The 72,089-nt window shown below is 46.3% G+C and overlaps 1 protein-coding gene across 1 annotated transcript; it reads right to left on the reverse strand.

Moving 5' to 3' along the window:
• Positions 1-21,743: 21,743 nt before the first annotated feature.
• tmem72 (transmembrane protein 72) lies at positions 21,744-34,546 on the reverse strand. Its single transcript, XM_070866403.1, has 5 exons — positions 34,468-34,546; positions 27,040-27,106; positions 26,863-26,934; positions 24,397-24,545; positions 21,744-22,177 (listed from the first exon to the last, which is right to left on the reverse strand). The coding sequence occupies exons 1-5, from the start codon at positions 34,544-34,546 to the stop codon at positions 21,744-21,746; spliced, it is 801 nt and encodes a 266-aa protein (XP_070722504.1).
• Positions 34,547-72,089: the final 37,543 nt, after the last annotated feature.

Consider the following 72,089-nt stretch of genomic DNA (forward strand, 5'->3'; position numbering starts at 1 on the left):
TTGTTATCACTCCAGCCACCATTATCTTCTGGTAATCAACTGTAACTACGCTTTCACAGTCATTAATATTACCATATGAGCACCCTCACACATCAATAACATGAAATCAGAGTGTGCAAGGACAGCTGCTGCTAGACTAAAACACTAGCCCAGCAGGTAATTATATAGATATCGAATATATCACAAAGGTCCTTGGGTTTTATTCTGGTACATTATATATTGTGCGTGTCGCCCTTCAGAAACAACAGTACTAAATTGACAAAAACACAAACATTTTGAAAAAATATTAAAAAAAACAGCTTTTGCCCATTACAAAAAATAATATTTTTCCCTCAGGTAAGCTGAATGAAAACCATAATACCGGCAACATTTAGCAGCCTCAGTTTAAATAAGAATGTGTAGGAATAAAGAGAACTATCAAACCGATGTTTTCTTTTGTTACAAAGACTTAAAAGATATCATACTGTAATAACTGAAACAATAAATAAAGATTGTGGACTGAACATTGTAGGTAAATGTGCCGTATACCATTTACATTCAATCTGTAGATTTTCCAGAATCGTGTTTTGTCACAAATTGGTGCAGCTGAAGTATTTGCATTTCTTCACTTCAAAGGGCTCACATGGTAGTGTGACATACGTTATAATGCAGTCAAAAACTCACACTGATAACCAAAGGAGGAATAGATTATAAAACACAAACACACAGCGTGTTCTGAAAGAAAGACGAACATTTATATAGCGCCTTTCACGACAACCGGGTGTCTCAAAGCGCTTTACAGCCAATGAGTACCTTTGGAGTGTAGTCATTGTTGTAATGTGGGAAACGCGGCAGCCAATTAGAGCTCCCACAAACAGCAATGTGATAATATCCAGATAATCTGTTTTTGTCATGTTGATTGAGGGATAAATATTGGCCAGGATACCGGGGATAACTTGCCTGCTCTTCTTCGAAATAGTGCCGTGGGATCTTTTACAGCCACCTGAGGGGCCTCGGTTTAACGTGTCATCCGAAAGACGTCACCTCCGACAGTGTAGCACTCCCTCAGCACTGCACTGGAGTGTTAGCCTAGACTTGTTTTTATGTGCTCAAGTTCCTGGATACATTTATATTATATACACAACCAGGGAATTCTTAAACACATTCAGTTTCTGTTCTTAAATAAGTAAATTAAAACCAATGGCTATATTTCGCTCTATTCGTTATTGTTAGCTTGACTATAAAACGGATTAATTTACATGAAAAGCATTTTCTCTCCAAAACTCGCACACATTAAATGAAGCAGCATATTTGAACATACCAGTGAAATGACAGAATGAAATGTTTTTCTTTAAATCAAGAATCCCAATGCATGGTGCATCCTCTTCCTGTGAGTTTATTTTATAACAACTGTAACCGAGCTTTAATTTTCTTCACCTATTTCCTTCCCAAGCGTCCCTCCCTCTATAATTTTCACTATTATCTGCCATTGGAAAGGGAGTCTGGTGCAGGCCACAGAGAACTCCATGGGTGGTGGCAATGAAGGTCTGCTTGAGTAATGTGAGAAGCAACCTCTCGCAATTTTCCCTCCCTCCCCCAACCTCGCCAGACATTGGAAGACTAGTCTCCCTCCCTGAGGGAAACCTGAGACAAATGCCAGACATATGGATTTGAACCAGAGTCCCAGAGGTAAAAGTTTAATGCTCCACTGCAACACCCCAAATGCATAATGAAAGAGGGACCATGTTTTAATTTAAGGTACGATGGGGAATGTACTTCCATGGCTATTTATGTTAGCAGATGCATGCCGTTTCTTGTATGGCATCGGGTACTGCACAAAATCTAATTCCGAGATGATTATTGGGGAATATTTCCATGTGGCTCTTACCGATTATATGACTTGTATGGAAATGATTAAATGGATCCCTTTGCAAGGTTAAGCCTGGTTAATGAAACACTCAAATAAAACCACGATTTAACGCGTTTCTGTTACCTGGTTCAGTTTTACAATGTGGATGGAATTGTCAGTTATATAACAGTCCCCTGAATATACACCTTCCAATGATGCAGCTCATTTTAGCCCCAACACTTGGACCACAGACTGGCTTTTGCTAGGTTGCATCTTTAAATCTCCTCCAGCAGTGTAACAAGGCAATAAAAGGGGCAATTACGCGAACCTTGCTGCTACGGAGCCTGGTAAATTTACCCAAGTCCTGATACTTCAATAGATGTTTAAAACAAACAAAAAGAATTGCGTTTATATAGTGCCTTTTACAACCTCAGGATGTCCCAAAGCAATTTACAGTCAATGAAGTACTTTTTAATTGCTGTAATGTAGGAAACGCGGCAGCCAATTTGCGCACAGCAGCTCCCAAAAACAACAATGTGATAGTGACCAGATAATCTGTTTTAGTGATTTTGAATAAGGGATAAATATTGGCCAGGACACCAGGGGGAACTCCCCTGCTCTTTATAGAAACAGTGCCATGGGATCTTTTACATTCACCTGAGAAGTGAGACGGGGCCTCCGTTTAACATCCCATCCAAAAGACAGTACAGCACTCCCACAGTACTGCACTGGGCGTGTGAGCCCAGATTCTGTGCTCAAGTCTCTAAGGTGGGACTTGAACCCACAACCTTCTGACCCAGAAGCGAGAATGCTACCCACTGAGTCACAGCTGATGACCTAGATTTGAGCCTCTTCTTCCAAGTCCTGTGATTTGAGAAAGGTAAGTTTGCCAGGGTGATTCTACCCTGAAGTCGTGCCAATTTACCGATATTGCATTTTCCACCGGAAATGACTGCGGGCGTCAGAAGTGCCCACCTCTGTAGCATAGTCGAATGAAGGAGTAAAGTTAGAGGTCACAATTTCTGTCACAACCATCATACCAACTCTGGATGCTATCGGCAGCTGAATACAAGGGGAGGCCAGAATTGCTGGAGCCAACAAAAGCTATTTAACAATTAAATGTCTGACAAACGTGGAGTGCAATTGAATGTCTGCAATCAATTCATTCTCCTCTACTGGCACATTGCATTGATATCCAGAGAGGCAGGCTGCTTTTTTCTGCCCTGATGGCCCGTTAGCCCCTTTAAGCTGCTGCAGATGCCACATTCTTAACACATCAGCAATTCTGTCCCCTCCCCTCCTCCCCGCCCTCCCCCACCTGGTGTCCCTGGCACAGGCGGAAACCGCACCGGGAGCCTGGCAAAGATATTCAAGTTGGGGGAAATTTGTCGGATAAGTGTCACGTTTTGAGGTCAGCTAGAAATTGCACCCCACTACGTTTCTGTGGGAGAGGAAAGTCCCAGTAATGTCCAGGGCAATAATCTTCCTCTGTGTTAAGTACTAAAGATAGACTGTGAACAGGAAGCTGGTTATTCTTAGCTATATCCAGCTGTGTGCATGTCCAGACATTGTATCGAAAATAGCTAATTTTGCACGGCTTTGAGGATGTGATTATCGAAAGAATGAAAGACTTGCATTTATATAGTGCCTTTCATGACCACCGGACATCCCAAAGCGCTTTACAGCCAATGAAGTACTTTTGGAGTGTAGTCACTGTTGTAATGTGGGAAACGTGGCAGCCAATTTGCGCACAGCAAGCTCCCACAAATAGCAATATGATAATGACTAGATAATCTTCTTCCTTGTTATGTTGATTAAGGATAAATATTGGTCAGGACACTGGAGATAACTCCACTGCTCTTCTTCGAAATAGTGCCACGGAATCTTTTACATCCACCTGAGAGGGCAGACGGGGCCTCGGTTTAACATCTCATCCAAAAAATGGCCCCTCCGACAGCACAGCATTCCCTCAGCACTGCACTGGAGAGTCAGTCTCGATTTATGTGCTTAAATTCCTGGAGTAGAACTTAAACCCACAACTTTCTGACACAAAGGCGAGGGTGCTACCCACTGAGCCACAGCCGACACTATACATTGCAAAGCGCAGGAGGAGTACCACCAGCGCTGGCTCTGCAAGATCCTGCAAATCCACTGGGAGGATAGACGCACCAACCTCAGTGTTCTCGCTCAGGCCAACATTCCCAGCGTCGAAGCACTGACGACATCCGACAGCTCTGTTGGACGAGCCACATTGTCCACATGCCCGGCATGAGACTCCCAAAGCAAGCGCTCTACTCGGAGCTCCAACACGGCAAGTGAGCCCCAGGTGGGCAGAGGAAATGTTTCAAGGACACCCTCAAAGCCTCCTTGATAAACTGCAACATCCCCACCGGCACCTGGGAATCCCTGGCCCAAGACCGCCCTAAGTGGAGGAAGAGCATCCAGGAGGGCACTGAGCAGCTTGAGTTTCATCGCCGAGGGCATGCAGAAAACAAGCGCAGGCAGCGGAAGGAGCGTGCGGCAAACCAGTCCCACCCTCCCTTTCCTTCAACCACTGCCTGCCCCACCTGTGACAGAGATTGTAATTCCCGTATTGGACTGTACAGCCACCTGAGAACTCACTTTTAGAGTGGAAGCAAGTCTTCCTCGATTCTGAGGGACTGCCTATGATGATGATAATGATGATGATGATGACACTATCAATGTAGACATCAATAAGAAGATATCAATGCAGGTGTGCCAACATCCAAGATATATGTCTACAGGCATCAGTATCCCAGGACCCATATTGGGAAGTGTGTCAGAGCTTTGGCTGCTCACCATCACTTGCTCCTCTTCACTTGTGATGGGTGTTTCACCCTGTGCCCCCTCCTATCCAAACACCTTGAGGTGTTTTGGATCTGTGATGTGGTGAGTGCTCGGTGGAGTATGTGACACAGCTTGCGATGAAGTGTTCCTTTCCTCCCTACCACAAGATGTCATCACTTCATCTTGGGGAGACCCCACAGAAAGAGTGCAGGACGGATTGAGGATAGAATGCCTTCTAAGAGCGGTAAGGTGCCAAATATACCGTGTGACATTCCAGTGTATGCCTCCACGTTACTGAGTGGGAAGAGTAAGTAAGGGTAACAATGAGCCCAAATAAAGAGGATACTTGCTGAGCTGTGACAATATACCTCTAAACTCACCCTCTCAACATCTTTTACAGACTCAACATAAGTATGATATCTTCTGTATGAGCTCACAAACACACAGGCTTTAAGATGGTCGATAACATCAGGAACCTGTCAGGTGCTCTGTTCCCTCTTTATTATTGTAAACTGCAATGGCTGCATTATCACTGTAGTCCACTGGGTGGAGCTATATAGAATTACAATAAGAATATAAGAAATAGGAGCACCATTTGGCCCTTCGAGATTGGCCCTTCAATAATATCACAGCTGATCTTCTACCTCAACTCCACTTTCCCGCCCAATCCCCATATCCCTTGATTCCCTTAGTGTCCAAAAATCTATCGATCTCAGTGTTGAATATACTGAGCATCCACAGGCCTCTGGGGTAGAAAAGTCCAAAGATTCACAACCTTCTGAGTAAAGAAGTTTCTCCCCATCTCAGTCCTAAATGGCATGTCCCTTATTCTGAGACTGTGAGCCCTGGTTCTAGATTTCCCAGCCAGGGGAAACAGCCGATCAGCATCAAGATGGCACTAGAAGGCATGATCTTATAATAAGGGGTTGCCCATTTAAAACAGAGATGAGGAGGAATTTCTTTTCTCTGAGTGTTGCAAATCTGTGAAATTTGCTGCCTCAGAGAGCTGTTGAAGCTGGGACATTGAATAAATTTAAGACAGAAATAGACAGTTTCTTGAGCGATAAGGGGATAAGGTGTTATGGGGGAACGGGCGGGGAAGTGGAGTTGAGTCCATGATCAGATCAGCCATGATCTTATTGAATGGTGGAGCAGGTTCGAGGGACAGTACGGCCTACTCCTGTTCCTATTTCTTATGTTCTTATGTAAGATGCCAAGGGACATCTCCTTATATGTGAACAACCCTGTCACATTGGGCCCAAGTTTCCACACGATAAAAAACGGGCGCCCCTCCGAGCTGGGCGCCCGTTTTTCACGCCTAAAACGGCGCCTAAAAAAAAAAATCGCGGTTCTGGAGCGTTCTGCAGCTCCATGTCTGCCTGGTGCGGCGCCCGGGGGGGCGGAGCCTACACTCGCGCCGATTTTGTAAGTGGGAGGGGGCGGGTACTATTTAAATTAGTTTTTTTCCTGCCGGCAACGCTGCGCATGCGCGTTGGAGCGTTCGCGCATGCTCAGTGTGAAAAAAACATTGGCACTCGGCCATTTTTGTAGTTCTTTGTAGCTGTTTAATTTTTGAACATTTTTTTAATAAAAGCACATTGCCATCAGCACATCAGCACTTGCAGCCTTCTCACTGTCTCCCCCCCCCCCGTGGGAAGAACGGGCGCCTCCTACCACCCCCCGCGGGAAGAACGGGCGCCTCCTACCTCCCCCCGCAGGAAAGAACGGGCACCTCCTACCTCCCCCGCGGGAAGAACTGGCGCCTCCCCCCCCCCGCGGGAAAGAACTGGCGCCTCCTACCTCCGCCGCGGGAAGAACGGGCGCCTCCTCTCCCCTCCCCGCGGGAAAGAACGGGCGCCTCCCCCCCCCCCGCGGGAAGAACGGGCGCCTCCTCTCCCCCCCCGCGGGAAAGAACGGGCGCCTCCCCTCCCCCCCCGCGGGAAAGAACGGGCGCCTCCCCCCCCCCCGCGGGAAGAACGGGCGCCTCCTCTCCCCCCCCGCGGGAAAGAACGGGCGCCTCCCCCCCCCCCCGCGGGAAGAACGGGCGCCTCCCCCCCCCCCGCGGGAAAGAACGGGCGCCTCCCCCCCCCCCCGCGGGAAGAACGGGCGCCTCCTCTCCCCCCCCGCGGGAAAGAACGGGCGCCTCCCCCCCCCCCGCGGGAAGAACGGGCGCCTCCTCTCCCCTCCCCCCCCCGCGGGAAAGAACGGGCGCCTCCTCTCCCCTCCCCCCCCCCCCGCGGGAAGAACGGGCGCCTCCTCTCCCCTCCCCCCCCCCGCGGGAAAGAACGGGCGCCTCCTCCCCCCCGCGGGAAAGAACGGGCGCCTCCTCTCCCCTCTCCCCTCTCCCCCCCCGCGGGAAAGAACGGGCGCCTCCTCTCCCCTCTCCCCCCCCGCGGGAAAGAACGGGCGCCTCCTCTCCCCTCCCCCCCCACCGCGGGAAAGAACGGGCGCCTCCTCTCCCCTCCCCCCCCCCCGCGGGAAAGAACGGGCGCCTCCTCTCCCCTCTCCCCCCCCGCGGGAAAGAACGGGCGCCTCCTCTCCCCTCCCCCCCCCCCCGCGGGAAGAACAGGCGCCTCAGGCTGACTGCAGAATTCTCTGTGCCTGAAGCACTTTCACACAGGTAGGAAGATGGTTTATTTAATCTTTTCTTTGCTTATAAATGTTTATTCAGGTTGGATTTATTTGTATAATATTTGTAAAAGTATAAATAAGGATTTATTGTAGAATTTAATGAGTTCCCTCCCCCCCCCGCCCTCCCCCCCCACCTCGTTCTGGACGCCTAATTTGTAACCTGCGCCTGATTTTTTAATGTGTAGAACAGGTTTTTTCAGTTCTACAAAAATCTTCACTTGCTCCATTCTACTTTCGTTTGGAGTACGTTTTCACTGTGGAAACTTTGAAATCAGGTGTCAGTGGCCGGACACGCCCCTTTTTGAAGAAAAAATTCTGTTCCAAAGTAGAACTGCAGAAAAGAAAATGTGGAGAATTGCGATTTCTAAGATAGTCCGTTCTCCACCAGTTGCTCCTAAAAATCAGGCGCAAATCATGTGGAAACTTGGGCCCATTGTGAGGTTCCCTGCCAGTGCATGATTGCTCATGGTGGTTGTGAGCAGCCTTTTCTTGGAGGGACACACAAGACATCTAGATGTTAGAAATTGTCAAAGCACCTAGACAACCACACCTGTAGCCAGTCCACATCCCTCCTTGTGCAAGTGTATTCCAATGCAGCATGTCCTGGTGTCAGTGTTAGATCACAACACATATTTCAACATTTATGTGCTACAGTGAAAGCTATTTGTGACCCCCACAAAAAGTGTGCCTTCGACAAAGCTGCAATAAAGAAGTGTGTAGTAAAGAGTAAAGGCTATCCCCATGTTGTCTATGCTACCTCTGTGATGGTCACACAGTTTACACATTTGGTTTGACCCAGGCAAACTGTGCCCCAAATGTAAAATGATGTATGCAAAGGTCGGTAGGCTTACTTTAGCACTCCTCAGCACCATAAAACATAATTATTCCCATATCCCGTGGAGCTCTGCTCCCACCATCCAAGCAGCTTTAACTCCACCAACATCAACATCACTAAAACAGACGATCTGGTTAATATCACATTGCTGTTTGTGGGAGCTTGCTGTGCGCAAAGTAGCTGCCGCGTTTCCTACATTGAACCAATGACCACACTTCACAAAAAAGTTGGCTGTAAGGTGCTTTGGGACATCTGGTGGTCATGAAAGGCGCTACAGAATGAATGAGTGAATGGATTACTTTCATTTTTTTCTCTTTCTTATCTTTCTCTCTCTCTTTTCTTTCTTTTCTCTCTTTTCTTTCTTTTCTCTATTTTCTTTCTTCTCTTTCTTTCATTCTTTTCTCAATACTCTAGCTTCCAGGTAATTTTGGTGAATACATTTCTGGCCATTTTTTCTGGAGCTGGTCGCTGTTCTCCTGAAACTCGGGGCCCGAAATTCTGTACCGTTGGAAAGCTGGTGCTCCCCCCCACCTTTTTGGGGCCATTAGTGGTGAAATATTTTCGTGCTGGGCCACCCCATATTCAGCTCCAAAAGTGAAAAAATGGGTTCCAGCGTCAAAGTGGATTTTTCAGCGGTGTGGCTGTCTTAATTTGAGCGTTATCACCACTGAGAAATTCAGCATGCAGGTAAGGGTTTCTAAAGAGTCAGCTGCTCCCTGGCCTTTTTAAAGACCGGGATTTGCAGCAAAGCCCTGAGGGGGGGGGGGGGGGAAGGAGTTTGGAAAGATGGCTGGTGTAAGAGGTGCAAGGAGAGCCAACAGGTTCATTGATATGGAGCTGGAAACACTGATGGACGGTGTGGAGGACAGAAGAAGAATACTATTTCCTGATATGGGGAGACCTGACAGACCGCCTGCACATAATGCTTGGAGGGAGATTGCAGGGGAGGTGTCATATATGTGAGGACACACCCTCCCAGGAGGGTGCTGGCCAGTCTGCACCCGGCCCTCCCAAGCCCAGAGGTGTTGTAGGGCATCCTAGAAGGACAGCTGTAGGTCCCAGGCAACAACCACAGCAGCCTTCCCGGACCCATGATACAGCCACGGGGACGATAGTTAGGCGTAGTGTTAGGGTAGTCACGCGTAACAGGTGTTATAGAGAGATGCACAGGGGTAAAACATTATAACAGTATTATTATATTGTTCTTTATGTTCTGTTTATCAGTGATTTGGATAATTTGCTAAATCTTTATTTTTGGCACATTTACCTGGCCAGGTGTTTCATCTGGGAGTGGGCAATTGTGCGTTAAGGCACTCATTGCGATGGCCATTGAAAGTGGGACCTGAAGGGTCATGTGTGGATGGGATTATCTGAAGTGAGCAGCTATGAGACGCAGCTGCACCTCCTTTCCAGGGTGACGATGGGTCAACGCCTCCTCACTCTGGGGCGACGGGATCCTCCTCCTCCTGCATCTCCTCCTTCTCCTCAGGTGGTGCTGCTGGCTCGATCTCCAGCGGAGTCCCCTCATGATGGCCAGGTTGTACAGCATGCAGCAGGCCACGACGATTATGGAGACATAGAAACATAGAAATTAGGTGCAGGAGCAGGCCATTCGGCCCTTCGAGCCTGCACCACCATTCAATAAGATCATGGCTGATCATTCAACCTCAGTACCCCTTTCCTGCTTTCTCTCCATACCTCTTGATCCCCTTGGCAATAAGGGCCATATCTAACTCCCTTTTGAATATATCTAACGAACTGGCTGCAACAACTTTCTGTAGTCGAGAATTCCACAGGTTAACCCACTCTCTGAGTGAAGAAGTTTCTCCTCATCTCGGTCCTAAATGGCTTACCCCTTATACTTAGACTGTGACCCCTGGTTCTGGAAATCCCCAGCAGCGGGAACATTCTTCCTGCCTCTAACCTGTCCAATCCCGTCAGAATGTTATATGTTTCTATGAGATCCCCTCTCATTCTTCTAAACTCCAGTGGATACAAGCCTAGTTGATCCAGTCTCTCCTCATATCTCAGTCCTGCCACCCCGGGAATCAGTCTGGTGAATCTTTGCTGTACTCCCTCAATAGCAAGAACGTCCTTCCTCAGATTAGGAGACCAAAACTGAACACAAATATTCTAGGTGTGGCCTCACCAAGGCTCTGTACAACTGCAGTAAGACCTCCCTGCTCCTGTGCTCAAATCCTCTAGCTATGAAGGCCAACATGCCATTTTCCTTCTTCACCGCCTGCTGTACCTGCATGCCAACCTTCAATGACTGATGTACCATGACACCCAGGTCTCGTTGCACCTTCCCTTTTCCTAATCTGTGACCCTTCATTCAGATACTATTCTGTCTTCCTGTTTTTGCCACTAAAGTGGATAACCTCACATTTATCCACATTATACTGCATCTGCCATGCACTTAACCTGTCCAAGTCACCTTGCAGCCTCTTAGCATCCTCCTCACAACTCACACTGCCACCCAGCTTAGTGTCATCTGCAAACTTGAAGATATTACATTCAATTCCTTCAGCTAAATCATTGATGTATATTGTAAATAGCTGGGGTCCCAGCACTGAGCCCTGCAGCACCCCACTAGTCACTGCCTGCCATTCTGAAAAGGACCCGTTTATCCCGACTCTCTGCTTCCTGTCTGCCAACCTGTTCTCTATCCACGTCAGTACATTACCCCCAATACCATGTGCTTTAATTTTGCACACCAATCTCTTGTGTGGGACCTTGTCAAAAGCCTTTTAAAAGTCCAAATATACCACATCCACTGGTTCTCCCTTGTCCACTCTACTAGTTACATCCTCAACAAATTCTTTGAGGAGAGTACTGCAAGATGCCACCAGAACGGTCCAGGCACCGGAACCTCTGATTGAGGATGCCAATGCACTGCTCGATGATGCACCTGGTGGCACAATGAGCATCATTGTCTGCAGGCTCTGGCGCTGTCCTGGGGTTCCGCAGAGGAGTGAGCAGCCAAGTGGACAGGGGCTATCCCTTGTCCCCAAGCAGCCAACCGCAATCCTGATTCGGGCCGGTGAAAAAGGCGGGCACACTGGTCTGTCACAGAATGAAGGAATCATGGCTGCTGCCTGGGTCAACTGCCAGGACCTGAGGCTGGTGGTCACACATGAGCTGCACATTCAGCGAGTGGAAGCCTTTGCGGTTCACAAAGATCTCAGTCCAACGTGTGCGCAGTCAATGGCACCCTGCATCCTCGGGAAGCCTGCAATTCGGGCAAATCCGGCCTGCCACTCCACCTGTTTGTCCCTTGTCATCGGGAAGGAGATGTACTGGACTCTTCTCCTGTACAGTGCATCTTTGACTTGCCTGATGCACCGATATGCCGAGAATTGGGAGATGTTGCCAATGTCTGCGGTGGCAGACTGGAAAGACCCCATGGTATAAAAATTCAAGGCAATGGTGACCTTGGTGTCCACGGTGAGGGCAGTACTGAGCCTTGTTTGAGGCTGCAGATCTTCTCGCAGGACAGTGCAGAGCTCCCTGAGTACTTCTTTTCAAAATCTTAGCCTTCGCAGGCATTACTCATCAGTGAGCTGGAGGAAAAACTGAGGTCTGTAGACCCTTTGAGTTTATGGCCTCCTCCCCCACGTCTGCATTGGCCACCTCCTCTGGCAGCTGCCTGTTGTCCATCTTCCTGGTCCTCCTCATTCTCGGGCTCCTGTGGAGGCTCTTGCTGGAAAGGCTCCTCTCCGATTATTTGGAGGGGGTGGGGTCAGCATCCCTCACCCTCCTCCTGATGTCATCTCCCTCCTGGCCACCCTCTCTAGATGCAGGTCTGCGCACATCTGCACGCCCTTCTCTCTATTGGGAAGCAATGGCTGCCGCCTCCCTTGCCCGCTGCCTCTCTGCACGGTGCTGACGGTGACATTTTCTCCTGTGTGCTGCCCTGCGTCTGACCAGGTGTGCCAGCTGTTCCCCTGCCAACACTGATCCCACCCTCAGGGTGCACCCTGCCAAGCAGGTCTCTGGAGCCCAGAATGAGGCCTACAGGCCTCCACTAAAGAGTCAAACCTGAAAGTCCTCAAAAAGTCTCTCAAAATCTCTGAGCAGCACTCAGAGGGTTCAATGGAGACAAAAAAAAATCCACTCCTTTATCATTATACCTGCAACTACCAGGATAGTAGGTTGAAGTAGATGGACATTAGTCTTTTTTTGTGTAACAATTCCTGTTTCAAAGAATTTTGCCTACCCTCGCCCCTCATTCTTTTAGTGATGATCTTAAATTTATATCTTACAATAAATGACTGACTGACCAGTGGAAATATTTTTTTTCGTAGTTTACCTTATCAAAACTCTTCATGAATTTTTGGACCTTAATCCGATCTCCTCTTAACCTTCTTTGTTCCGATGAACAGGGCCCTCAATTTATTTACACTATGCTCATGGTTAAAGCCTCTCATCCCTGATACTATCTTATTGAGAAACGAAAACGAGAAAATGGACCCGATCGCGGGAAGACTCCAGCGGTGTCATGTTTGAGAACCGACTGACAAACGGGGGCACTGCCGGGGAAAATCCGACCTTATTGATGCTCAATATCGCTTTCCAGCGGCCCACACGCTGCTGAGATCACCGCTGCACAACTACCTTTACCGCAGCTTCACCCCGCCGTTTCTGGCGGAAGTGCTCACTGCTGGAACCCCTCTCCCCCACCCCCCCCCCACCCCCGCTCCAAGCTGAATATGGCTTGGGGGGGAAAAAAACAACTGGCGGCGGTCATTCGGTATTTTTCGATCGGCCGCCCAATCCTCGCGGTGACTGTCCCTCTGGGGACAGTGAATTTCGGCCCTAAGAACTTTAGCCACAGTAAGAGTTGTCCTCTCTCCCCCCTCCACTTTGATGGCGAGCTTGGCCAGCAACATGATTAGTTGTGGGATCTGAATCAAAATCTATCTTGATAATAGAAAACGGAGGGTAATTATTAACGGGCAGTACTTGAGCTGTCCTTGGACTGATACTTTGTATAAGCTAAATTAGGGCAATTAAAATTAAAATGATGCTGGCATAAAATTGTGCATGATGCAAAAAAAGGTCAGCAATCATTGATTATTCTGTGGGACCTGCCTTGTATTTAAGCTGATGACTAACAAATAGAATTTAATGTGTTTGAATACAAAATAAGACATATAGCAGCAAGAAATTACAACTTTGATTAGAAGATGAATGGTAGTATGGGAATGCAAGTGGAGAAGGGAGAGGATTTATGAGTGGTTATAGGTCACTCTTTAAACATGTATTTGCAGTGCGAGATGGTGATTAATATAGGAAACAAAGTAAAGGATTGATTGCCAGCAGCGTGCAATGCAAGACTAAGGATATTGTATTAACTATACATCATTGAGGCTCTACTTAAGTATTGCATTTAATTTTGTTCACCACAGCTCCACTGTTACATTAATCAATACATTAATTTGAATGGAGCAGGGAGCAACACGAACTATTTCAGGACTTTAATCACCATTTGATACACGGAGTTATATATTGCAAAATGAAGAGCAGGTGGATAGATTAGTCAGCACTTATAATACTGAGTGAAGGGGATATATGGAAGTTGTAACTTATTTATATCGGTGTCAGCCATGATTCAGTGGTAGCACCCTTGCTGAACTGGAAGGTTGTCGGGTCAAGGCTAGAGATTTGAGTATAAGATCCAGGCTGGCACCTCAGTGGTCAGCTGGTCACTTGTCTCATTTGTGTGGTCCTTCCACATTTAAAATGGCTGCTGTGTTTGCATATGTAGCAACTGTGACTGCACTTCAAAGTCACTCATTAGAGGTCAAGGACTTTGGGTCTTCCCAAGAGCCTTGATAAAGGATTGTATAAATACAAAGTTTTTCTTTTGCTTCAGATATGTTGCAGGAAGAGCAATGAGCTCCCACAAACAGTAATATGATCATGAGCAAAGGCGGGTTGTCACTTTAAATATTAGAATGAGGCTGCAAGCCTCAGACTTAACCTGCTGTGGATCCGGGCTTGAGGTCGTAATAAGTGAGCTGTGCCGAATAGTAAGCATCTTTGTCTATGAAGAATTATTTACTGAATCTTTTTTGGCCACAGAATACATAATGGCCGGGATTTTAAGTCTTTGACTTGCCTGGAGCAGGGGGGAGGGTGGAGAGGAATGGGGGAGGTGGCAGTAGAGCGCGGGAATCCCCAAGTTCCGAGTTTCCCCTCGTGATGTGGAGTTAACGCCACGGTGTGCGTGTGACGTCACGGACAGCTTCCCCACCTGATTGACAGGCTGGCTTCCAGTCAGGCAGGGAGCGCTGGACAAGCGATCGCAGCCTCAGGTAGGTGTGAGCTGCGACCCCAGGGGTGGATGGGGTGGGTGGGTGTTCCGATCCCGAGGGGTGCAATCTCCCATCCTGGATCCACAGCAGGTTAAGTCTGAGGCTTCCAGTCTCATTCTAATATTTAAAGTGCCAACCCCGTCTCTGGTCATAATCACATTGCTGTTTGTGGGAGCTTGCTTGTGCACAAATTGGCTGCCGCGTTTCCTACATTACAACAGTGACTACACTCCAAAAGTACTTCTTTGGCTGTAAAGTGCTTTTAGATGTCCAGTCATCGTGAAGGGCGCTATATAAATGTAAGTCTTCCTTTTTCTTTTTGAACAGGCTGATCTTAACCAGGGTGGAGATAGGTGAGCTGTGTTGTGTACACGTAAATGACTGACAAACTGAGCCAGGAGCAAAGTAACTTAACTGAACTGTGCTTTTATACAACCCAAAATGGTGTCCCAAACCGGCATGAACCAGCATGAGTACAGCAACTGTGAATAGTTCTCACGGGGTTCTAATGCCCGTCCTGTGAGCTGTAACAAACAAATAGAGTATGAACACAACAAGCCGCAGTTGGCCTCAGTGCCCAAGTTGGAGCGGGGAAAGTCCTCCAGGGTTTCTGCTTCTGATGGCTGTCCAATGACCCCTGTTCAGAGTGTCGGGGCAAAGGCAAGGTCGGGCATGACTGTGGTACCCCCTTCGCCCCTCGCCCATGTGAAAGTTCACACACGAGCAATAACCTTTCGGGCAAGGTCATGGAAGGAGACTGGCATTTGAGGGACCACGTCCCCAGCAAGGGGGCCAATAGTCTCATAGAAACATAGAAACATAGAAAATAGGTGCAGGAGTAGGCCATTTGGCCCTTCGAGCCTGCACCACCATTCAACATGATCATGGATGATCATGCAACTTTAGTACCCCATTCCTGCTTTCTCTCCATACCCCTTGATCCCTTTAGCCTCTCAGAGGAGTGGAGAGGATAAATTTAACGAGAGAAAAAAAGAAATGGCTGGATGCTAGTCTTTGCAAATGTTTAAGAACGATGCGTGCAGTTTGAAAGCTAGAAAGTCTGAGGACAGCGCTTAGAAGGGTTAATGAGTGAAGCAGACTACTGCTAACAAAAGGAGTGCTGAGCACTAATAACTCGAAAGCCCAGTGATAATTCAACCATCCCTGCCTGCCCCGGGAGGGTTATGTTCCAACAGTCACATTCACACAGAACTGTGGCACTGCCCGAGATTTTCTAACAAATGCTGACGTTATATAAGACGTTAAGGGTATTGGATGGATGCCAGTTACAGGTAACAAAGGAAAACACTTGCAGGTTATCAGGATCCCCTGCAGCTCGTGTTTCTTCTGATGCTGAAGACGAAGTTAATTCTGCAAGTAATGAATAATAAATCCCCGAGTGTTGTTCTCTATAACATACAATTAAAAATATTTAATTGGGGAAAAAAGCCATTTTGAAGGCAGCACTTTGTTCTGCAAATGGCTGGGATGTGGAGCGAGTGGGAGGGAGGCATTGGTGTGATGGAGAAAGAACAGATGTTAGAGCATGTGCTTTTCTTTGGAGCGGTTCAGTTCCCACAGCCATGAACAAGTAGAAGCCTCACCATGAAATCTGAGCTTGTTTAAAGTAGAGCATTTTGGCAAAACTCAGCTAGCGTTGCCCTTCTCATGTTTGGTCTCAATTATATTTCTTGTTTCCTCACACCCACCCCGCGCAAACTATGAAATGGATATTTGGGTTTGAACACATTTTCATTTTGTTCTTGCGACAGTGATTTTGACCTGTTTGTGGTGGCTTTGATTTAAATTCAATAGAGATTTCCAAAATCATGAGGGGTCTGGACAGAGTAGATAGAGAGAAACTGTTCCCATCAGCAGAAGGGTCGAGAACCAGAGGGCACAGATTTAAAGCAATTGGCAGAAGGACCAAAGGCGATAGGAGGAAAATTATTTTACGCAGCGAGTGGTTAGGATCTGGAATGCACGGCCTGAAAGGGTGGTGGAGGCAGACTCAATTGTGGCTTTCAAAAGAGAATTGGATAAGTAGCTGAAAGAAAAAAATTGCAGGGCTACAGGGAAAGGGCGGGGGAGTGGGACCAGCTGAGTTGCTCCAGCAGAGAGTGGGCACGGGCTTGACGGGCCAAATGGCCTTCTTCTGTGCTGTAACTATTCTATGATTCTATGATTCAATGAGAGGCTGTTTCCAATCCCTTCTCATTATTTATTAAAGGACATTTGAAACAAATCTACCTTTATTATTTGTTTTTAATTTGGGAGATTATTTTCCTCACCTGTCCCCCCACTATTTTCCCCCTTTAAGTTTAGCACATCCCATAGCCCAGGGGTTAGGCTTCACCCCTGTTCTCTGGTTCACTGCCATTGCTGATATGTCACCAACTACTGTGACAGAGAGACACGGACTCACTGATGCTCTGATTTTCTCTCGCTCCCTGTGTGGGAGTGTCTGGTTTCCCCCTGAGTGACCTCGGCTAATGGCAAATCTACAACAACAACTTGCATTTATATAGCACCTTTCACATAGTTAAAAAACGTCCCAAGGCGACTTGAAGGAGGAAAGAGAGAGAGGTAGAGAGGTGGGAATTCCAGAGTTTAGGGCCCAGGCAGCTGAAGGCACAGTTGCCAATGGTGGAGAGATGAAAATCGGGGTTGCGCTAGAGACCAGAAATTGGAGGAGCGTGGAGTTCCTGGAAGGTTGTAGGGCTGGAGGAGGTTGCAGAGATAGGATGGGGTGAGGCCATGGAGGGGCTTGAATTCAAGGATGAGAATTTTAAAAGTGAGGCGTTGCCGGATGGGGAGCCAATGTAGGTCAGCGAGCACAGAGGGTGATGGGCGAGCGGGACTTGGTGCGAGTTAGGATACGGGCAGCCGAGGAACACATTAACTCACTGCGTGGGCAATTTTGAAGTCAGGTCACTGTGTCACAATTACCCATGATTTTTCCATTCAGATACAATACAATTTTTGAATGTTACCAGGGTAGACAGGGTGAGGATAGGTGTAAACTTTCACAGTGTTTAACTTGGATATAGATTATAATACTGCATTTGCTTTCCGTTGAGTACAGTAATCCATAAGACCTGTAGAGGGCACTCTAACAGCACATATGCAAATCGGTCAATCCAACTCCGTCCAGTTTGGCAGTTAAAGGTACTCATACTATTTCTGTGCTAACATTCCAGAAGAAAGAAACAAAACCTTTTATAAAGACCTCAGTTATGAAGATCTGTCATTAGGTCCACAGTATTACCTGAGAGGCCAAACAGGCAGCCAGTTCCTGAACTTCTGCTTCTCTGTTATTATTCCACTCAGTGTTGCATGAGCTTCACTCAGAAATGGTGGATAGAAAAATTAAAATTAACAGGAATTTCTTTTAGTCACAATTGGACTTTTATTTTTGCTTTTGTGGTTGTTTAGATTTTTAGGAACTGATAATCCATGTAAAGAAAGAAAGAACAATTTTGCACTAATTTAGCCAGTTTCATGACCGCAGGGCCTAACATAGGAACATAAGAATTAGGAACGGCAGTAGGCCATTCGGCCCCTCGAGCCTTCTCCGCCATTTAACAAGATCATGTCTGATCTTCTACCTCAACTGCACTTGTCTGCACTCATCATCATAGGCAGTCCCTCGAAATCGAGGAAGGCTTGCTTCAACTCCAAAAGAGAGTTCTCAGGTGACTCAGGGAATACTTGCGTGTACTTGCTTATTCTCGGCTAGAAAATCAAACCTTACATAGAAATGAATAAAAATAGAAAATGCTGGAGACACTCAGCAGCGGGTTAGGCAGCATCTGAGGAGAAAGAAACAGAGTTAACGTTTCAGGTCGATGACCCTTCGTCGGAACTCATGGACAAGGTAAAAGAAACAAACGCAAATCCCATCGGAAAGAAGAGCAAAATGTCTTCAAGGTGGGCGCTCCTGGAAGAGAAATGGCGGTGAATTTAAAACACTTAAACAAAAGTAAAATACTGCGGATGCTGGAAATAGAATGGGTTGTTTGGCATTAACTCAGTATCTTCATGCTTGCAGACCAATGGTCATTGAAGGAACATTTTACAATATCAATAGGCGTCTGATACTTCTGATCCTGAGTTTTCAAATATCCTGCGGAAAATCAACGCTGCTGAGGATTCAATTCTCTGGGAGTGACCATGGCGAAGGAGCACACACTCTTAATGTTCTGCCCCAGCGAATCTGCTGTTAGATTTACTATAACCCCAATATAAATAGCCCATGGACATTATTTTAAACTATAATGCAAGCTATAGCCTACTTTTTACAATGCCAACACTAAGGGGGTGATTTACCATGCTGTGTGTAAACATTGCACTGACTGTGACCTCCGAGGGAAGCGCTTCTGCATCCCTTTAAGTAGCCACCAGTTAACGACTCTGCAAGCCTGAACCCACTGTTTTTCCAGACGTTGTTCTTGGCGGGTGCTCAATGAAGCGCATGCACCAAATTTTCTGAGGGGAGGCACAGAAATACGCCATGATCGGAGTGATTGGCAGCAGCCAGGCGCTACTGGTTTGGCTCCCCGGTGAGCCTTTAATGAATTTTCGGTCGGGACGCTAAACGTTGTGCTCCCTCTTTTGCTCCCATTAACATCCCCTCCAGCCACCAACTGAGGCGTTAGACAACCGAAAATCCAGTCCATGGAGTCTGTTTAGTAAAAGTCATGGGTGTGTTCATAGTGGGTGTGAATCACAGGACAAAACTTCCCACCGTTCATGGTTTGATCGAACGGGAACAATTGTCACTATATGGGCCGCTGGGTAGTGCAGTGGATTATTGGCCAGCTCTCTGCTGGGACATGGTTTAGAATCCAGCCAAGACTGATGGGACAAAAGTCCCCTCGGTCGTCGAACTGTAAGGGCCCTATATGAAATGCGTTTGGGTAATTGCGGTATTAGGTCCCAGTGGGTGTGGGACCAAAGAACAAACTACCTATAATTTGACAATCTAATTCAAAGAAGCCAGAAGGATGGCTTGTACTCTCGTTTTCTCATCGCCTTTCCGTCTGCCACCATGCCCCTTTCCCAGAACCCTTTACATTCCTCTGCTTTCCTTTCCCGCTTACAAACCCTTCTTTCCAACTATACTTTTGGTTCTGTCTTAAACTCCCATGTCCCTCCTCCTGCTCAATCCTCACCTTCCAGCATATTGGTGATGGTTTCCTTATGTCTGCAGGTAGGGGGGGGTGGTGGGCAGAGTCCAGGACGTACATGCACAGAAGGACATACAAAAAAACTGTTGCAAATAATCACTCCGTTTCCTTATGTGAGAAGTGCGATAGAAATTCAAACAATTTTTTACTGAATTGTAATTCCCCCCTCGAATGACAATGTACAATTAACAGTGTTTGTTTAAAGCTCTTACTTTCTTTCACTGTACATACATGTAAAAAACACCATTTTTAAATAGCACATTCATTCAGGCTAAGCAATTATTTGTAACAGAAAATATATCAACAATAGTCCTATAATACAAAAACCAAGTACATCCTACACCTTTAATAATGCATTAAAGGAAAAAACCTGAATTTTTTTCCAATATACATTCACCGTGGATCATGCATGTTTGGGTTTCCAAATCTCGCAGTCTTGTAAATGTTTATGAACACAAGTTAACACCAATTCTGTTACCAATTAGTTACTAATGTCAGTTGTGGCTCAGTGGGTGGCGCTCTCAACCTGGGCTCAGAAGGTTGTGGGTTCAAGTCCCACTTCAGGGATTTGAGTACTAAAAAATCTAGCCTGACACAGCAGTGCAAAGGGAGTGCTGCACTGTTGGAGGTGATGTCTTTCACATGAGATGTTAAATCGAGGTCCTGTCTGCTCTCTCAAGTGGATGTGAAAGATCCCATGGCACTATATCAAAGAAGAGCAGGGGAGTTATTCTGGCTAATATTTATCTTTCAATCAGCATAACAAAAAAACAGATTATCTGGTTATTGTCACATTGCTGTTTGTGGGAGCTTGCTGTGCGCAATTTGGCTGCCGTGTTTCCCACATTACAACAGTGACTACACTCCAAAAGTACTTCATTGGCTGTAAAGCGCTTTGAGACGTCTGTTGGTCGTGTAAGTAATAAGCTATATAAATCCATATCTTTCTGCCTTCAGTCCTGACAGAACTAAACGAACCATGTTGTCATTGGTAATGCAAGCAGAACTAATAGCTCTTTACCATATGAAAGAGCCTGCTTAATTGCTGGGTGTAAAAGGGGGAGGTGGAGGGGAGGGAGCTACAAGGAACCTAAACACCAACAATAATGAACCAGGAAAGAAAAAAGTGATCAGAATGTTGACCTTTAGTAGCAATGGACACATTTCAAGCTCAGCTTCTCAATCAGGGACAGCCTTTATCCATTTAATTGTCCTCGAGGAAGAATTGTTCTCTTTTAGGTCAGAAACACAACTGAGAGTTAAGACTTGCTCTGGTCCTTCTATCTGGCGAGGTTATAAATGCATTCAAAAATCACGTGCGCTACAAATAGCAACCAGCGCTATTCTTCTCCTTATGTTCTATATGTTGGCGGTATGGAATCCCTTTGTTTTTCTCAGCAGTCGCCCTGGGTGAATAGAGTGGGTGGTCCACTATTGCCGTTCCAAACTGGCAGTGTAAGGTGAATTACAGCTGCATGGTTATAAGTCCCCTCCTGATCTTTCCCTTCACCTTGCTTCCATTTGGAACTCCCCCCTTGTCATTCCCCTAACCCCACTGCCGGGGCTCAGCATTCTGGTGCCCTAGTGAGTCACACAATCATTGTGCTACAATCGAGCATTTGGTGGCATTGGTTATCGGTGTCAACTTGGCCCAGTAGCAGCACTCGGAGTTGGTACGTTGTGGCACCAAGCCGCACTCCGGAACTTTAGTGCGGTATTGACGGGCGCGCTGTATTAGCAAAGGCGCAGCCTGTCAAATGAGACATTAACAGTTAAACGTAAAAGACCCAATGGCACTTTTTCTCACGGTGTCCTGGCCAACATTGACTCTTCAATCAGCATCATGAAAATGCAATGAACTGCCCACTCAGCTTACTGCCGACGTGGGCTCTTGCTGTGCGCAAATTGTCTGCAGTGTTTGTCTATAAAACAACAGTGACTACACTTCAAAAAGTAATTTGGTGGCTGTGAAGTGCTTGCGGATATCCTGGAGATGTGAAAGGCGCTATACAAAAGCAAATCTTTCTTTCTGCATATAGCTTGAAATCATCGATATGTTGATGTGAATATTCAGTCAAAATGGCAGTGTTTTATGCTTTGATTATATCTGTACTGTAGTGCGAGATAAGCCCTCACTTTGGTATAATTGGGACTTTGTCAGATGTGGTTTCTTCTGGCTCCATCTCTTGCTCTTCCAGGCCGTCAGGCTCAGATGGTATAATTTTAATAACACTTTCCTCAAATGGCGCATGTTTGTTCTTCACAGTCATGCTTGTGCTACTGGCAGCGCTATCTTGAAAGGTCCTTATACCTTCGTTGGCTCGGGATCTTTCACAGTTGAGTTTGAAGATGTTACGCACATAGTTGACCAAAGCTAACTTTTTCCTTTTCATGCCCTGGTGGAAGCTGTAGGTCTGCTCCCTCTCACCGGGATCTGTCAGGATCACAGCGGTGACATACTCCTGGGAACATCTCTGTGTGCCTGCCGCGTCCGGCATTTTCTTTTGAAACCGTTTCCTCAGATTGAGCACAAAGTATGCGAGACCGCTTACTATTAACATGGCGCCTGAAAGAGATTGGCACGGCAACATTAATGTTGCAATCCTCCTATTTTCCTGATGACATTTAAAATTAAAACTTTCTACTGTATGCTTGCTTGTTTTCTTTTATATATATATAATATAATACATAATGCATGAATGTTTCAATGAAGGAAATGTAAGTGACTTGACTCAATGCCTTTGGCTCAGACGGTTATGGTGGCTGGTGTGCAACAGCTACCACACGTTAAAAAAAAATCCAAGCACAGGCATCTTCCACCCTTCACGATGTAGTTCGGGATCTGTAATATGAGGTCCTTCCATTGAAACACCCGTGAACTCATTCCTTTTTGGCGTGGAAGCAAGTCATCCTCGCTTCGAGGGACTGCCTATGATGATGATGATATAGGTTCAAGTCCCACTCCAGAGACTTGAGCGCACATAACTTAAACTCAGACTTCAGTGCAGTACTGAAGGAGTGCTGCACTGCCATAGTTTTTCAGATGAGACATTAAACCAAGGCCCCGTCTGTCTCCTCTCAGGTGGACGTAAAAGACCCCCTGCGACTATTCAGAGAAGTGCAGAGATGTTTTGGGCAATATTATCCCACAGCCAACATCATTAAACAGATTATCTGGTCATTATCTGATTGCTGCGTGTGGGAGCTTGCTGTGCGCAAATTGTTTGCTGCGTTTCCCTACATTACAACAGTGACTAACCTTCAAAATAACTTAATTGATTGTAAAGTGCTCTGGGATGCCCTGAGGCCTCTTGCTTTAGATGTAAAATTTCTGCATTCATCTTGACACAGAGCCTTGCCCACTGGGAACAGATATCGGAAAATCACACAGGGGCAGCCCATGAGTAGAACATTTATCCTTCAACTTCAAGAATGCACTTGTGAAAAGTATAATTCTGAATTCAGACAGGTAACTGGGCAGAATTGGATTTGAAATGCTAAAAAATATGTTTTTTGTACAAAAGTCCAAAATTGCTGTTGGTGATGTTAGTAGTTTAATGCTTAATGCACTTGCATGACATTCCTTTCCCGTTATTTTACCGGAGGCATTAACCCATTTAAAATTATTAATCACCGTTATACATATTCATATTTGTTTGATGGATGACTTTAATTTTCCTGGAATTCAATGGTTTACAGTCCATTGTGGTGGGAAATGCAGATGAAAAATTTGTTGAAAATACACAGGACTGTTTCCTGACTCAACTGGGGTAAGCATATATTCAATCTAGTGTTTAGTAGTGAGCCTGTGCCAAGTTTCCATGTGGGGGAGCACCTGGGCAACAGTGATCACAACATTATACGGCTTCAATCGGCTGGTAGAACCAAAGTCTACAACTCGCACCAGATTTCAGAAGGGAAAACTTTGCTAAAATGGCAAAAGATTTGGAACAGGTTAATTTAACCCTACAGAGTAGTGCTGAAACCAATGTAGAATATAAATGGAAAGTTTTTAAGAACCAGATTTAAAAATGTGGAAGATAAATATATGCTCAAAATCAAAAGCAGGGAGCATGGTTAAAAAAAAAGCCAAGGTGGCTGACTGGTTATCTACAAAGGCAAATAAGATGTAAAAGAAAAATGTTTCTACAAACTAAATGCATCTTATACTCAACTAAACAGAGTTAGGTACCTGGAAAAGCTAATGAAAACTACGGTCGCTATTAGATCAGTTACAATGAAAATGGAAGTGAGCATAGACATTGGGGAAATAATGGGACGATGTTTTTCAGTATGTGAAGATTCAGAGAACAGTCAAAGGCTGCATTGGGCCATTGAAAGATGCTCAAGGTCAGGTTACAAAGCACTCGGGGGGTATGGCGGAAGTATTAAATGAGTACAATGCATCGATCTTCACTCTTGAAGATGATGCTAGGTTGTTAGAATCATCCTATACCACTCTCACCAATGTTCCCGTTAAGTATGGCCGTGCAGCAGCCTGGAGGTCCCGCGCAGCCGACTCACCGGCTTTTAAAATGGACAAACCGCGCATGCGCGGAAATTTGAATGGGCCGCGCAGCCCGTTAAATGGGCCGCGCACCCCCCCAAAAAAAATTAGAGGGAACATTGACTCTCACAGATCTCACTGCAACGCCCTGCAAACTAGTTGCTGGCCGCCTGCCCTCCCACTTATTTGTAGGATGGTACGTGGAACATGGAGGGACCAAAAACAGAGAGCAGAAAACCAACGTGCAAGATGAATAAATCGCTAAGTATTTCACTCACCTGGAATAGTCGCGTGCCAAATTAGAACTGGGTGCAGGAAGCAAGCCACAGACAGAAAGGTGAAAGTAAGAAATTTCTGTAAGCCGTTGGGCCTCATAGCCTTCTTCCAGAGGCTCCAAAGCTTGCTGTCCGTTTTATCGAATAAAGTGCTAAAATGGCAAGAGCGATTTTTAGAATTTTACTGCCGACAGTAACACAGGAGAGAGGACAAGAAGCCAAGTCAACACGGTTCATTTTAACTGATGGATTTACATATACTTTTTCATTTTTAAGTTAAAACTGTTTTAAAGTAATTTTATCATTTTGAGATGTGATTTCCCCTCCTCAAACAAGATACCATCCTGTAAGATACTGCCACCACAACTTTTTAACTTTTTCCTCAGAAATAAGGCTGTTTTAATGCTCGCACTGCGAGAGCAAACTACTGATTCAGGGCTTTTTCCACCAAATATTTAGCATGTGAGAAGTCAGCATTTGTCGACTGGACAAAAAGGAATGAAAACGAAAGAGGGACTCGCGACTTTACAGTGGGAAGGTGTGCTGTTTCTCAGTGTAAACGATTAGTGCTAAGGATGTGATTCAATGGGCAAATATATCATTTTTACACGTTGGAAATAAAACTTTAGAAGGTGTCTGTGTATCTGTGTGTCTGTCTGTGTGTGTTTGAGAGACTTGGATGAAGGGGGAAAGAATCAAGGGGCATGGAAATTGTTCAAACGAAATGAAGATTGGGGGGATGTATTTCCTTGGGGGTTTTCCCAGTCGGCCGGTGTAGCTTCAGCAGAAACTGTGTAAACAAGGCGTCCATCGATTGTCACCGAAGTTAGGGTGCCCATTCAGAACGCCCGAGGAAATCCAGTGTAAATTTTATTTTTGCCATGGAGTATACTTTCCTTTACTTGCCATTTTCAGTGAAAACTTCGATTTTCCGTGAAGCTTGTGGGCAACCTTGAACCCCATCCGCACACACCATGGCAGATATGGGTACTGGATGCACAAATGGAGAGTTAAAGTCTCTCCAATTTGCACCCAAAACAGACCACGGAACATAGAACGACTCAGTTCCCGATTCAAGGATACGGAGGAGGCATTACAGCGACACACTCTGCCACTCCTGACACAATTATCTGGCTTAACCACCTAAATGCAAAATTCTAGTTTTTTTTTAAAGTTATTCATTCACGGGATGTCGGCTCTGCGGGCAAGGCCAGCATTTATTGCCCATTCCTAATTGCCCTTGAGAAGGTGGTGGTGAGCCGCCTTCTTCAAACGCTGCAGTCCGTGTGGTGAAGGTGCTTTGTCATAGCGGTTTGGTACAACTGAGTGGCTTGTTAGGCCAATTCAGGGGGCGGTTACAAGTCAACCACATCGCTGTGGGTCTGGAGTCACACATAGGCCAGACTGGGTCAGGACAGCAGGTTTCCTTCCCCGAATGACATTAATGAACCAGATGGGTTTTTACGATAATCCACAATTTCATGGTCACCATTACTGATACAGGCTTTAAAAAAAATTCCTGATTTAGTTCCAGATGCCATGGTGAGATTTGAACTCATGTCTATGGATTACTAGGCCAGTAACATAACCACTATGCTACCGTACCCTTCGTTGATGTTATATATCTACATCAGCCAAACAAAATATCAGGATAAGACTGAGATCAAGAGGTATTTCTTCACTCAGAGGGTTGTGAATCTCTGCAATTCTCTGCCCCACAGGGCTGTGGGTGCTGAGTCGTTGAGTATAGTCAAGGCTGAGATCGATAGATTTTTGGATTCGAGCGGATTCAAGGGATAGGGAGATAGGGCGGGAAAGTGGAGTTGAGGTCGATGATCAGCCATGATCTTTTTGAATGGCAGAGCAGACTCGAGTGTCCATGTGGCTGACTCCTGCTCCTAATTCTTTAGCTTTTATTAGTAGTGAAAACTTGATATAGTCTACTCTTAATTCAAGGTTAGGTAATTCGAATTGCTGGATCATTCAGATTGTTTTTCATGCAAAAAGTGACTTTGATTTGTCAGAAGCAGATTTTAGAGTAAATTCTCCGCTCTCTGCAGCATAGAGTGTAATGTATGCACCTGTGAGTATACTTGCAGGTTTATAAAATAGTTGTAGAGCTGTTGCATTGTGAGTGGCTTAGCCAGTCATGTGCTGTTCACAAGACTCAATAAAATCCCAGTCAGTTGGGTCATGATGAGGTATGCAGTTGTGAGCCTAGTGGATGAACTGGTAATGTGTAGTGTGATTGTTAAACCTTTGTTGATAAACCAACGAGTTCTTAATGGCAATGTGTTGCTATGTATTCTTAAGCAAAGAACCCATGAAGTAAATACATTACAAAGATTAACAGTATTTATGCTCCATGATGGAAAGATATTATCAGTGCTGTTGTCGGTATCTGCTATTGAGAGACAGCGGATTATTGTGGGGCTGTTAAGGCCTCTTACAAAATATATTTCTACTTACGGGCAACGCTGGGCAAACACAATGTCGATAAAATATGGACCTTCCAAGATGGTGAGGACTGTTGCTGCAAATCTTAAAATAAAAGGAAATATTAACCACTCGCGCTCTCCTTCTGTATAATTTATACAGATTCAAACCTTCAACAAAAATAAGGAAATTGTGTCATTTCATACTTACAGCAAGTATACAGCCAATTTGCTGAACTGCCCTTGAACTGCAGTGTCAATCCCCACTCCCAGAAGCACTACGTGTTAAATGGACAGAAAGCACGCCATTAATAATAATTTACTGATAGTTCAACAGTTCTCTCTGTCTCTTACCAATTACATCAAAATGAAGCTTCAACTAAGTCGACCTTCAATCACAGATTCATTTTTGAAAAAAGGCAGCTTTCTCATATCAGGGCTGGAGCCAGAGTTATCACTTCATGTGAAAGCCAGAATTTGGCAGATTCAGAAGGATCTTTTAAGGGCGTACGTCAAAAAAAAGACGCCAGGAATCACATAAAATGACTTGGATTGCCGATCATTTATTTATGGCGTATGGTAGCATAGGGGTTATGTTGCTGGACTAGTAATCCAGAGGCCTGGACTAATGATCCAGAGACTTGAGTTCAAATTCTGGTGGGGAAGTTAGCAGGGGAATTTAAATAAGATAAAATAAATCTATAATAAAAAGCTAGTGTCAGTAATGGTGACCATGAAGCTGATGACTGGACTGTCATAAAAACCCATCTGGTTCACTATTGCCTTTCGGGAAGGAAATCTGCCGCCCTTACCCGGTCTGGCCTATATGTGACTCCAGACCCACAGTAATGTGCTTAACTCTTAACTGCCCTCTGCCACTCAGTTGTATTCAGGAAGACAGTTCACCACCATCTCTCCAAGGGCAATTAAGGATGGGCAGTAAATGCTGGCCTTGCTGTGGATGAATAAAAATTTCTGGGTCAAAATGTGTGCACCTGTGAGTATGCTCACAGGTTTGTAGAGCTGTTGAGTTGGGAGTGGCTTAGCCAGTCACGTGATGTTCACAAGACTCAATAAAACTGCAATCAGTTGGGTTCAGGGTGTCCACGATGAGGCAGGTGGTTGTGAGCCTGGTGGATGAACTGGTAATGTGTAGTGTGATTGTTAAACCTTTGCTAATAAACCAATTAGTTCTTCATAGCAATGTGTTGCTATGTGTCATGTATGTCGGCGATGTATACTAACTGTAATCACATTAGGTGTGCCACCAGAGGGCACTGCGGCGGGAGACCTGACGTCATCTGCAGAGGTGTGCAGGGCCCAGTATAAAAGGCTGCCCACCATGCATGTGCCTCACTCTGGAGTTACAAAAAATGGGACTAAGGTCACAACAGCTCAAGTACAATACTAGACCTTGAGGAGTCATTCATAAGAGTATTAAAGATGTAACAACCGGTGACGAGATTACAAACTTTCACGCAAAAATGACTAATCTTGGTGCATTAGCAAAGTTCTCAGAGGGTGAAGATTGGGAAGCCTTTACGGAGCGGCTCGACCAATATTTTGTAGCAAACAACCTGGTAGACGATGATCCGGCCACACTGGCGATAAGTGCAGAGCTATCCTGTTGACCAGTTGTGGGCCCACGGTCTACGGCCTTGTCACGGACTTGCTTGCACCAGAGAAAACAACGACCAAGTCATACGAGGAGCTGAAAGTGTTAATTCGGGACCAACTCAAACCGAAGGAGAGCATCCTCACGGCCAGGCATCGATTTTATACACACCGCCGCCCCGAGGGCCAGGAAATCACGAAGTACGCTGCCGACCTCAGGAGGCTGGCAGGACCGTGTGAATTCGGCGCATCCCTCGCTGATGTGTTGCAGGACGTCTTCGTAATTGGCATTTGCCATGAAGCCCTTCTTCATAGGCTACTGTCTGCTGAAACCACCGTCACTCTGCAGAAGGCCATCAGCATCAGCCAGGCATTCTTGACCTCAAGCTGCAGCTCCAAACAGATGATGACTCACTCTCAGGACTCAAACCTGGCAAGTACTGTAAATAGAATGGCGCCTTTCACAGGCAGAACTGTTGAACGTGAATCTGCCCAGGGCAGAGCGTACAGGTCCCTGAGTCCTTTAACTCAGAGTCCGCCATGGGGTGCAAACATAAGTCGAGCAGCACCATGCTGGTGTTGCGGAGGTAATCACAGGGCTCATCAGTGTCGGTTCAGAGACTATGTGTGCAAAGGCTGCAGCACAAAGGGCCACCTCCAGCAAATGTGCAAAAGAGCTGTGACTCACCACGAGAAAGAGGAGTCAGCAGATGGCTGTGAATCCAGCGCAGATTACGAGGAGATGGTTAGAAAAGCAGCTCAGTCCCGGGACGAAGTGTATGGAGTATATACCTGCACCACAGATTGTCCTCCAGTGATAATGGAAGTCGAGATAAATGGAGTTCCAGTCTTCATGGAAGTGGACATGGGAGCGAGTCAGTCACTAATGAGCCAGGAAACCTTTGAGAGGCTATGGAGCGAACAAGCTGAACGACCCAAGCTGGTCCCGGTTCAGACAAAGTTGCACCTACACCAAGGAACTGATATCAGTTGTTGGTAGTACGGATGTCAGTGTATCCCATGATGGCACGGTGCACAATTTACCATTGTGGATTGTTTCAAGTGATGGACCAACGCTACTTGGAAGAAGATAGATGGGGAAGACTTCAACCCTCCAGCAATCGACGTCTGCCGTGCTCAGAGGCAGAGCAAGCCCCCACCTTCGGTTGGACCAGACACTGGAGAGCAGATCCGCGCAGCCCCCGAGGCACAGACCGCTCATCACGACTGCATGACGATGATCCGGCTGAGACAACCCGAACGCACCTTCCTGGCTTCAGTGGCAGGACTCCTGGGAGGAAGATTGGATCCGAGGGCGCCTTCCCAGCTTCAGTGGCAGAATCACTGGGAAAGAAGATCGCGGCAGTCGACATCATGGACAGGGGAAAGATGGCGTCCAAACCACGAGGTGCAGCGCTAATGGAGCAACGACACGTGGTTCCACGTAAGGAAGACGATTGGGGTAAAAGTAGTAAGACCATTTTAAAGGAGGCCAGCATCCCGCCATTTTTGAATGTAAAAGTCCAGCTGTAACGAGCAAAATGTTGTTGAGCGATGTCGGGTGCAAATTGCGATCAGCCAATGTAGCGGGCGAACACCTAACGGTTGTATACAGGTCCAGCGGGCTACCCAATGCTGTAGCCTATGTCCTCGGGACCAGAACAATGGATCATAAAGTGTCCCCACAGCTGACAGAAGTAGACAAGAACAGAGGCACCGGTAGCGATACCCTGCCTCAGATCGGTTTAACTTTGCAGGCACCTGAATCATGAGCTGCCATAGGCCAGAAACAGTAAATTGAGCGAATGTTCGCAGTCAGCTACTGTCGCCCACCCCCGAGTGGAAAAGGCGCAGCCCACAAACCCACTCGCCACCACGGCAATGCCCATGAGTGAAGGGTCACCTGCAACGGTTCCTCCGAACGGGACCTGGACCAGCCAGGATCCCAAACTAGAGAGTACTCACAACTGTGCCCTCAAGGAAAGCGAGTCAGCTAGACAAGATGAGTCAGCCCCACTGTCGCTTAGACGAAGCGCTCACTCGTGCACACCGCTTCCCAAGGAGCAGCAGCGACACTGTGCAAATGCAAAGAACAGGGAGGTCACAGATATATCAGTTAGCTGTGGTCCTGCCCGACACTAGGAGTAATGGCAAGAACCCTGAGCTCCGGTAACTCGAGCAAAATGAGCTCACCTTGCCCACAGACCCACTAGCATGGAGCGCTGTGCCGCCACCAGACGACCCGGATCTCATTCGGCCTTGCTGGAGCTAGACTGTCCTTGTGTACCTGTACTGATATACCTGTACTGATCATGTAAATGTACCACACGAAACAAAATGCAACTGTAATCCACTCAACAAATGTATCAAGATGTAAATGTAAAATCCACGTGGTGAACTTGAATGCCACTTGCATGTAACAGGCCATTAGCAAGATCTCTGTGTGGGGGGGGGGGGAGGGGAGAATGGAGTAGTCATGGACTCACAACCAGAAACCACTGGGACCTCCACAACAACAAATCTCACTGCCAACCCACCCAAGCTAGAAGCAACCCTCCAATGGTCAACCAGGAAGAGCAAAGCCCAGGTCAACGTCAATGTACGAGTCAATTCCCATTAAAGACTTGGGGAGGAAGTGATGTCATGTATACTAACTGTATAGTCACATAAGATGTGCCAACAGAGAGCACTGCGGTGGGAGACCTAACATCACCTGAAGAGGTGTGCAGGGCCCAGTATAAAAGGCTGCCCACCATGCTTGTGCCTCACTCTGGAGTTACAATAAATGGGACTATGGTCACAACAGCTCAAGTACAATACTAGACTTCGTGGAGTCATTCATAAGAGTATTAAAGATGTAACACTATGAATTCTTAAGCAAAGAACCCATGAAGCAAATACATTACACCTCCCTAACACAATCATGGCAGCAACACCGTTCCCACACGGGCAGCAGCCGTTCAAGAAGGAAGCCCACCGCTGTCTTTGCTAGGTACCGAGGGATGGCCAATAAATGCTAGCGACACCCATATCCACGAATACATGAAAAATAAACCACAAATCTGGAGCGGCAACCCGATCTCGCACATGCAGCGAAGTGCTCTCAGCTGCCTTTGATGTTCTCACAACACCACAGATTAAAGTAGCACTGCTCTCTCCAACAGGTAGGTGGCAGAGTCTGATCACAGAATCAAATTCCAAACTCCTTTCACGAGTAATGCATAGAGCAGATCTGTTTTGAGTAGCAAAAAGAAAGACTTGTATTTATATAACACCTTTCACGACCACCGGACGTCTCAAAGCGCTTTACAGCCAATGAAGTACTTTTGGAATGCAGTCACTGTTGTAATGTGGGAAATACGGCAGCCAACTTGCGCACAGCAAGCTCCCACAAACAGCAAAGTGATAATGATCAGATAATCTGTTTTTGTTACGTTGATTGAGGGATAGATATTGGCCAGGACACCGGGGATAACTCCACTGTTCTTCTTCGAAATAGTGCCATGGGATCTTTTACGTCCACTGGAGAGGGCAGACGGGGCCTCGGTCTAGCGTCTCATCCAAAAGACGGCACCTCCGACAGTGCAGCACTCCCTCAGCACTGCACTGGAGTGTCAGCCTAGATTTATGTGCTCAAGTTCATACAAATGTATCCAAGGCCGGTACAAGTAATGGTTGAATCCGGTTAAATATCTTTAGATCAAGTGATTGTAATACCTTCCCTGAGTTTGGTTAAGTTAGCAAAGGGTAGGGATCAAGGCTGGGCCTTTGCTGGTATTGGTGGCCTAGCTATTCACTGGGTAAATACTCTATATCTTTTGGGAGCCGGATTAACCTTTTGAGCCTTTTGCAGACTTGAAAATATGAACACAATGTTCGCCGATAATACGCAGACTATTCCTGAAGACGTATGCAAATTTTCCTACATTTCCGTGTATTTTTCCCAATGTACGAACAGGAGTGAACGCTCACATACAAAGGAATATGAATTTGTGCCAGATGTGGCCTAGTTCTTATGGGGCCAAGTTTCGGCCTGAGTTGCTCCTGTTTTTTTGGAGCAACTGGTTTAGAATGGAGTATCTTAGAAATTTGAGTTCTCAGCATTTAGTTTGCTCCAGTTCTAGTCAGTTAACTTAGAATGGAGTAAGTGAAGATTTTTGTACTTTCGAAAAAACCTTGTTTACACTTAGAAAATCAGGCGTAGGTTACAAATCAGGCGTAGGGAATGGGGGTGGGGGGGGATTAAGGGAAGTTTACAAACATTAAACACTTCAGTTTTACAAATAAAGAGCCATCATCAATAATAAATGATAAATACATCAATAAATCAAACAATAAATCAATCAAAAAAAATTAATAACTTTAAAAAAAAAACTCAATAAATAAAACATTTTCTATTTACCGACTGCAGAACCGGGACTACTCCAACAGCGTGCTGGGACGGCCCCCCCCAGTGTGTCTCTGTCAGTGTCTCTATCTCTGTGTGTGTGTGTGTGCGTCTCTCTCTCACTCTCTGTCTGTCAGTGTCTGTGTTTCTGACAGCGAGGGGAGGGGGAGGAGGGGGAGGAGGGGGAGAAGAGGGGTGGGAAGGGGGAGAAGGGGGGTGGGAGGGGGAGAAGGGGGGTGGGAGGGGGAGGGGAGAAAAGGGTGGGAGGGGGGAGAAGGGGGGTGGGAGGGGGAGGGGGAGAAGGGGGTGGGAGGGGGAGGGGTAGAAGGGGGTGGGGAGGGGGAGAAGGGGGATGGGGAGGGAGAGAAGGGGGGTGGGAAGGGGAGAAGGGGGTGGGAAGGGGGTGGGAAGGGGGAGGAGGGGGTGGGGAGGGGTAGGAGGGAGGAGGGGGTAAGGGGGGGAGGAGGGGGTGGGGAGGAGGAAGGGTGGGGGAGGAGGAGGAGGAGGAGGAGAGGGGTGGGGGGGAGGAGGAGGAGAGGAGGGGTGAGGAGAAGGCGGGTAGGAGAAGGGGGAAAAGGGTAAAAGTGAGAGAGGAGGGAGGGAGGAAGGGAGGGAGGAAGGGAGGGGAGAGAGGAGGGAGGGAGGGAGGAAGGGAGAGAGGAGGGAGGAAGGGAGAGAGGAGGGAGGGAGGGAGGGAAGGAGAGAGGTGGGAGGGAGGGAGGGAAGGAGAGAGGAGGGAGGGAGGGGAGGGGGGGAAGGGAGAGAAGGAGGCTGGATTTACAGGTAGGTGGTGTCGGGTCTCGGGGTGGGGGGGGGGTTGCGAAGGTCTGGGGGAGGGGGTGGAAGAGTCGCGGAGGTCGGTGGGGGGAAAAGTCGCGGAGGTCGGGGGGGGGTGCGGAGGTCGGGGGGCGCGGAGGTCGGGGGGGCGCGCGGAGGTCGGGTCGGGTCGGATCAGGTCGGGGGGAGGGGTGGAGCGGAGGACGGGTCGCCGGGCTGGGGGGGGAAGAGCGGGGGTCGGGTCGGGTCGGGTCAGTTCGGGGGGGGGTGGAGCGGAGGACGGGTCGCCGGGCGGGGCGGGGCTCGGGTCGCCGGGGGGGGGGGGGAAGAGCGGGGGTCGGGTCGGGTCGGGTGGGAGGAGCCTTATTCACGCAGCCCCAGTGAGGCCATTCGGCCAGGGCTAGGGGCTGCGTGCTTCGGACCCCTCCCACAGTGTTGGGCACCTGGAGCGACTGCACATGCGCGCCCACTGTAGGGGGCGGCACTGTTTTCAGCACAGGGACCTGGCTCTGCCCCCCACAGCTCGTGCTGCGCCGCGCCCAGCTCCAGAGGACCTGCAGGGAGCCGGAGAATAGGTGAGTTTTTTTTAGGCGCACTTTGTGGCGCGAAAAACGGGCGTCCAGGTCCGGGCTACGCTGTCTTAGGCACGGCCCGATACTTGGGCCCCATATGTTACCGCACTGTGATATAATGTGTGAATCGTGCTTGACAGCACCCAGTTGTAGGAACTCGATACATTTTCCATTGGGTGTGTTGCGCAGGGCATTACGGGGTCAAATCCATGTTCTAATTCTGTGTGGTACAATGCATCGCAAGACTACCAGAGAAAGTTCAATTCGCAGTAAGTGCAGAATCAATTACAAACCCTGGTGCCAATTTTCACCAAAGTGCCGCCGATGGCTGCCGAGGTACCGGACGGTACTTTGGGCGGAATATTCATCGCCAAGGTCCCTCGAAGGTCGGCGGGCAGCAAATGGACGACGTACGCCACCAAGCTGGGCGGCAGCGGGCGGGAGCTCTCATTTTCGGCGGCAGAGGCGCTTGCCGCCCAAGTGCCGCAGAGGATGGAGTCGGGCCCACGGAGGGTCGAAGACCTTCAAGGGATCCCATGCAGGTAAGTCGCTGTGGAAAATGTATTTAAAAATGTTCATTAACCTTTTTTTCAGGTTCTTCATACTCACCGTCCGGGACGGACCAGCCTCCTCACAGCGGTCCACCCCCGTTCTGCAGCCGACCCCCGCCCGCATCAATATGGGAGCTCGGCGGGCGGGAGGTCAGCTGCGTCACTCGGCCGTCCGCTGACGTCAGCGGGCAGTAACCGGAGGCTCTCCACTCTTGCCCGCTCCAGGCCACACCGAGAGTGGCACTGGGCGGATCTGCAAGAGCAATGTCGGCGGCGGGCGGTGAGTTGATTAATTTCGGCCCCTTAGAGTACAAGTGTAAAGAAGTCTGACTGCAATTATACAGGGCATTGGCGAGGCCACACTTGGAGTACTGTGTACAGTTCTGGTCTCCTTACTTAGATAGGGTGCAACGAAGGTTCACTAGACTGGTACCTGGGATGAAGGGATTGTCTTATGAGAAGAGATTGAGTAGACTAGGCCGATATTCTCTAGAGTTTAGAAGTATGAGAGGTAATCCCATTGAAACATATGAAATTCTTCAGGGGCTTGACAGGGTGAATGATGAGACGATGTCTCCCCTGGCTGGGGAGTCGAGAACACGAGGTCACAGACTCAGAATAAGGGGTCTGCCATTTAGGACTGAGATGAGGAGCAATTTTTTCACTCAATGAGTGGTGAATCTTTGGAATTGTGTACCTTAGAGAGCTGTGGATGCTCAGTCGTTGAGTATATTCAAGACAGAAGTCAAAAAATGTGTAGAATCCAAGGGATAGAGGGATAGTGCATGAAAGTGGAGTTAAGGGCGAAGATCAGCTATGATCTTGTTAAATGGTAGAGCAGACTCGAGGGCTCAAATGGCCTACTCCAGCTCCTAATTCTTATGTTCTTATGAACTGGGTAGGGCAGCAAGTTGGTGCACTACCGTTTCACCACTGGGACCTGGGTTTGAATGAAGTTCAGACTGATGGAATGCACGTTTCTTCAGTCTGTTAGCTGTAAGGGTCCTATGTGGAAAGAATTTGGGCAGTATCAATCTAATTCTTAATTGCCATAGGTGCACAGCATAAAAGTGTCACTACTTGGTGATCTCACTCAATAGAGGCCACAGTACAGCTGGTGTGGAAACAGAAAAAGGTCACACTAACTCAGTGGGAGATGTTATTGTGCGATGGGACATTGTTGGGGTACAGCAAAGAGAAATGTTACTTATTCTATCATAGAATCATAGAAACTTACGGCACAGAAGGCGGCCATTCAGTCCATCGTGTCCGTGCCGGCCGAAAAAGAGCTATCCAGCCCAATCCCACTTTCCAGCCCTTGGTCTGTAGCCCTGTAGGTTACGGCACTTCAGGTGCACATCAAGTACAGTAGTTTTTAAATGTGGTGAGGGTTTCTGCCTCTACCATCCTTTCAGGCAGTGAGTTCCAGACCCCCACCATCCTCTGGGTGAAAAGATTTCTCCTCAGCTCCCCTCTAATCCTTCTACCAATTACTTTAAATCTAGGCCCCCTAGTTATTGACCTCCCTGCTAAGGGAAATAGGCCCTTCCTATCCATTCTATTTAGGCACCTCATAATTTTGTACACCTCAATTGAATCTCCCCTCAGCCTCCTATACTTGACCTGTAAATGCCCAATACAAGAGAGTGTTGCATTTCACAATGTTAACATCCGGTGCTTAACTTCAGAGATGTTGCTAATGCAGCGCAACAAGGGTTAAATCCTTTATACTGCTTCCCCCATGAATCAGTGAGATAGCACGATAATGAAGGCAATAATTATTGAGACAGTCTGCTGCTTCAGTAACTGAACTGGCGATGAGCCAGAATAATCCATTTTAATAAACTATCTAAATCGCTCACAAAATAACAGATGCAGTTCCAAAGGCAATCAGATTTAATGCTGTAACAACACTGAGATGCATAAAATGGGCCCACGGAAAGGTTCAGAGAGAAACAAACAGAAAATGCAAGGTTTGAACTTGAAACGAATGGAATCTCAGAGGCCCATTCCCTCTGTGGTGTTGGGCCTGGATTCTGTGGGCTCTGTGTTGAGTGAAGGTTAAAAGGTGGGTAAAACATGGGGTGAACTGTTAACAGTGCACAGGTAGCAATAAGAGAAGCGGGCAACTGTGACGTCTTCAAGGCAACATACTCTGATAGTCTACATGGCTGTAGTGATACCCGCCCTCCCATATGGCTCAGAGACGTGGGCCATATACAAGGGACACCTCAAATCGCAGGAGAAATACCACCAACGATGTCCCCGCAAGATCCTGAAAATCACCTGGACGAACAGACGCACCAACGTCAGCGTCCTTGATCAGGGCAACATCCCCAGCATCGAAGCACTGACCACGCTCGACCAGCTCCGTTGGGCAGGCCACATTGTCCGCATAACCGACACAAGATTCCCAAAGCAAGCGCTCTTCTCGGAACTGCTACATGGCAAGCGAGCACCAGGTAGGCAGAGGAAATGTTTCAAGGACACCCTCAAAGCCTCCTTGATAAAGTGCAAAAGCCCCACCAACACCTGGGAGTTCCTGGCCCAAGACCGCCCTAAGTGGAGGAAGAGCATCCGGGAGGGCGCTGAGCACCTCGAGTCTCGTCGCCGTGAGCATGCAGAAAGCAAGTGCAGACAGCGGCAGGAGCGTGCGGCAAACCAGTCCCACCCACCCTTTCTCTCAACGACTATCTGTCCCACCTGTGACAGAGACTATAATGCCCGTATTGGACTGTTCAGCCACCTGGGAACTCACTTTTAGAGTGGAAGCAAGTCTTCCTCGATTTCGACGGACTACCTATGATGACCCTGATGGGGGGAGGAATTGTCAGTTTAGGATTTCATTTGGAGATTTTCTTATCTGGTAAGTTGTTGGACGGGGTGGGGGGTGGTGGCGGTGTGACCGCTCCGTGCCGGAGTGACCCCTTGGTCCGGAGTGACTGCTCCGTGCTGGAGTGACCCCTTGGTCCGGAGTGACTGCTCCATGCTGGAGTGACCCCTTGGTCCGGAATGACCGCTCGGTCCGGAGTAACCCCTTGGTCCGGAGTGACCGCTCTATTTGGAGTGACAGCTCTGTCTGGAGTGACCCCTTGGTCTGGTGTGACCCCTTGGTCTGGAGTGACCGCTCTGTCTGAAGTGACTCCTTGGTCAGGAGTGACCCCTTGGTCCGGAGTGACCGCTCTATTTGCATTGACCCCTTGGTCCAGAGTGACCGCTCCTTCTGGAGTGACAGCTCTGTCTGGAGTGACCCCTTGGTCCGGTGTGACCCCTTGGTCTGGAGTGACCGCTCTGTCTGAAGTGACCCCTTGGTCCGGAGTGACCCCTTGGTCCGGAGTGACCACTCTGTCCGGAGTGACTGCTCTTCTGGAGTGACCGCTCTGTACAGAGTGACCCCTTGGTCTGGAGTGACTGCTCTGTCCGGAGAGACCCCTTGGTCTGGAGTGACCGTTCTGTCCGGAGTGACCCCTTGGTCCGGAGTGACCGTTCTGTCCGGAGTGACCCCTTGGTCCGGAGTGACTGCCCTACATCGAGTGCCTCCCTCACTGCTTCCTTCGTGCCAGCCTGGCTGAGGCTCGAGCCAAATTCAGTTTCAGGCCTTATTGAACGGCACCTGGCGATTGCGGGCAACAAATGGGCACTGCGGCAGCTGGCCGGGCCGGGAGGGCGGGAATTGTTCGGATTTCAGGCACAGTCGGCTGGCAATGGTGAGAATGTAGAACTCGCTACCACAGGGAGAGGTTGAGGAGAATAGCTCAGATGCCTTTAAGGGAGAGCTAGATAAGTACATGAGTGATAAAAGAATAGACGGATATGCTGACAGTGTTAGATGAAGTAGGGTGGGAGGAGGCTCGTGTGGAGCATAGACACTGGCACGGATCTGTTGGGCCGAATGGCCTGTCCCTGTGCTGTACACTCGATGTAATTGCCAGCAGAAGCAGGAACTCAGGCTGATTCTTATGTCTTTCAAAACGGGGCACCGAGACCAATTGCAGTGCACCCACTGCTCACCCAGATCAACCCATCTCATTCGGCACATCGGGGGATTGCGAACTGCAACTTTCCCGCTCAATGTGACGCAGTTCTGCGCAGGAGAGTGTATTTACCAACTGAGATACCGGAGGAACTAATGTGGCTCCTTTACCAGAACACATGACTTCACCAGGAATTAGTGACCAGGAGCATTGAGGTCGAAGCAAGCATGCTCTCAGATAGCAGTCCGCTCTCTGCCACTGTGCGTGTCCGAGTTTGTGAAGATTTTACATTCCATCAGTGCTTTTGCTTGTTCAACCCACCAGAGGGCAATGTTGCGTGGTGCAGGAAGGGAGTCTCTCTTTAGCCAGAGCTCAGTTTGGCCTTGAGCCTGATTTTCCGAGGGCATCATTCTCGTATTGTACCTCCCAAGCCTCTAAGCTGTACATCTTTTACATTCCACAGGGGTGCCCTTCCCCTTCATTCGATCTAGTTTCCAAATATGTTTTGTAAATCAACCAGATGTACATAAATATAAAGCTGCCTTGCTCAGGATCCAAGAGTGCCAGTTCAGTACATCAATGGATTGAAACTAGTATATTCTGGACAGAAGTAATATTTGGAACAAGTGGACAGAATTCAAAATACTTGTGCATGAAAGAAAGAAAGATTTGCATTTCTATAGCGCCTTTCACAACCACTGGATGTCCCAAAGCGCTTTACAGTCAATGAAGTACTTTTTTGAAGTGTAGTCACTGTTGTAATGTAGGAAACGCAGCAGCCAAGTTGCGCACAGCAAGCTCCCACAAACAACAGTGTGATAATGACCAGATAATCTGTTTTAGTGATGTTGATTGAGGGATAAATATTGACCAGGTACATTGTCATAAGCTCATCTTATTCTTGACATGTTTGCAGGCCTGTCCTGCTAAGCCTCTGTGATCAAGAGGGTCGGGTTCATCACTGACACCTTGCACAATCTAAACCCTCTGCACTATTTACTAAAGCTTCCTATGGAGATTGCATTGTAAACTAGAGTGGGCTGATAGAGTGACTTCCTAATATACATTGCACGCTGGCATATTCCAGTCATGCAGCACTAATTGGATCTGGCTTTACAGACCACCCCACATGGCTCCGGTTGAGGTGGAGTGCAGAATGTTTCAGTGTAAGGGGTATCGCAGTTTTGTGGGGCGGACTGGTGGGCTAGGTGCTCGTTACCTTTCCGCCATTGTTCATTGTTCATAGGTTTATATATAACCTTCAGGGCTGCTGACCGAGGGCCGTGCGGCTCTTTGTCGGCAGCGCGGACACAATGGGCCGAAATGGCCTCCTTCTTCTAGGTTTCTATCTTAAATCAAATGGGACAATTGGTCAGCCAGAGAAAACAGTGTGTCCCACTGACTCAGATAGGACAAAGATCACCTCATGTGCTGCCCTTCATCAAGTTGTGCCTGGAGTTATTCCCCAGAGACCAGACTGGACCCATCACATGCCGGTTTGGTGTCACCGGCATGGGAAAGGACTGACTTTGGACTGAGAGGTTCTAACCTCCTTTTTCTTGGGATGGGGTGACCTCCCTTCATCTGCATGAATCATCATCAGTCCCTTCTTTTCTCCACTTTGTCCTTCCACTGCTCAGTTTGCTGGTTTGGTGGAGCGGGTTCAGGAGTTCCTCGAGGGAAACAAGGTTATATCCATGGGAGTTAAGCAACAGTCTGATCCATGCAAAACAAGGATCTGGAATACGACATACAGGCCCTGGACCTTCCCACAAAAACTTGGGCTAAAACTTATTCAAGAAGAGCTCTCCTAAATGCTGAGTGAATAAACGTGTTGCACAGTGTGGAACCAAGGCATACAATGGGAGGTCAGGCGCTGGTGTGCATTCACACCCAGGTTGTCACTTTCCGCCTTCAAGCTCTGCAGAGATTCCTGTACATGAAAGTACCTCCGGAGTGATGTGCACTAGTGACGGTTTCTTCAGCCTTCCTCGTGCAATTGCAGGGCAGACATGCATCATTGCTAGAGATGCCTGCCTTTCACTGGGACTTGCTAAAGTCTGGAACATGGTTTCCTCCAGCAGGAGCTCTCCTGCGTCAGAGGTAGCGACCATTGCGTACCAGCCACTCCTTTGTAATCCCCATCTCCGTGTGGTCAGCTTTGTCGCTGTACTGCGGAGGTAACCGGAGCCAGAGAGGTACTAGATGGTAGCGGAGTCATTGGCTGCTCGAATGACCTGGTACTACATCCGGCTTACGGCCAAAGCCATCCTGACACTCAAACATGTTCTCAGCCTTGACTCGGTTCAGTGGTTGGAGGAGGCCCAGGCAAGTGTGGAACGATTCTGTCCGATCGCACCCCTGTTCCATTGGGGATGCTAATGGTTGAGAGAACCCCAAAACCTCCCTCGGGAATCTTTGCCCCACAGCCTGAGGCTTCTCTCAAAAATCTCCTGCCTAGGACACTCCTGCACACTCTGCACTTCCTGACCCTCGTCTTCCATCCAGACACGCCTTGGCGAAACATCTGGTCATGAAGCTAAGGCAAGCGTTCCCAATGGAAGGCCTTAAATTCGGGAATTGACTGGAGACCTGGGATGGAAAGTGTTGCGTAGAGCTTTGGCATCAAACCAAGACCACGGGTCTATATGTTAGGTTTGGTCGGTTAAGCTCCTATACCACTATTTAAAGGGACTACTTCTCACTGTTTTAGGCTAAGCTTCAGTCCGATGCTCCTGATCGTGGGACACCTGCTGAGTAAGGGGACGAGCAGCTTGGTGGACCTCCCTGTGGGTGTGCTCCTGGGCTTGGCCAAAACTGTAGTTTATAGGTTCAGAATGCGTCGGATCCGCATTCTATGGGATGGGTGGCTCCGACTGCTCGCCTCACTTCCGCGGCCTTGAGCGCTCCGCACTGGCCCTGGAGAGGGATCTCGCCTCACTCGCCAGACCGCTCAAGACCTTAGAATCATAGAATGGTTACATCACGGAAGGAGGCCATTCGGCCTGTCGAGCCCGTGCCGCCTCTTTGCGAGAGCACTTTAGCTAGTCCCGCTGCCCCCCCGTCCTTTCCCCCGTAGCCCTGCAATTCTTTTTCCTTCAGGTACTTATCCAACTCCCTTTTGAAAGCCACGATTGAGTCTGCCTCCACCACCCTTTCAGGCCGTGCATTCCAGATCCTAGCCACTCGCTGCATTAAAACGTTTTTCCTTGTGTCGCCTTTGGTTCTTCTGCCAATCACCTTGAGCCTGTGTCCTCTGGTTCTCGACCCTTCCATCACTGGGAACAGTTTCTCTCTATCTACTCTGTCCAGACCCCTCATGATTTTGAACACCTCGATCAAATCTGCTCTCAATCTTTTCTGCTCTAAGGAGAACAACCCCAGCTTCTCCAAATTATCCACGTAACTTAAGTCCCTCATCTCTGGAACCATTCTCATAAATCTTTTCTGCATCCTTTTTCGTGTCATCTTAGGATGTTAATTATATTGACAAGACAATTCAGATTATGTTTTACCTTTTTGTTATTTGCACACATCAGTTTAGGTGGACTTCCTCAAGGGATCACCTGTCGAGATAGTTTTGCCCTGGTGGCACCAAGTTAGCCCAATGCCACTCTACTGGTGCAACATTCTGAGATAGGGAGGGCAAAATAACCATCAGCCCAAGGGTCCTGATCCTCACCGACGTGTGTCTGCTCGCAACTCTGCCGAGGACGGAATCTGGGCTAGATGTGACGTTCCCATGGTCAAATAGCCAACCAGCAGTGCACGCACATGGAGAATAATCACAAATGAGATATAAGAGGTGACGCTGGAACTTTTAGCATGGTTTAGCACCTCGAGTAGAGGAAGGAAAGTAAAGAAATAGCAACTTTCAATGAACTGATACCATGCAATAGGAACGAGATAACTCTTTGTCGACAGATTCTACAGTTTGTTTTCGGTTTATTTACTTATAATGGTTGAGCATTTTTTGAACATTATTAATTTTTGCAAAAATAACAGCAGCTGCTTAGCACTATTCTGTTCCGGAGTTGTTGTTCGCTCAGAGGAAGGGAGGAACTCCGAGAGCTTTGTGAGGTGGGGCTTGGCAGCTTCGGATTTGTGCAGAGTTCTATTATGGTTCTTATGACCATTAATCTCTTGCAGTCCATGACTGCGGAAAGTCCTGAGAATCTCTGGATTGAAGGGTCTTAAACAAGTACTCTTGTCGGTCTTTGCTGTTACAATGCTTACATTGAATATTCCCACTGTGTCTGCAACATCTCTGCTGGTGCCTTCACACAAATTACGCTCCTCTGTTTTTTTCATACCTGAAGTTAACTCTCCAGTGCTTTGCTATCCAATCCTCCTTGCCTGCTGACACTTAAGAACATAAGAATTAGGAGCAGGAATAGGCCATTCGACCCTCGAGCCCGCTTCGCCATTCAATGAGATCATGGCTGATCTTGACTCCACTTTCCCGCCCGATCCCCAAATCCCTGGATTCCCTTAATATCCAAAAATCTATCCATCTCTGTCTTGAATATACTCAACAACTGAGCCTCCTCAGCCCTCTGTGATCGAGAACTCCAAAGACTCTTTGACAGATGCTATGACAGATGAAGAGACTTGCATTTATATAGCATCTTTCACATTCTCAGGATGCACAATAGTGCATCACAACCAATTACTTTTTGAAGTGCAGTCAATGTTGTTTCAGTGGGGAAAAATAGCAACCAATTTGCGCACAAACAGCAATGAACTAGATACCCAGTTTATCTGTTTTGGTTGTGTTGGTTGAGGCATGAATGTTGACCAGGACGCCGGGAGAACTCTCTGCTTTAAGGGCAATGGGATCTTTTATATCCACCTGCAAACGGGGCTTCGGTTTGATGTCTCATCAGAAAACTGCACTGCCAATAATGCAGCACTCCATTACTACTGCAGCAGCTTAGATCATAGATTGCCATCCTGAAGTGAAACGTAAACCCACAACCTTCTGGTTCAGTGGCAAGAGTGCTACCACTGATCAAAGTCGGTGTGCAATGAAGGCAGTGCCCCTCATGCATCATTCCTCAGCTTCACCAAATGACCCAACTGAAGCTGGAGAAATTCAAACCTGCGTGTCAGCTGTGGCTCAGAGGTAGCACTCTCGTCTCTGAGTCAGGAGTTTGTTGGTTCATAGTCTCACTCCAGGGACTTGAGCGCTAAAATCTAGGCTGGCACTCCACTGCAGTGCTGAGAGAGGCTGTCCCACATTGCAACAGTGACTATGCTCCAAAAGTACTTCATTGGCTGTAAAGCGCTTTGAGACATCAGGTGGTCGTGACAGGGGCTATATAAATCCAAGCCTTTCTTTCTTTTCCCTGGGAAAGCCGATTGTATATTTTAGTGAACAGTGGAATTTGTAAACGAGTCTCCTTATCAAGGGTACAACACACACTGGGAGTGGGAATGGTCTTCAGCAAAGAAGTCAGTGACAAAGAAAATTGGGCGGGGTGGAAAAACTGGCTCTCGATTCACTATCATCCCTTTCGCACTTTGAAGACCAATTTGACCGCCAATGTGTCTAAAAGCCACCCTCCCCCCCTTGCCTTTTCCATGAACTTGGCTTGTAGTCACTTGAATCTAGAAGGTTGAGAGGTGATCTAATCGAGGTACTTGAAATGATTGAGGGATTCGATAGGGTACCTACAGAGAAACTGTTTCCTCTGGTGAGGAATCCGGAACAAGGGGGTATAATCTCAAAGTTAGAGCTAGGCCATTTAGGAGTGAAATCAGGAAGCATGTTTTCACACAAGGGGCAGTGGAAATCTGGGAACTCGCACAAGAACGTCTGTGGATGCTGCTTCAATTGATATTTACTCAATTTTTGTTCGGTAAAGGTATCAAGAGATTTGGAGCTAAGGCGGGTAAATGGAGTTGAGGTGCAGATCGTCCGTGACCTAACCGAATGGGGGAACAGGCTGAGGGACTGAATGGCATCCTCCTGTTCCTATGTCGAGGTGACTTCACTGCCTCGCTTGGAATTTTAATCTTTTTTTTAAATAGATGATCTGCGATTTAAAAATTTTTTTTTAGAAAAGGTTCTGAAATCTCTTTAACAATTTCTGGTTCAGCATCTGTCTTAATTTCCTCTGGATTCTTTTGGATATGTTTTACTTCTTAAGATCTGATTTCACTTCCCAATGTTTTTTGTTGTGGATCAAGCTAACTGAGTGAATCATCACTTCATGTTTACAGAGCTGATTCGTCCTGAATTGGGGCTGAAAAAAACCCTTCTTACTTCCTGATTTTCAAACTGCTCTGTAGACTGTTGTGGTCATTACGTATCTTCCGTAAACCTCGCCGCCTCTCCACCTCTCTCTCCTCCTTCAAAACGCTCCTTAAAACCTACCTCTTTGGCCAAGCTTTTGGTCAAATGTCCTAATATCTCCTTATGTGGCTCGCTTTCAAATTTTTTCTGGGAAGCGCCTTGGGACGTTTTACTATGTGAAAGGTGCTATATAAATGCAAGTTGTTGTTGTATCCAGTATAACATCACGGTGCTCAGAGTGCAGCATTGCACAACAATGAAAAGTATTTCATTCACTATCTGCATCATTATTTGTCCTTAACTTTCCATTTTTCTCCACTTGAGTGCCATAGTTCCAGCCAATGTTCTCACTGCACTCTACACTCTTGTCCCTGAACGACAGAAGACTGTAGTTACACCGCAGTGTGGGACCTGCTGTTTGGGTGTGACTGCACCAGCTCTTGATGGCTCCAACTTTTGACAGCTCCTGTGTGGATCTGCTCTGACATCAGTGCCATCATCACCAGTAGAGACCATTTCTCACAGAATCTTAGTCCCACTCCCTGCTCTCTCCCCATAGCCCTGCATGTTATTCCATTTCAAGTGTATATCCAATTCCCTTTTGAAAGTTACTATTGCATCTGCTCCCATCACACTTTCAGGAAGTGAATTCGAGATCATAACAACTTGCTGCGTAAAAAAATGTCTCCTTACCTACCCTTCTTGATTCTGAATTAATTAGCGCACTGCACTGCTCAATATCTTTAGCTTCTAATCTCTGGCCAATCTTAATCTATTTTATAGTGACATTTCACTTGTAATCCTAAAGTTAGAGGGCGATTTTAACCCTTCTCGCTCAGCAGAAACCTGGCGGGTGGGCAGTTAAAATCGTCCCGGCTCTTACCTGTCCGAAAGCCGCAGTGATTGCAACCTGTGCAATTTTAACCTGCTCTCCTGAGCAGGCAGCAAGGACACATGCCCGGAGCCAACAGGGTCCTTCTTTACATGTGCATGTTGCGGCCCGATGACATCACTGAGACCCGACTGTCATTTTAACTCGGGCCTGAGAGGGGAATCCAACTAGAGTTAAAATCAAGGCGCAGTACTTCTTGTTTTCTATCGAGTCAGAGTTCACTTCTACACAGTCAAAGCCATTTGACCATTAGCTTTGCCCAGTCGACCCAGGAGTTAAATGTGTGGGTTGGTGTGATTCTGAGGTGTAGGTGATTTAGTCCTTAGATTGTGCTGAGTTTGTGGAAGGTGAAGCCAATTTACATGTTTGGTTTGTTTCTTAATTTTGTTGATTTGTTTGCTAAACAGAAGAGGTTCCAGAATAGAACAAAAAGTTAGTATGCAGGTTCAGCAAGTAATCAGGAAGGTAAATGGAATGTTGGCCTTCATTGCAAGGGGGATGGAGTATAAAAGTAGGGAAGTCCTGCTACAACTGAACAGGGCATTGGTGAGACCACACTTGGAGTACTGCGTACAATTTTGGTCTCCGTATTTAAGGAGGGATCATCATCATCAGCATTAGGAAAGGAGGGAATATACTTGCATTGGAAGCAGATCAGAGAAGGTTCACTAGGTTGATTCCTGAGATGAAGGAATTATCTTATGAAGAAAGGTTGAGCAGGTTGGGCCTATACTCATTGGAGTTTAGAAGAATGAGAGGTGATCTTATTCAAACGTATAAGATTCTGAGGGGGCTTTATAGGGGAGATGCAGAGAGGATGTTTACCCTCGTGGGGGAATCTAGAACTAGGGGGCATAGTTTCAGAATAAGGGGTTGCCCATTAAAAACGGAAATGAGGAGGAATTTTGTCTCTCGGAGGGTCGCGAATCTTTAGCATTCTCTACCCCAGAGAGCTGTGGAGGCAGGGTCTTTGAATATATTTAAAGTGAGATAGACAGATTTTTGGACAATAAGGGAGTCAAGGGTTATGGGGAGCAGGCAGGGAAATGGAGTTGAGGTCAAGCTCAGATCAGCCATGATCTTATTGAATGGTGGAGCAGGCTCGAGGGGCCAAATAGACTACTGCTCCTATTTATTATGTTCTTATGTTCTTATGTAGTTCTTTGCGCACACCACCACCCACATCCCACCAACCTGAAAACATCCATTGACAGCTACACTCCGATTCTTGCAATTCCTCAAACCCGTGCAGCTACATTCCCATGATGACCACATGCCTCAATCTGTGCACAAGTGTTCACAGTGACATCGCCCTTTGATCCTTCGATGTCGGCTCTTCCTATCATTGTGTAGCAGAATTCACCAACCGTTGGATTGTTCCCCCACTAATAGGGAACGTGAGCTGGGTTAGACTGTCGTGAGACAGGTTAGTTTTACCCTACTGATGGTGGGTTGTTGTAATAGTATTTGTTGCTGTGCAGAGTACTAAGTGCAGTGCTGTATATAATGCTGTATACACTACCGTGTAAAATGCCATATGCTCACAATTTGGTTCTGATTTAATCATGTTGACATAAACCTGGCACCATTTGGCAACAACAACAACAACTTTTATTTATATAACACCTTTAACGTAGTGAAATGTCCCAAGGTGCTTCGCATGAGTATTATATGATAAACATTTGACATCGAGCCGTATAAGTAGAAATTAGCACAGGTAAGAGGTAGGTTTTAAGGAGCGTCTTGAAGGAGGAAAGAGAGGTAGAGAGGTGGAGAGGTTTAGGCAGGGAGTTCCAAAGCTTGGGGCCTAGGCAACAGAAGGCACAGTCACCAATGGTTGAGCGATTATAATCAGGGATGCTCAAGAGGGTAGAATTAGAGGAGCGTAGACATCTCGGGGGGATTGTGGGACTGGATGAGATTACAGAGATAGGGAGCGGCGAGGCCATGGAGGGATTTGAAAACAAGGATGAGAATTTTGAAATCGAGGTGTGGCTTAACCGGGAGCCAATGTAGGTCAGCGAGCGCAGGGATGATGGGTGAGCGGGACTTGGTGTGAGTTAGGCAGTATAGCAATAGTGTATATTTGGTTTCTTCGGATTCAACAACCTTATTTTATTTCAATTACATCACTCAAAACTGTTTTTCAGATTGAGTCACATGCAGCGTAATAGCTGGAGCTGACACAATATGAATGAAATACAGCCAGTTTCATTAGCAGCGCGATTCTAACCCGCTCTCGGGCTGGTACTGTGTCCAGCATGTGTCCTTCAGTTACCTCTGCAGAGTAGATTGGGACCTCATTCAGAAAAAACTTTAAAAAGTAACAAGAATAAGGCGCCGTGCTGTTTAATGTACTTTACCCATCTGGTATCAGCACCGCTTTATTGCTCTAACTCCATAAAGTTTTCCATGTCGATTTGGGATCTTTTCCCAACCAGATAGTTGAAGAATTGCCAGGATTTTCAAAGGCTCCGCACAATCCTGTTCAACTACTATGGCCAGGAAAGTAAGTCATTAATCTGTGTGGACTAGAGACATCTTATTCAACAACAACAACAACAAATTGTATTTATATACCACCTTTAACGTAGTGAAACGTCCCAAGGCGCTTCACAGGAGTGATCTGCACAGAGAGATCTTAACCGGAGTGGAGTTAAACAGAGTGGTTTATTCAGGAATTTGGAAAGAGTGGGACGATGGAAAAGAGGGGAAGATTAAAATCAATTAAAAAAGTAAAACTAGGTAAGTGATATTTCACTAGCTGCTGGGTTGGTTAGTTTGGTCAGTTTTCCAATCTTTTCTTGGGAATTGGTTTAAATTAAGAGCTACGATTATAAACTAAATGTTCAAAACTTCATGTCTTAACATTGAATACATGAGAGATGGCAGGGCAGGTGGCGTGTTTTTGCTGCATCATGTGGGAGCTGGTGGACACCATTAAGGTCCCCATCGACCACATCTGCAGCAAGTGTCTGAAGCTCGAGGAACTTCGGTCCGTGTTGATGAGCTGGAATCCGAGCTGCAGACACTATGACACATCAGAGAGGGGGAAGAGTTACCTTAACATCGCGATCCAGGAGCCAGTCACACCAATTAGATAAGTTAATTCAAATTCGATCCGTAGTCAGAGACAGGAGGGTGTGACTACAAGTGAGGAAGGTATGGGGACTCAGAATGGAGTGATGGAGGAGCCTCAGCCTTTGCTCTTGTCCAACAGGTTCGAGGCTCTTACTCCCTGTGTGAACGAGAGCAGGGACTGCAGGGAGGATGAGCAAATTGACCACAGCACCATGATACAGGGGGCCATTCAAGTGCAGGGAGTTAAAAGAAATGTTGTAGTGGTAGGGGACAGTATCATTAGGGGGTAGATACTGTTCTCTGCAGCCGAGAGCGTGAGTCCTGAAGGCTGTGTTACCTGCCCGGTGCCAAGGTTAAGGACATCTCCTCTGGGCTCGAGAGAAACTTGGAGTGAGAGGGGGAAGATCCAGTTGTCGTGGTCCACTTGGGTACCAATGACAAAGATAGGATAAACAAAGAGGTTCTGCTGAGGGATTATGAGCAGCTATGGGCCATATTAAAAAGCAGAATCACAAAGGTAATAATCTCTGGATTATGACCTGAGTCACGAGCAAATTTGCATAGGGTAAATAAGATCAGAGAGTTAAACACGTGGCTCAAAGACTGGTGCGGGAGAAATGGGTTTTGGTTCCTGGGACACTGGTACCAGTACTTGGGTAAGAGGGAGCTGTTCCATTCGGATGGGGACTAGGGTCCTGGTGAATCAAATAACTAGGGCTGTAGAGAGGGCTTTAAACTGATTAGTGGGGGGAGGGTTCAGATGAGCGGAAATTTGAAAAGTTAAAGAATAAGGAGAAGGCAATAGAACAGAGTAGCACTGGAGGAAACGAAAATCAGAGCATGCCAGGAAGGGACAGAATGTATAAATATAAAAGTGAATCAGAAAGTGGGGTCAAAGCAGGAAAAAAGGTAACAAAACAAATTTAAAAGCTCTTTATCTGAATGCACGCAGCATTCGGGAGCAAGGAGCTAAATTAAAAAGTAGAACCTCAAAGGTAGTAATCTCAGGATTGCTATCAGTGCCACATGCTAGTCAGAGTAGGAATCACAGGATAGCTCAGATGAATACATGGCTTGAGGAGTGGTGCAGAATGGAGGGATTCAAATTCCTGGGATATTGGAATCGGTTCTGGGGGAGGTGGGACCAGTACAAACCGGATGGTCTGCACCTAGGCAGGACCGGAACCAATGTTTGCTAGAGCTGTGGGGGAGGGTTTAAACTAATATGGCAGGGGGATGGGAACCTATGCAGGAAGACAGAGAGAAGTAGAATGAGGGCGGAAGCAAAAGATATAAAGAAGAAAAGTAAAAGTGGAGGGCAGAGAAACCTTAGGCAAAAAGCAAAAGGCCACATTATAGCAAAATTCTAAGGGGGAAAAGTGTGTTAAAAAGACAAGCCTGAAGGCTCTGTGCCTCAATGCGAGGAGTATTCGTAATAAGGTGGATGAATTAACTGTGCAGGCAGCAAGTAACGAATATGATATAATTGGCATCACGGAGACATGGCTCCAGGGTGACCAAGGCTAGGTATTCAACATTCAGGAAGGATAGACAGAAAGGAAAAGGAGGTGGGGTGGCGTTTCTGGTTAAAGAGGAAATTAACGCAATAGTAAGGAAGGACATTAGCTTGGATGATGTGGAATCTGTATGGGTGGAGCTACGGAATACCAAAGGGCAGAATACGCTAGTGGGAGTTGTGTACAGACCACCAAACAGTAGTAGGAATGCATGCAATAAAGGTACAGCAGTTATCATGTGCAACTTTAATCTATGTATAGATTGGGCTAACCAAACTGGTAGCAATGCAGTGGAGGAGGATTTCCTGGAGTGTATTAGGGATGGTTTTCTAGACCAATATGTCGAGGAACCAACTAGAGGGCTGGCCATCCTAGACTGGGTGATGTGTAACGAGAAAGGACTAATTAGCAATCTTGTTGTGTGAGGCCCCTTGGGGAAGAGTGACCATAATATGGTAGAATTCTTTATTAAGATGGAGAGTGACACAGTTAATTCAGAGACTAGGGTCCTGAACTTAAGGAAAGGTAACTTCGATGGTATGAGATGTGAATTGGCTAGAATAGACTGGCGAATGGTACTTAAAAGGTTGACGGTGGATAGGTAATGGCAAACATTTAAAGATCATATGGATGAACTTCAACAATTGTACATCCTGTTTGGAGTAAAAATAAAACGGGGAAGGTGGCTCAACTATGGCTAATAAGGGAAATTAAAGATAGTGTTAAATCCAAGGAAGAGGCATATAAATTGGCCAGAAAATGCAGCAAACCTGAGGACTGGGAGAAATTTAGAATTCAGCAGAGGAGGACAAAGGATTTAATTAGGAGGAGGAAATAGAGTATGAGAGGAAGCTTGCTGGGAACATAAAAACTGACTGAAAAAGCTTGTATAGATATGTGAAGAGAAAAAGATTAGTGAAGACAAATGTAGATCCCTTGCATTCAGATTCAGGTGAATTTATAATGGGGAACAAAGAAGTGGCAGACCAGTTGAACAAATACTTTGGTTCTGTCTTCACAAAGGAAGACACAAATAACCTTCCGGAAATACTAGGGGACCGAGGGTCTAGTGAGAAGGAGGAACTGAAGGAAATCCTTATTAGGCGGGAAATTGTGTTAGGGAAATTGATGGGATTGAAGGCTGATAAATCCCTGGGGCCTGAGAGTCTGCATCTCAGAGTACTTAAGGAAGTGGCCCTAGAAATAGTGGTTGCATTGGTGATCATTTTCCAATAGTCCAACGACTCTGGATCAGTTCCTATGGACTGCAGGGTAGCTAATGTGACACCACTTTTTAAGAGAGGAGGGAGAGTAAAAACAGGTAATTATAGACCGGTTAGCCTGACATCAGTGGTGGGGAAAATGTTGGAATCAAATAGCAGTGCATTTGGAAAGCAGTGTCAGAATTGGTCCAAGTCAGCATGGATTTATGAAAGGGAAATCATGCTTGACAAATCTTCTCGAATTTTTTGAGGATGTAACTAGTAGAGTGGACAAGGGAGAACCAGTGGATATGGTGTATTTGGACTTTCAAAAGGCTTTTGACAAGGTCCCACACAAGAGATTGTTGTGCAAAATTAAAGCACATGTTATTGGGTGTAATGTACTGACGTGGATAGAGAATTGGTTGGCAGACAGGAAGCAGAGAGTCGGGATAAATGGGTCCTTTTCAGAATGGCAGGCAATGACTAGTGAGGTGCTGCAGGGCTCAGTGCTGGGACCCTAGCTATTTACAATATACATCAATGATTTAGTTGAAGGAATTGAGTGTAATATCTCCAAGTTTGCAGATGACTCTAAGCTGAGTGGCAGTGTGAGCTGTGAGGAGGACGCTAAGAGGCTGCAGGGTGACTTGGACAGGTTAGGTGAGTGGGCAAACGCATGGCAGATGCAGTATAATGTGGATAAATATGAGGTTATCCACTTTCCTGGCAAAAACAGAAAGGCAGAATATTATCTGAATGTCGGCAGATTAGGAAAAGGGGAGGTGCAATAAGACCTGGGTACATCAGTCATTGAAAGTTGGCATGCAGGTACAGCAGGCGGTGAAGAAGGCAAATGGCATGTTGGCCTTCATAGCTAGGGGATTTGAGTATAGGAGCAGGGAGGTCTTACTGCAGTTGTACAGGGCCTTAGTGAGGCCTCATCTGGAATATTGTGTTCAGTTTTGGTCTCCTAATCTGAGGAAGGACATTCTTGCTATTGAGGGAGTGCATCGAAGGTTCACCAGACTGATTCCTGGGATGGCAGGTCTGACATATGAGGAGAAACTGGATCGACTGGGCCTGTATTCACTGGAGTTTAGAAGGATGAGAAGGGATCCCATAGAAGCATATAAAATTCTGACGGGACTGGACAGGTTAGATGCAGGAAGAATGTTTCCGATATTGGGGAAGTCCAGAACCAGGGGACATAGTCTAAGGATAAGGGTTAAGCCATTTAGGACTGAGATGAGAAGAAACTTCTTCACTCAGAGAGTTGTTAACCTGTGGAATTCTCTACCGCAGAGAGTTGTTGATGCCAGTTCATTGGATATATTCAAGAGGGTGTTAGATATGGCCCTTACGGCTAAAGGGATCAAGGGGTATGGAGAGAAAGCAGGAAAGGGGTACTGAGGTGAACGATCAGCCATGATCTTATTGAATTGTGGTGCAGGCTCGAAGGGCCGAATGGCCTACTCCTGCACCTATTTTCTATGTTTCTATTCGTAACAAAATAGATGAGTTGAGGGCACAAATAGATACAAATGGGTATGATCTGATAGCCATTACAGAGACGTGGTTGCAAGGTGACCAAGGCTGCGAACTAAATATTCAGGGGTATTTGACAATTCGGAAGGAGAGACAGCAAGTGCAAGGAGGTGGTGTAACACTGTTAATAAAGGATGAGATCAGTGCGTTAGTGAGAAATGATATTGGCTCAGAAGATCAAGATGTTGAATCAGTATGGGTGGAGATCAGGAATAATAAAGGGAAAAAGTTGCTGGTGCGTATAGTCTATAGACCCCCGAACAGTAGCTACTACACTGTTGGACGGAGTATAAATGAAGAAATAATGGAGGCTTGTAAAAAAGGAACGGCAATAATCATGGCCGATTTTAACCTTCATATTGATTGGACAAAGCAAATTGGCCAGGGTAGCCTTGAGGAAGAGCTCATAGAGTGTATCTGGGATAGTTTCCTTGAACAATACCTTGTGGAACCAACCAGGGAGCAGGCTGTCTTAGATCTGGTACTGTGTAATGAGACAGCATTAATAAACGATCTCCGAGTAAAGGATCCTCTCGGAATGAGTGCCCATAACATGGTTGAATTTCAAATTCAGTTGGAGGATGAGAAAGTTGGATCTCAAACCTGTGCCCTAAGCTTAAACAAAGGAGACTACAAAGGTATGAAGGCAGAGTTGGCTAAAGTGGACTGGGAAAATAGATTAAAGTATGGGATGGTTGATGAACAGTGGCAGACATTTAAGGAGATATATCGTAACTTTCAACAAAAATATACTTCAAAATTGTTTCTACAAACTCAGATTCTAAAATTCAGATCATATTAAAGATTTAAATTAGACTGGCACGACTGTAAGAGAAGGGATAACCATCCATGGGTAATTAAGAAAATAAGGCATGGTATCAAATTGAAAACAAGGGCATACAAAGTGGCCAAGACTAATGGGAGACTGGAGGATTGGGGGTAATATATTAGCATGGATAGAGGATTGGCTAATGAACAGAAAATAGAGAGTTGGGATAAATGGGTCATTTTCCGGTTGGCAAACAGTAACTAGTGGGGGGCCTCAGGGATCAGTGCAGGGGCCTCAACTATTTACAATCTATATTAATGACTTGGATGAAGGGACAGAGTGTAATGTAGCCAAGTTTGCTAATGATACAAAGATGGGTGGGAGAGCAAATTGTGAGGGGGTCACAAGAAATCTGCAAAGGGATGTAGACAGGCTAAGTGAGTGGGCAAAAAATTGGCAGATGGAGTATAATGTGGGAAAATGTGAGGTTATCCACTTTGCCAGAAAAAATATAAAAGTAAATTATAATTTAAATGGAGAAAAGTGCTGCAGTGCAGAGGACCTGGGGGTCCTTGTGCATGAAATATAAAAAGTTAGTATGCAGGTACAGCAAATAATCAGGAAGTCAAATGGAATGTTGGCCTTTATTGTGAAGGGGATGGAGTATAAAAGCTACAACTGTACAGGGTATTGGTGAGGTCACACCTAGAGTACTGTGTACAGTTTTGATCTCCGTATTTAAGGAAGGATATACTTGCATTGGAGGCTGTTCAGAGAAGGTTCACTAGGTTGATACCGGAGATGAGGGGGTTGACTTATGAAGATAGGTTGAGTAGGTTGGGCCTATACTCATTGGAGTTCAGAAGAATGAGAGGTGATCTTATCGAAACATATAAGATAATGTGGGGGCTCGACAAGGTGGATGCAGAGAGGATATTTCCACTCATAGGGAAAACTAAAACTAGGGGGCATAATCTCAGAATAAGAGGCCGCCCATTTAAAACTGAGATGAGGAGGAATTTCTTCTCTCAGAGGATTGTAAATCTGTGAAATTCTCTGCCCCAGAGAGCTGTGGAGGCTGGGTCATTGAATGTATTTAAGGCGGAGATAGACAGATTTTTGAGCGGTAAGAGAATAAAGGGGAGTGGGCAGGGACATGGAACTGAGTCCATGGTCAGATCAGCCATGGTCATATTAAAAGCAGAGCAGACGTGAGGAGCCAAATAGCCTACTCCTTCTCCTAGTTCTTAAGAGACACAAAATTTGACACCGAGCCACATAAGGAGAATTAGGGCGGGTTGGTCAAAGAGGTAGGTTTTCAGGAGCATCTTGAAGGAGGAAAGAGAGGTAGAGAAGTGGAGAGGTTTCAGCAGGCAATTTCAGAGCTTGGGGCCGAGGCAACAGAAGGCACAACCACCAATGGTTGAGTGATTATAATCAGGAATGCTCAAGAGGGCTGAATTGGAGGAGCGCAGTCATCTTGGGGGGCTGTGGGGCTGAAGAAGATGACAGAGATAGGATTACAGAGATTACACACATTCATTGCATAAAAGTGGATCGCGGGGCTACTGGATTGTAATCTAACAGTGAGAATTTCAACTGACATCATAAACTAGGAGGGCAAAGTTGAAGTGGCTTGTAAACATTTTTTGAACCCTGAGATTAGATTAGAGCCTTTAATTGATCACTAATGTGCTTCTTAAAAAAAATGTTTACTGCTTCTCATCCTTTATTGATGTAAGGGACGGTTTGTAGGTGGAATGACGATAATGGCTCTTGTAATACAAAAGGTCATTTCAAAATTAAGTAGATAAAAGAAAGACCTGCATTTATATAGCGCTTTCACAACCACCAGATGTCCCAAAGCGCTTTTCAGCCAATGAAGTACTTTTTGAAGTCATTGTTGTAATGTAGAAAACACAGCAGCCAATTTGCGCACAGCAAGCTCCCACAAACAGCTATGTGATAATAACCAGATAATGTGTTTTAGTTATGTTGATCAAAGGATACTATTGATCAGGACACCGGGGATAATTCCCCTGCTCTTCTTTGAAATAGTGCCATGGGATCTTTTACACCCATCTGAGAGCAGACAGGGGCCTCGGTTGTGTCTCACCCACAAGACGGCACCTCTGACAGTGCAGCACTGCCTCAATACCGCACTGGAGTGTCAGCTTAGATTTATGTGCTCTAGTCTCTGGAATGGGACATGAACCACTCCAGAGACTTGAGCACATTAAATCTAGGCTGAGACTCCAGTGCAATGCTGAGGGAGCACTGTCGGAGGTGCCGCCTTTCAGATAAGATATTAAACCAAGCTCCCAGCTCCTCTCTTAGTTGAATGTAAAAGATCCCATGGCATTTTTCGAAGAAGAGCAGGGGAGTTATCCCCGGTGTCCTGGCCAATAATTATCTCTCAATCAACATAGCAGTTAATCTGGTCATTATCACATTGCTGTTTGTGGGAGCTTGCTGTGCATGAATTGGCTGCCATGTTTCCCACATTACAACAGTGACTACATTTCCAAAAGTACTTAATTGGCTGTAAAGCGCTTTGAGATGTCCGGTGGTCGTGAAAGGCTCTATATAAATGCAGGTGTTTCTTTCTTTCCAACATGTCTGCCACATTCTTTCTTGTTTTTCTTTATCTTGTTGACACTACTATTGGCCCTGATCCGCTGACGTTTATCGCATCCCTCATAAGGTCCATACTGTTCCTTGGGTTCCTGCAGCCTCGCCTGGTTGAAATCAAGATTCATTGTCCTATTTCAACTCATTCTTTCTCGGAACTGTGGAACTCCTTAAAGTTAAGCTTGGCAACCCCACAGTCACTTCTTAGTTATTCTCATCTTCCATCCTCATCCTTTCACCCTCAGTGATGGGCTGGATGATGGGCTTTGTCTAGATTTCTCGAACAAACATTGAGATGCAGGCTCTCCAAAGTACCAAGTACAGAATGTAGAAGACAAGTAGAAACCTTTAAACAAGTGAGAAGGAAGGGTGGAGAGGTAGCTCACAGTGAGCAAGAGGGAATTACACTTTTTCCCTCCACTAAAATAAATGATCAAAATGAGAATTTCTGTTAAATAAACACACAAACCATTTTCTACCTGCACCCACTGTAATCAGACCATCTAACTCGATCACTTTTACTTGTTTACTTGTTTTTAAATCTAGGTTCCATGCTTTCTTTTCTTTACAGACCAAACTCAACATCTTTTGAATGAGTTCTAACATGCTGAATATGACACAAGCATACCCTGCCCTCATGTTCAACTGACTGCTGCCCCAACCTTAAGCAGTGACCTCCAATTTCATGCCCTTCATTCTGATTCCCTCAATCAGAGATTTTCGAACTGGGGCAGGAGAGTCATGAGGAGGTCCCAGAAGATTCATGAGATGATCAGATTTCTGCCCATATGTTTCTGATTTTTTTGCCTCTCCCCCACCCGCCCCCACTCCACCTTACCCACGTGTTACCTCTGTTGCAGTATTTTAATAAAAGTAATTTTCAATAATGATAGCACTGCTTTCCTTTGGGTAGCTGACATTCCCTGCCAAAAGTTGAAACCCGAGAACATTTCAACTTTTGTAGTGGGCCTCCTGGAGCGTGTTCATATTTGCAAGGCGGCTCCCACACAGGAAAGCTTGAAAATCGTATCAGACTGTCTTGTAATGTCCCTGCTGTGGAAAGATCAATTTCCGTGTTCAACTCGTTACAACAACAAACATAACTTGTATTTATATAGCGCCTTTAACGTAGTGAAATGTCCCAAGGCACCTCACAGGAGTATTATTAGACAAAAAAATTTGACATCGAGCCACATAAGGAGAAATTAGCGCAGGTGACCAAAAGCTTGGTCAAAGAGGTAGGTTTTAAGGAGCATCTTGAAGGAGGAAAGAGAGTTAGAGAGGCGGAGAGGTTTAGGCAGGGAGTTCCAGAGCTTAGGGCCTAGGCAACAGAAGGCATGGCCACCAATGGTTGAGTGATTATAATCGGGGATGCTCAAGAGGGCAGAATTAGAGAAGCGCAGACATCTCGGGGGGTTGTGGGGCTGGAAGAGATTACAGAGATAGGGAGGAGTGAGGCCATGGAGGGATTTGAAAATAAGGTTGAGAATTTTGAATAGAGGTGTTACTTAACTGGGAGCCAATATAGGTCAGTGAGCACAGGGGTGATGGTGAGCAGGACTTGGTGCGAATTAGGACACGAGCAGCCGGGTTTTGGATGACCACAAGTTTACGGAGGCTAGAACGTGGGAGGCCGGCCAGGAGTGCATTGGAATAGTCAAGTCTAGAGGTAACAAAGGCATGGATGAGGGTTTCAACAGTGGATGAGCTGAGGTAAGGGCGGAGACAGGTGAAATTACGGAGGTGGAAATAGGCGGTCTTAGTTATACTGCGGATATATGAAAGAAAGAAAAACTTGCATTTATATAGCGCCTTTCACAACCACTGGACGTTTCAAAGCACTTTACAGCCAAATGAAGTACTTTTGGAGTGTAGTCACTGTTGCAATGTAGGAAACTCATGTGGTTGGAAGCTCATTTCAGGGTCAAATAGGACACCAATGTTAATAATAATTGATACAAAAACCCGAGAAATGAACAGTATTAAAAAGTAACAGCGAGTTAAGAGTCAAAAGCACAAGACACTTTGTGGAACAATCTTTGAATCCAGCTAAGATCGCCCGTGAGGCAATTTGTAACAGTAAGTTCCAATATTTCGATGGAAGCCCTTGAAGTGCGAAAAGTGCACTACTCGGTTAATGAGGGTTGCCTGTATATGAGGTACAATTCTTAGAAGAAGAATGGTGCACTCTAGTCATTGGCAGTTGTCACTTGTGTGGTTTTGGTCGATTCCACTTACCTGCAGCAGTCAAAATCCCAAGAACCCTGCAAGTACGGTCCATCACTGCCCAAAATCGTGCAGCAGCCATTCGGATCAATATCTCAACAGTTGGTCTGGTGATCTCTTAAAAGAAAATCAAGCAGACAACGTTATTCTCCAGAGAGCTACATCCACATGGCAGGCAGACATCTCCACAGAAGCATTATGAGAATCTCATTCACCTTTGAAAGCAGATTTCTGGCCCAAGCTCTTCCAGTTGACACGACGGATTGTGACTTGGCCGTCTGCCTCCTCCCCTCCACCCACACTCTGTGTTTTGCAAACAAGGTCTCTTCAGGGGTTTACCCATCAGACTGTGGGCTGTACCACACCTAACCGGTAAGTACAGCTACCACCCACCCCAAGGTTACAGCCACTGTACTTTACTGTTTGTTTTCCAACAAACAATTGTTTAATCATTACCCAAAAACAATTCACGTCGTGTTTAATGGCACCCTGCGGCAAGCCTTCTCTCCCCTCACACACTCACACCACAGTCAGTGACTTAAATCTTTCACCGATTGTTGACCAGGTTTCAAAGATTAAAGTCTCTAGTAAGGATCACAAGAGGATTTACATGCAGAACAATTCACTCAGTTGTTTCTGTTATTCCATGTTTTGGGTTTGTGACGTGCGGAAGTTTTTGCAATTTGTCTCTCAGAAATGCTTTCCACAGTAACTGTAAATCTTTCTCACCCTGTATTGGCACTCTATTTTTTCTGCAGCTCTGTGTCATTTGGTGTAATTTCCTAGATTTGATGTTTGAAGTGGTCCATCTTAGTGTGTCACTGCGTTATGCCTTGGAGGATCCTGATTCACTCCCCACCATTGTGATTCCTTACCCGGTCGATTAGTAAATGCTTGCAGAATGGTGGAGCTGCAGGAAGGAGGAAGAAAGTGTCAGACAGTGTATTCAGAGCTTAGAAGGAACAACAGTACAAAGTTCCGAGGAGAACTGACTAGAAATATTGATAGCATCGAAAAGGACAAGCAAGGTTGGAGGCTCGGGGTGAGAGAGAGATTGTTTATTGGTCCAAAGCTTTTCTGAAGAGAGCAGTCTGCAAGTCTTGGGTGGAGCATATGAGAGAGAAGGGAATAGAGGGTTACACAGATAGAGTTCGATGAGGAAGGATGGATGGAGGCTCGATTGGAGCATAAACGCCGGCATGGACTGGTTGGGCTGAATGGCCTGTTTCTGTGTTGTATATCCTGTGTAATTCTATAAGTTGGGTTTTAAAAGAGTTAAATGTTGTTGAAGTATTTGGCAAGGAGGAGAAACCCAAACTGCTCGGAGACAGCTGTAACAATAGATAAAACGTGCAAGTTCCATTTAACATCAGGGAGATAGATTGGCTAAGAACGTCATCAGATTAAGATCAATGAATGGTGCCAAAGGTGATAGTTGTTCGTTAGATTTGAGTGATATGGAAAAAAACTGTAACTTTGAAGTAAACAAGTCTTGCTTTACCCCTCTGAAGGCGATGGAGGAGCAACGATTCAGCCATTGAACAGCGAGCAAATGGGGGCTGTGAGCATCCAGGACGCATGTTCTGAATGTACCAAGCACAAGGAGAGGCAATATAAACTAAAGGATTCAATCCTAAAGGGGGTGTGCAGAAATAGAGAGACCTTGGGGTATATGCGCACAAATCGTTGAAGATGGCAGGGCAGGTTGAGAAAGTGGTTAAAAAAGCATACGGGATCCTGGGCTTCATTAATAGAGGCATAGAGTACAAAAGCAAGGAAGTGATGATGAACTTGTATAAACATTGGTTCGGCCTTAACTGGAGTATTGTGTACAATTCTGGGCACTTTGGGAAGGATGTGAAGGCTTTAGAGAGGGTACAGAAAAGTTTACGAGAATGGTTCCAGGGATGAGGGACTTCAGTTACGTGGATAGACTGGAGAAGCTGGGGTTGTTTTCCTTAGAGCAGAGAGGGTTGAGAGGAGATTTGATCGAGGTGTTCAAAATCACGAGGGGTCTGGACAGAGTAGATAGAGATAAACTGTTCCCATTGATGGAAGGATCGAGAACCAGAGGACACAGATTTGAGGTGATTGGCAAAAGAACTAAAGGCGACACGAGGGAAATTGTTTTTACACAGCGAGTGGTTAGGATCTGGAATGCACGGCCTGAAAGGGTGGTGGAGGCAGATTCAATCGTGGCTTTCAAAAGGGAATTGGATAAGTACCTGAAGGGGAAAAAATCTTCAGGGCTATGGGGAAAGGACGGGGGAATGGGACTGGCTGAAGTGCTCTTGCAGAGAACTGGCACGGGCTCAACGGGCTGAATGGCCTCCTTCTGTGCTGTAACCATTCTATGATTCTATGAATGGATACAATGGTTGCAAAGCACTATTGGCAGAGGGCTGAGGGACATCCTACCCACCGACCCACACGCCAGGTGGAGAAATAGTGCCTGTCACAAGCTGGGAGGCACAATATATATATATTTAAATGCATTATTGAGAAGTCATTCTTTACCTTGGTAAAAGAGAACAGTTGTCAATATATGGTGCGGGTGCAATGGGCCAAATGTGCAGCATTACAGTGCATAACTGCTCCACACAGACAGACTACATACTCACTTTAAGATTAGTGGCAAATTGTTTTTTGTACTTTCTTGGGCCTCACCTTCTGCTTATATTACTGTTTCAACGACAGCAAAGAAATAAAATGCTCCTTCGCAACAGGAATTTACTCAGAAAAGGAATTGTGCTGCCTCAGTGGGTAAATGTTCTATGTGGTGTGTTACTGCGCCATACAAACAGAGAAGGCACTAGGTCTGTGGCCTGTGCTGAATTAGCTGATAGCAGCTGGGATCGTGGTTGGTAGTCTTCCCTCTCCTGATTGCTACCCAATGACTCTTGCTGGAAAGTGTGTATCTGTTGACATTGGGTGAGGGTAGGGTCTGCTGTGATGCCCCCTGCAGCCAAATTGCCCGTCGCTGGCCTCCTCTACAGTACTTCACCCAAGTGAGGTATCGTCGTGGTTGAAGTGAAGAATACCTTGCTTGGGTATTCTTCACTGTAGAGGAGGCCAGTGCATCCAAAGTCAAATTTGAGTTATAACCGTCATGTATTTGGGGGCGGGGGAATGGGGGGGGGGAAGGGGGTGGTGGGGGTGGGAGGAGGGAAGGAGGTGGTGGGGGTGGGAGGGGAGAACCCTAGTTTAAAATGGCAACTTTTCTATTATTGATAGATTTCTGGTGAACTCCAAGAAATAGAGATGGCCGAGGCTCCTGCTCTATGTTGGTCGCTGGCAACTGGTGGCAAAAATCTCATTCAAAAAAATTACCGGCTCCTCTGTATTGATTCTTGGTATCTCAGTTTCCGACTAATTAGTCTTTAATGGCTACAGCCTTCTTCAGCTCAGCAGTTCAAAGTTTCATGTTTGGTTAGTGCTTTACAACAAGGGGTAATGATAAACCAGATTTTCACGAAACAAAGATAGCGCCTTTCAAAACCACCAGACATCTCAAAGTGCTTTACAGCCAATGAAGCATTTTTGAAAGTGTAGTCATTGTTGTAATGTGGGAAACACAGCAGCTAATTTGCATACAGCAAGTTCCCACAAATAGCAATATGATAATAATCAGATTTTGTTATGTTGATTGAGGGATAAATACTGGCCAGGACACCAGTGATAACTCCCCTGCTCTTTTTGGAACGAGTGCCATGGGATCTTTTACATCCACCTGAGAGGGCAGATCTCAATTTAACGTCTCATCCAAAAGACAGCACCTCTGACAGTGCAGTACTTCCTTAGTACAGGAGTGTCAGTGTAGATTTATGTGCTCAAGTCCCATGGAGTGGGATTTGAACCCACAACCTTCTGACCAAGCAACAACTATGCTACCCACTGAGCCACAGCTCATTTGGCAAATGTGCCAAATAGAAGGACGTTTAATGCTCGAGGAACAGAATGGAGGGGAAGGACTGTGAAAGGGAAAGCTTGCCTTTTTCCTGGCTGGAGTGGAATCTTCCCCTCATTTGTAATGCATGAGGGGAAAACTCGGCTGAAACACTCAGTCTGCTAACACAAGAGATTCTGTGCGCAATCTAGGTCACTTACAGGGAATTAAACATTGTCAAATGACAAGCACGAGTGAAAGGCAGTATAACAACGTGAAATTACCCTTTCTATTTCACTGGGTATGAATATTCAGCGCGTACGTGCCAAATGGCCTGTACACAAAAACGTTTTGTGCTTAGAATATAATGTGACAATAAATTAGTAAATTATTAATTGGTAAATTGGGACTGGTGAAATATTTTTTGTGTAAGGATATTTTCTCCACTACTGAATAGCATGAGTTTTAGAGTATTTTCAGGGTTGGCTTGGGGGCATTTGTCATGTTGTGGTTCAATTAGTTTAGATTGAGAATTGATACTGAATACATTTATTCCGAGGGGCTTTCCTTACAGCTTGCATCTGCCCCCTCTCCACCAGCCTTGTGCATTCTCTCGTAACTAGTCCTCATCCATGGGAACTGATTACATAGAAATTACAACACAGAAACAGAACATTCGATCCACATGAGCCTCCTCTCACCCTACTTCATCTAAACCTACCAGCATATTCTTCTCTTCCTTGCTCCCTCATGTACCTCTCTAGCCTTTCCTTAAAGGCATCTCTGCTATTCGCTTCAACCACTCCATGCGATAGCAAGTTCCGCATTCTCACCACTCCTCTGGGTAAAGAGGTTTCTTCTGAAATGTATATTCCCCCTCTATTCACACTCGCTCATCAGCCCCAACCACTGTATCCTCCTCCAGCCTTACATCTAATATAAGAACATAGCAAAATAGGAGCAGGAGTAGGCCATACGGCTCCTCGAGCCTGTTCCACCATTTAATACGATCATGGCTGATCTGATCATGGGCTCAGGTCTATTTCCCTGCCCGCTCCCCTTATTCCTTATCGGTTAAGAAACTGTCTATCTCTATCTTAAATTTATTCAATGACCCAGCTTCCACAGCTCTCTGAGGCAGCGAATTCCTCAGATTTACAACCCTCTGAGAGAAGAAGTTCCCTCCTCATCTCAGTTTTAAATGGGTGGCCCCTTATTCTAAGATCATGCCCTCTAGTTCTAGTCTCCCCTATCAGTGGAAACATCCTCTCTGCATCCATCTTGTCAAGCCCCCTCATAATCTTATACTTTTCGATAAGATCACCTCTCATTCTTTTGAATTCCAACGAGTAGAGGCCCAATCTACTTAACCTTTCCTTATAAGTCAACCCCCTCATCTCCGGAATCAACCTAGTGAACCTTCTCTGAACTACCTCCAAAGCAAGTATATCCTTTCTTAAATATGGAAACCAAAACTACACGCAGTATTCCAGGCGTCGCCTCACCAATACCCTGTGTAACTGTAGGAAAACGTCTCTGCTTTTATACTCCATCCCCTTTGCAATAAAGGCCAAGATACCATTGGCCTTCCTGATCACTTGCTGTACCTGCATACTAATCTTTCTCTAATTCTGGCTTCTTTTGCATGCTCGATTTCCATCGCCCCACCATTGGCGGCCGTGCCTTCAGCTGCCTGGGCTCCAAGATCTGGAATTCCCTCCCTACACCTCTCCAGCTCTCAAATGTTGTTTGATAATGCTCCTGTGAAACGCCTTGAGATGCTTTACTAAGTTAAAGGTGCTATATAAATGAAAGATGTTGTTGTTGTGTATGTCCATAGCCATATTTTTAACTTTCTGTTTTCTTGTTATCCAGGGAGAGAAAACATTTTGAATAGAGCCAGTGCGTTTTTCCCCACCGCCTACAGGCAGCACCAGAATCTATTTCCAACTCCTCCAGGTCATCAGTAGTCAATGGAAGGTGCAATCATTTTGCTTCCAAAAAATATATTCCTCCAGAGATAACTCTTTTCAGGTCACTGCCTTGCACAAACTGCAATGTGATAATCTGTTTTTGTTATGTTGATTGAGGGATAAATATTGGCCAGGAAACTGGAGCTAACTCCCCTGCTCTTCTTCGAAATAGTGCCGTGGCATCTTTTATGTCCACCTGAGAGGGCAGTCGGGGCCTCGGTTTAACGTTTCAACTGAAGGACGAATGGCACCTCCGACACTGCAGCACTCCTTCGAGTCAGCCTGGATTTTTGTGCTCACATCTCTGGGGGGGCAATTTTGAATCCACAACCTTCTGGCTGAGAGATGAGAGTGCTGCCCACTGAGCCATGGCTGGCACTCCAAGGCCAATCAAAACTCACTATGGAGGCCCTCACACTACAACAACAACAACTTGTATTTATATAGCACTTACAACGTAGCGAAACATCCCAAGGCGCTTCACAGGAGTATTATGAGATTTAAAAAAATTGACACCAAGCCACATAGGGAGAAATTAGGGCAGGTGACCAAAAGCTTGGTCAAAGAGATAGCTTTTAAGGAGCATCTTGAAGGAGGAAAGAGAGGTAGAGAAGTAGAGAGGTTTAGGCAGGGAGTTTAGAGCTTAGAGCCTGGAGGAGATCACGGAGATAGGGAGGGGGTCAGGCCATGGAGCGATTTGAAAACAAGGATGAGAATTTTGAAATCGAGGCGATGCTTAATCAGGAGCCAATGTAGGTCAGTGAGCTCAGGGGGTGTTGGGTGAGCGGGACTTGGTGTGAGTTAGGACATGGACAGCTGAGTTTTGGATCACCTCTAGGGTAGAATGTGGAAGGCAAGCCAGGAGTGTGTTGGAATAGTCATGTCTAGAGTTAACAAGGGCATGGATGAGGACCATGGGATAGTGCTGGAGCTGCTCTTGCCTGAGGAAGTGTATCTCAATTTCAGTCACCATTCTCAGGAGAGAAGGAACACTAGAGAAACACCAACCGGAAAAAACATAACAGGGGGATTTGTTACAGAATTTGTTGCACTAATGGTGAGGAGTGATTTAATTTCCTTTGAGAATCAGTTAAAAGAACAATAACCAGCACCAAGTTCTGTAGATGATTAAAAATAGGGAAAATATGTGGCTTGACACCATTTCCTGAATTGCCCCATTGTGCATTAAGATACTGGAATGTGTGAAAAGGAAGTCTGTGACTACACAAGGCCGCTGGAGGTGGGTGGGACAGGAGTTGCAGTCTTCAACCTGTTCAATCGCTTTACAGATTGAGCATCTGACATTCTGCATTAACTGCCTGAGGACTGCACTCATCCTTCAGAAGTAAGAGTAAAGGTGCTCAACTGACAATTGAAATGTAATTAGGTTATTTCGAGTACACAGAAAGAGTTATTGAGATAACAGGCAAGGAAAATGCTGCCAGCTGCTCGCAGAAATGATGCCAGCCACGGATACATCAACAGTCCAGTAAGTCCCGGGCTTGCAGCTGAACAAATCCGAATGAGGCTCTGTGGAGTCAAGTAATGCCTACGGGGAGATGAAAAGGCAGGAAATCTTGAACATAACAAAAGAATGTCCTTTTTCTCGTTTTTATTCCATAACCACAGAGGAAATTACATGTTATTTTTGGGGGTTTATTGCTAGTACAACTAATCATTCCAATAAACGGACCTCACATCCCCTATGAACCAGAGTGTCTCCTCACCTGCCCAATATCTAGGTCGATGGAGTGAGACCCAAGGATTGAACAGAAAACCCATGACAATTTATTCCAGTTGACTCGAATATATTACATCACCACATGACGATCACACCTTTGTTAGGAGGATTGAATGCATGCGATCCGATTGAGGTTCAGTTTGTAAATGCAGATGAGTTTATTGAACATTAAATGGGTAAATGAACTGTGCTCAGCACAAACTGCACATTAACCGTCGTCGTAACTGTTGTGTATGGAGAAAGAGTCAGACTGAACATTGTGAGCTCAAAGTAAAGTGTGACCGTAGTCTTTTATTGCAGGTCTCCAGAGTGCCACTCCAACCTGTGAAACCTCCTTAAATACCTGTGCTCCCAAGGAATTATGGGATTCCTTGGGACTCCGGGGGATGAGCCCTCTGGTGGCTCTACAGAGTAAATACAAGTCCACATACATAACAACACTCCCCCCCAAAGTCAACAGTGTAACTATTTACAATGTGAGTTGATCTGCGGCCCTTCTTGCCCTGGTTGATTGTCTCGGTATGAAAGCTGGTGTTGTTGAATCATTTGTTGGGCCCTCGCTAGGCCGCTGTGCAGCTGGCCTTGCTGGGCTGCCTGATGTGTTGGGCCCTGCAGGGCTGCTGTGGATGATGGGTTCTGCTTCGTGGTCAACTGTGGTGCCGGTTGCCACTGGTGTGTATGTTGGGGGATCAAAAAAGGTAGGGTCCAAGGTGGATTGCTCAGGATAGTCCATGAATCTGAGTTTGATTTGGTCCAAGTGTTTCCGGTGAATGAGTCCATTTGAAAGTTTGACCCGAAACACCCTGCTCCCCTCTTTTGCCATGACAGTGCCGGGAAGCCACTTGGGACCTTGTCCATAATTTAATACAAATACAGGATCATTGATTTCAATCTCGCGTGACACATTTGCGCGATTGTGGTATGCACTTTGTTGAAGCCACCTGCTCTCTACCTGTTCATGTAGGTCAGGGTGGACTAACGAGAGCCTTGTCTTAAGTGCCCTTTTCATGAGCAGTTCAGCAGGTGGGATCCCAGTGAGTGAGTGGGGTAGCGTGCGGTAGCTAAGCAGGACTCGGGATAGGCGAGTCTGCAGTGAGCCTTCAGTTACCCTCTTCAAGCCTTGCTTGATGGTTTGCACTGCTCTCTCTGTCTGACCATTGGATGCTGGTTTAAACGGGGCAGATGTGACATGTTTGATCCCGTTGTGGGTCATGAATTCTTTGAACTCAGCACTGGTAAAACATGGCCCGTTGTCGCTCACCAGGACATCGGGTAAGCCATGTGTGGCAAACATGGCCCGCAGGCTTTCAGTAGTGGCAGCGGACGTGCTAGCTGACATTATCTCACATTCAATCCACTTGGAGTACGCGTCTACAACCACAAGAAACATTTTACCCAAGTACGGGCCTGCATAGTCGACGTGTACCCTTGACCACGGTTTGGAGGGCCAAGACCATAAACTGAGCGGTGCCTCCCTGGGTACATTGCTTAACTGCGAGCATGTATTACATCTGTGAACGCAGGACTCTAAGTCCGCATCGATACCAGGCCACCACACATGGGATCTGGCTATCGCTTTCATCATTACGATGCCTGGGTAGGTACTGTGGAGGTCATTGATGAAGGTTGCTCTGCCCTTCTTGGAGAGCACTACTCGATTGCCCCACAGAAGACAGTCTGCCTATATAGACATTTCATCTTTGCGACGCTGGAACGGCTTTAACTCTTCCTGCATTTCCACTGGGACACTGAACCAACTCCCGTGAAGCACACAGCTTTTGACTAGTGATAATAAGGGGTCCTGGCTTGTCCAGGTTTTGATCACTGGCAGTGACAGGTGATTGCTCATTCTCAAATGCTTCCATAACCATGGCTAGATCTGCAGGCTGCGCCATTTCCACCCCCTTGGTGGGCAATGGCAGCCTACTGAGAGCATCGGTGCAGTTTTCTGTGCTGGCCTACGGCGGGTGGCGTAGTTGTATGCGGACAACGTGAGCGCCCATCTCTGGATGCGGGCCGATGCATAAGAACATAAGAACATAAGAATTAAAAACAGGAGTAGGCCATCTAGCCCTCGAGCCTGCTCCGCCATTCAACAAGATCATGGCTGATCTGGCCGTGGACTCAGCTCCACTTACCCGCCCGCTCCCCATAACCCTTAATTCCCTTATTGGTTAAAAATCTATCTATCTGTGATTTGAATACATTCAATGAGCTAGCCTCAACTGCTTCCTTAGGTAGAGAATTCCACGGATTCACAACCCTCTGGGAGAAGAAATTCCTTCTCAATTCAGTTTTAAATTGGCTCCCCCGTATTTTGAGGCTGTGCCCCCTAGTTCTAGTCTCCCCGACCAGTGGAAACAACCTCTGTGCCTCTATCTTGTCTATCCCTTTCATTATTTTAAATGTTTCCGTAAGATCACCCCTCAGCCTTCTGAACTCCAACAAGTAAAGACCCAGTCTGCTCAATCTATCATCATAAGGTAACCCTCTCATCTCCGGAATCAACCTAGTGAATCGTCTCTGTACCCCCTCCAAAGCTAGTATATCCTTCCTTAAGTAAGGTGACCAAAACTGCACGCAGTACTCCAGGTGCGGCCTCACCAATACTCTATACAGTTGCAGAAGGACCTCCCTGCTTTTGTTCTCCATCCCTCTCGCAATGAAGGCCAACATTCCATTCGCCTTCCTGATTACCTGCTGCACCTGCAAACTAACTTTTTGAGATTCATGCACAAGGATCCCCAGGTCCCTCTGCACCACAGCATGTTGTAATTTCTCCCCATTCAAATAATATTCCCTTTTACTGTTTTTTTTCCCAAGGTGGATGACCTCACATTTTCCGACATTGTATTCCATCTGCCAAACCTTAGCCCATTCGCTTAACCTATCTAATTCTCTTTGCAGCCTCTCTGTGTCCTCTACACAACCCACTTTCCCACTAATCTTTGTGTCATCCGCAAATTTTGTTGCACGACACTCTGTCCCCTCTTCCAGGTCATCTATGTATATTGTAAACAGTTGTGGTCCCAGCACCGATCCCTGTGGCACACCACTAACCACCGATTTCCAAAGGATCCATTTATCCTGACTCTCTGCTTTCTGTTAGCCAGCCAATTCTCGATCCATGCTAATACATTTCCTCCGACTCCGCATACCTTTATTTTCTGCAGTAACCTTTTGTGTGGCACCTTATCGAATGTCTTTTGGAAATCTAAATACACCACATCCTTCGATACACCTCTATCCACCATGCTCGTTATATCCTCAAAGAATTCCAGTGAATTAGTTAAACATGATTTCCCCTTCATGAATCCATGTTGCGTCTGCTTGATTGCACTATTCCTATCTAGATGTCCCACTATTTCTTGCTTAATGATAGCTTCAAGCATTTTCCCCACTACAGATGTTAAACTAACCAGCCGATAGTACCTGCCTTTTGACTGCCCCCTTTTTTAAACAGAGGCGTTACATTAGCTGCTTTCCAATCCGATGGTACCTCCCCAGAGTCCAGGGAATTTTGGTAGATTATAACGAATGCATCTGCTATAACTTCCACCATCTCTTTTAATACCCTTGGATGTATTTCATCAGGACCAGGGGACTTGTCTACCTTGAGTCCCATTAGCCTGTCCAGCACTACCCCCCTAGTGATAGTGATTAACTTAAGGTCCTCCCTTCCCACGTTCCTGTGACCAGCAATTTTTGGCATGGTTTTTGTATCCTCCACTGTGAAGACCGAAGCAAAATAATTGTTTAAGGTCTCATCCATTTCCACATTTCACATTATTAAATCCCCCTTCTCATCTTCTAAGGGACCAACATTTACTTTAGTCACTCTTTTCCATTTTATGTGTCGGTAAAAGCTTTTACTATCTGTTTTTATGTTTTGCACAAGTTTACTTTCGTAATCTATCTTTCCTTTCTTTATTGCTTTCTTAGTCATTCTTTGCTGTCGTTTCAAATTTTCCCAATTTTCTATTTTCCCACTAATCTTGGCCACCTTATACGCATTGGTTTTTAATTTGATACTCTCCTTTATTTCCTTGGTTATCCACGGCTGATTATCCCTTCTCTTACCGCCCTTCTTTTTCACTGGAATATATTTTTGTTGAGCACTATGAAAGAGCTCCTTAAAAGACCTCCACTGTTCCTCAATTGTGCCACCGTTTAGTCTGCGTTCCCAGTCTACTTTAGCCAACTCTGTCCTCATCCCACTGTTTGAGCATAGTACGCTCGTTTGAGACACTACTTCCTCACCCTCAATCTGTGTTACAAATTCAACCATACTGTGATCACTCATTCCGAGAGGATCTTTTACGAGGAAATCGTTTATTATTCCTGTCTCATTACACAGGACCAGATCTAAGATAGCTTGCTCCCTTGTAGGTTCTGTAACATACTGTTCTAAGAAACAATCCCGTATGCATTCTATGAATTCCTCCTCAAGGCTACCCCGTGCGATTTGATTTGACCAATCGATATGTCGGTTAAAATCCCCCATGATTACTGCCGTTCCTTTTTCACATGCCTCCATTATTCCCTTGATTATTGTCTGCCCCACCATGAAGTTATTATTTGGGGGCCTATAAACTACGCCCACCAATGACTTTTTCCCCTTACTATCTCTAATCTCCACCCACAATGATTCAACATTTTGCTCATTAGAGCCAATATCGTCTCTCACAACTGCCCTGATATCATCCTTTATTAACAGAGCTACCCCACCTCCTTTCCCTTCTTGTCTATCTTTCCGAATCGTCAGATACCCCTGTATGTTTAATTCCCTGTCGTGGCCACCCTGCAACCACGGTTCTGTAATGGCTACCAAATCATACCCATTTGTAATGATTTGTGCCGTCAACTCATTTACTTTATTTCGAATGCTGCGTGCGTTTAGGTAGAGTGTTTTAATACTAGTTTTTAAAACATAATTTTTAGTTTTGACCCCTCCTGCAGCCCCTTTATATTCGTACATATTGTCCCTTCCTATCACCTTGTGGTTTACACTTACCCCAGTGCTACTCTACTCTGTTGCCTCCTGCCTTTTGCATTCTTTCTTGGGGTCCTGTTCATCTGAGCTCTCACCCACTCTAACGAGCTCAGAGCCCTCTCCTGGGTTCCGAATACACCTCGCATTGAGGCTCAGAGCTTTCAGGCTTGCCTTTTTATTACACTTTGACCCTTTAGAATTTTGCTGTACAGTGGCCCTTTTTGTTTTTTGCCTTGGGTTTCTCTGCCCTCCACTTTTACTCATCTCCTTTCTGTATTTTGCTTCTGTCTCCATTTTGTTTCCCTCTGTCTCCCTGCATTGGTTCCCATCCCCCTGCCATATTAGTTTAACTCCTCCCCAACAGCACTAGCAAACACTCCCCCTAGGACATTGGTTCCGGTCCTGCCTAGGTGCAGACCGTCCGGTTTGTACTGGTCCCACCTCCCCCAGAACCGGTTCCAATGCCCCAGGAATTTGAATCCCTCCCTGCTGCACCACTGCTCAAGCCACGTATTCATCTGAGCTATCCTGCGATTCCTACTCTGATGCGTTGGTATTTATCCCTTTACTCTCGGAAAACAAGGATATAAGTGGCTTATGGTCAATTTCCAATTCGAATTTTAGCCCAA

Source organism: Pristiophorus japonicus, chromosome 22, assembly GCF_044704955.1.
Source record: "Pristiophorus japonicus isolate sPriJap1 chromosome 22, sPriJap1.hap1, whole genome shotgun sequence".
Lineage (NCBI taxonomy): Eukaryota > Metazoa > Chordata > Chondrichthyes > Pristiophoridae > Pristiophorus > Pristiophorus japonicus.

Coding starts and splice junctions, on each gene's coding strand:
- tmem72 (XM_070866403.1), bottom strand. CDS start 34,546: ATGAATATTCCGCCCAAAGTACCGTCCGGTACCTCGGCAGCCATCGGC. Junction 26,935..27,039: donor AAATTGGCTGTATACTTGCT/GTAAGTATGAAA, acceptor TTTTATTTTAAG/ATTTGCAGCAACAGTCCTCA. Junction 22,178..24,396: donor TTGGCACGCGACTATTCCAG/GTGAGTGAAATA, acceptor AATCTCTTTCAG/GCGCCATGTTAATAGTAAGC.